Source organism: Leptidea sinapis, chromosome 21 (assembly GCF_905404315.1).
Source record: "Leptidea sinapis chromosome 21, ilLepSina1.1, whole genome shotgun sequence".
NCBI classification, from domain to species: Eukaryota; Metazoa; Arthropoda; class Insecta; order Lepidoptera; family Pieridae; genus Leptidea; species Leptidea sinapis.
In genome coordinates this window covers 11,113,569-11,179,334 of record NC_066285.1, presented here as the reverse complement: position 1 = coordinate 11,179,334, position 65,766 = coordinate 11,113,569, and the positions used below count along the sequence as shown (strand labels likewise).

The 65,766-nt window shown below is 35.8% G+C and overlaps 2 protein-coding genes across 11 annotated transcripts in view; both read right to left on the bottom strand.

The window, feature by feature from the left end:
- Positions 1-25,292: 25,292 nt before the first annotated feature.
- Positions 25,293-53,009, bottom strand: LOC126970616 (outer dense fiber protein 3-like). 9 transcript variants are annotated; one of them, XM_050816649.1, is made up of 9 exons: positions 52,938-53,009; positions 45,895-46,081; positions 41,671-41,802; positions 33,728-33,907; positions 31,715-31,974; positions 27,489-29,598; positions 27,194-27,400; positions 26,845-26,969; positions 25,293-26,260 (listed from the first exon to the last, which is right to left on the bottom strand). In XM_050816649.1, exons 2-9 carry the CDS (start codon positions 45,998-46,000, stop codon positions 25,472-25,474), a joined length of 3,909 nt encoding a protein of 1,302 aa, XP_050672606.1. In that variant the 5' UTR covers positions 46,001-46,081; positions 52,938-53,009; the 3' UTR covers positions 25,293-25,471. The 9 variants fall into 9 exon arrangements, with proteins under 9 accessions (XP_050672606.1, XP_050672605.1, XP_050672607.1 ...); XM_050816648.1 differs by lacking the exon at positions 52,938-53,009 and adding an exon at positions 52,769-52,929; XM_050816650.1 differs by lacking the exon at positions 52,938-53,009 and adding an exon at positions 52,769-52,929 and having other exon boundaries at positions 45,895-46,004.
- Positions 53,010-57,352: 4,343 nt separating this feature from the next.
- Positions 57,353-65,766, bottom strand: part of LOC126970636 (uncharacterized) — a 12,173-nt gene continuing 3,759 nt past the window's right edge. Inside the window, exons 7-10 of one of the 2 annotated variants that reach the window (XM_050816712.1) lie at positions 64,663-64,997; positions 64,514-64,574; positions 59,114-59,292; positions 57,353-57,574 (exon numbers count right to left, since the gene is read on the bottom strand). In XM_050816712.1, coding sequence (XP_050672669.1) covers positions 57,502-57,574; positions 59,114-59,292; positions 64,514-64,574; positions 64,663-64,997 — 648 coding nt within the window. In that variant the 3' untranslated portion in view covers positions 57,353-57,501. The remainder of the gene's footprint in view (positions 57,575-59,113; positions 59,293-64,513; positions 64,575-64,662; positions 64,998-65,766) is intronic. The other variant, XM_050816711.1, reaches the window with a different exon arrangement.

Genomic DNA, 65,766 nt, shown 5'->3' with positions numbered 1-65,766 from the left:
TGGTAATTGATACGCCCATTACAACGCAGTGCCGCTCAGGATTCTTGAAAAATTCGATTGATGCACCGACTGCTTATAATATAACTCTTGTGTTTTTATTTAATAACTTACATACTTATTTTGAGTATTTTTGTTGCATCACTTTACATATATTGTAGTTGAAATTATTTATAAAACGATGAAGCTGTAAACGTTGATTTGAAAGAGTGGCAATGAGATTCTTGCTACTTCTTCTCATTAAAACTCAACTGAAACTTCTATGCAGGATAACCTATATAATCGTATCTACTTGGAACTACTACCAATCGATGCGAAATTTATCGTAGATGGTTTATGGCTACTTTTTATTGTTTAATTTATTTCCTTTTAAAATTCGCTCAGCAACTTCTAGTGCTAGTAATTTTATAAATCCAAAACAAAATTGTAACCTATCAAAATAGTATAGTAGAACGCAGAGATAAGAGTAACGAGTGATCAACTATGGTTATCACAACTTCGATAGATAACGTTTATGGTTACCCAATTCGCTTGGATTAGCCTTAAATCGAAGCTAAGTGCACTGTACATAAAATCTACTTTATTTTTGTAGTCGATTTAAATGACGTATTTAATTACTATTCTGTTTAATATAATAGAATTACCAAATCAAACCAAAACTCGATCGAAGACTCGAACTGCTCGAAACCAATAAAATAATATGTCGCTCCACAACCGTTCGATTTGGAAGAAAGTTTGGTATCCCCTACCTACAGTGGGACGCTCCATTGCACAGGATGCCGGCTACATTATGGGTACCACAACGGCGCCTATTTCTGCCGTCAAGCAGTAATCTGTATATATTATTGTGTTTCGGTCTAAAGGGTGCCGTAGCTAGTGAAATTACTGGGCAAACGAGACTTAACATCTAATGTCTCAAGGTGACGAGCGCAATTATAGTGCCACTCAGAATTTTTGGATTTTTCAATGGAATCCTGAGCGGAACTGCATTGTAATGGGCTGGGCGTATCAATTACCATCAGCTGAACGTCCTGCTCGCCTTGTCCCTTATTGTCATAAAAAAAAAACTTTGAATCTGGAAGCATAGAATGGTTATATTTTTACCGATAAGGCTTGGAGTCCTTTAGAGCATAATATTTTATTATTCGCATATTTAAGTTCTTAGGACATGACTTCCAGCGCGAGAGTGAGTCCGTCGAGCGCCTTGTAGTGCAGGGCAAAGTGGAGGGCAACAGAGAGTGAGGAAGGTCGCCCATGCGATGGACATAAAAAATTAAGTCTGCTGTGTGCGGTCCATTGAACGAGTGTACCAGGCTGTCGGCCAGCAGGGAACAGTGGCAAATGCTCGTGAGGCGAATCACATCTGCCCCTAAAGATGTCACTTAGTGATGACCACGACTGCTCTGCCAACAGTGTCACGAAGAAGAAGAAGAAGATAATATTTTATCCTCAAACGCATCAAGTTAAGCCATCATTAGCTAATTTTTATCCGACTGCGAAAAGCAGGAGATTCTCAATTCGATTGGTATTTTTTTATGTATGTACCGATTACGCTGAGATTTATGATCCGATTTACATGGTTCTTCGTTTTGGCCGGGCCAAATGTAATAGCAGGTACCTACTCTCGCCACGCGTGACTTTGAGTGGAATAGCTTTGTCTAGAACCAAACAACCCAAGCGGGCAGACACCATCTTAAGCCCTATCAATAGGTAGTACAAATAATAGTATTTTATTAATATTAAAGGTATAAGATTTGCATAAGAGATGTATTAAATTAAATCTTAATTAAGTTATTTTATACTGTTCAGTTTATGAAGTCGGTTTTTTTAAACGTAATTTTTTTATTTCGCCTATGATTTCATGGAGAAATTCTCTTTCAATAAATCTTATGTGTACAAATGAGAGCGTAATTACGTAATCATTATCAACATTATCATCCAGTTATTGTGTCTTGAATAATAATTTACTCGTTCCGGGACATAAGCACTTAAAAGTTTAAGCGAAGTTGGCTTAAACCAGTTCGGTAGACAACATACAGTTTATTCACCTTAGCTAAGAATATCAACGACGCATTACATCAAGGTGAATTTTAAGTCTTATGTTTGATGCCAATTTATCATTTAAGACATTATTTACAAATATTGCCAACACAACAATTGTCCCATAATTAAGTGTGTATCATGTGAGATTAATTGTGTTTACTCTAAAAGGGATACAGGAAAGGATTATAACGATAATTAGTGGTCGTGAATTTTTAAATAATCAAAATAAGGGACGTGACGAGCAGGACGTTCAGCTGATGGTAATTGATACGTCCTACCCATTATAATGCTCAGGATTCTTGAAAAACCCAAAAATTTTGAACGGTACTACAATTGCGCTCGTCACCATGAGACTTAAAATGTTAAGTCTCATTTGCCCAGTAATTTCACTAGCTACGACGCCCTTCAGACCGCAACACAGTAATGTTTACACATTACTGCTTCACGGCAGAAATAGGCGCCGTTGTGGACCTATAATCTAGCCGGCTTCGTGTGCAAAGGAGCCTCCCAATGGTAAATTGGTCTTGGATATCCAACTCGATCCACGATCGAATTCGTCTAATTTACCTCTTCAACAGAAACATCTTGAAGTCTCAAAGCATTTCTTCTCGTGTGTGGTTAGCCTGTGCTAATATGTTATACCTCCCAATCCTGCTCTATCTGCATCTCCATAATGCGGATCTTTCCGAACTTTTCGTGTTGCATCCTAAGATAAGGCATTTTTGAAGTTATACTTCTTTAGGCACGTTATAAAAAAATGATAAGAGTGAATTTTTAAGATGCGCACGCATCACTGTAACACAAAAGTAACAGTGTGAATTTGGTTCGTAAAATCTTCTGACGTTTGTGAAATTCGTTATTTTTTATGGTTTCATCGTCCATTATTAGGATAGGCAAAGCGTTCAAGCCCGCACAGCCGTATTCGTTATTTAATAATTAAATGTCAAAGCCATCGCTGCAAGATTTTTATAATATTGTTCTTTCTACAAACGTAGAATAGCACGAGCAATAAATATTTTTAACGATTTTTGCTGTGCATACATAAGTACACACACACTCTGTTAACTGATAAGCCATGCAAGGACTATTCTAATTACAGTCTGCACATCCTAATTCAGGTCTGTCTAATTTGGTCAATTTCGATTCTATGCAGGTAACGTTAGTTCCCACTACTACTACTAACGTAGGATTTGTATACTACTAACTACTGTTATAAGGATACAAAGCCGTGACCAGAGTTTATAAATGTGCTTATGTCCTTGAATTTTTCGCATCCATACAAACCAAACAGTACTTAAATAATTTTTAATACATGTGTTTTAATGTACGTTTTAAACAGATGGTATCCAGATGAATGACATCTGTAGTCCCTGAAACCATCTTCATAGAACTTCCATTTAAGAAATAAAAATACGTTTTAGAATAGCTAAGCTAACGAAGACTAGCTTCGTTGCGTTTGAATCTTATTCTTATTGCTATAATTTCTTTTTAAACATTTATTTATTGAATATTTTTATTTTATTTTATTGACCTTTTAAAATATTTCTATCTGACAAATGAATAAACTCAACAAATCAACTTTTCATAGCCAAATTTCAGCGCAATAACTTTAACAACCAAACCTAAACGATTTACGTTTGTGGTGAACTGTTTCGATAATAAACATACATTCTCACCCTAATTTTATCAACTCAATACTTGCATCAATAAAATCGTCCGATGAAATGAAGAAAGAGTCGAATAACGTATGTAATTCGTCTCTTTCTTCATCATCATGCTACCATAAGGAATAGGTACTATATTAGCAATTTGAAGAAGCCCGTCAAAATCGGTCTATTGGTTACGAAAATTAATCAAATCAAACAACAGACATATATTTTTCTAAATTGGAAACTGGACACTCCAATTTTATTTATATGTATTTTATGACATGAATAATGGATTTATAAAGCAATAGCTCTGTCTCATTATGACCAATAAGATCTTGCCAGTATTAACTGTAAGTCACTGCTAAGATTGATTCCTTTCATGAATCTTACTATATCTTTCGCAGTGAGCAAAGGAAATGGTTGAAAAATTGGTATTACCAATTAGATGCTATGCTTACGCAGGAAATTACCAATTTCACTAATTACCAATTCACATAAAATACGTGGGGAAGATCTGTATCTAGCATTTTAAACTCCCTGATTCCCAGGGTTGAGAGGTGTTTATTAAGCTCCCAGTGCCCTGGTAGGAGTCATAAATAATAATTAAAAATAAACCTATTAATAGAATTAACCCTGTTTCCACACAAACATCAACTATCAACACAGCCGTATTCTTTATTTTATTAATTTGAAATCGAATCACATTTAAAATTGATATAATAATTATAATGAAACAAGGTTTATTTGGTTCAAAAACATTACAGAAATCTTATAACTAATAATAATATGGACGTTACAGAACCAAAATGGTCAGCATTATGTTGATAATTTTACTTCTCAACGCAGGAGATTTATATATAGATAGAATTGAGAATCTAAACCATTCTCAAATTAACTGGAACACACAAAAGAAACATCATTATCGGTCCACCCGTTTAAGAGGTACCTAGTTCAATTATTGTGAATCTAAATCATCATCGAATCCACTTGAACACACACAAAAAAATTCATTTAAATCGGTCTAGCCGTTTAGGAGGAGTTCACTGTCAACACGCTCAGAAGAATTATATATATAAAGATTATATATAAAAAAAAATTGTTAGTAAAACACTTACCTATTTAAGGAAGTAATCGGCAAAATTTTTCGAACAAATAAAATTTCAGTAGGTTTGAATAAATAAGGTAAGACATAACTTTTACCTTTAAGGCGACACTAAATGCCAGCGACCTTGAGCGATACGAGTTCACGGCTGCCGGCCCGCGATCTATGTTACAAAGCCAATATTTTCAAATTTCTTGGGTGGAAAACAGTTTATAACCTTACAATCCTCGTTATTCACTACTAATCTGAATAAATGAACCTACACAAAGAAGTACAAGCTATAAGAAGTACCAAAAAATGCGTCACGCCATGCCAAAAAACTTGTTTAACTTCAAAGAAAAGTGGTAGTTCAAAAAGGCTCGGCAGTGTTAACTATAACCAACAGCAAGCATTAGCAACCTACAAATAAGACTTAAGGATATGTGTATTGTGTAACAGGATTAAGTAGCGTTCATAGCTCGAAATGCTATACTTTCACCACAAAACTTGTCTAAAAAACCATGTTTGCGTGTTTTCTGCTTACTCTTCGCATTAAAACAATATAATATAGCTATTGTAATAAACCAATTCGAACATGACGGTCTCACCCTAACAACTTCTAATTTAATCTTCTCACTACTTCCATCAATAAAATCACTAGTATTACTGTGTACCTACACAAAGTGCGTTGGGCATTAATTACACAAATTGGTCTAAATGACAATTACTCGGTATTATGGCTCGGTGCTGGACGGTTCATCAACCTTGACCTGTCGCGTGTTAACTTATTTAAATGCTGCTTACACTGTTGTTACTGTTATTACACAAAATTATTTAAAACTCACAGCTGAACAATTTTCTGAAGGTTATTTGCCAGTTAGCACTTATTATGAATGTTTTTGGGCGTATTAGTCGCGATTTGAAATCGGATTAGAAATACAAAATCAACCTCTAATAAGTACGTCAACTGTCCTTGAACGGTCAATGTTGATGATGAGCACTGGGACGTGGATGCTCGAAAGGCGCAGGTTCGAATCCCGCATCGTCCATAAATTTCGATAGAATATATTAAATTTGTATATTTATTATTTGTCCCAGAATTGTGGAATATAACAAAAAATAATAATAAGGTAAATACACTTATGGGATTAGCAATTGTGCTTTTATGTTTGTGAGTAACGGACTTGGCATTAATTTGGTAGCAGGTGATCACTTCCGCCCATAACCTCATTAATAATGTGTTGTCAATCGAGTTTCAAATTTATTTATTTTTCCTTTCATTTTTATTATATTGTCTTCCTAGTATTATTTTTTGTCACTTTTACAAACTACTACTTCAAACATAGCTTATAGCTAGTAGTCATAATAGGCTAGTTTGCCAATAAGAGTCTTCTGAGAACAGGATGCCTGGTCTATTCGCTGGTGCACAAATGCGTGACTTGTGAAACAAAATGGGTTACAGTAAATGTAGATTCGCTTTCCTTTTCTATCTTGCTTCGCCCTCGAACGCTCTGTTGAACGCTTGTCTATATTCTAGTATATTCTAAGACTGTGGTTTAAAGACTATGTAGAGACTCGAAAACTATTTGAACTCCAACTGTAGACACAATTAATTTATTATAAACATATATATTTGGTGTTATTTATTATATTATTAGCTTAAACTCTTTTAATATTATAATATTTTAATTCTGAGAATAAGCACATATTTATAGAAAATAATCGCTGAAAAATCCGTGTGTGTAAATAGAATCGACGAAATTCGGCTTATTTCTTTTTATTCATCATCATGTCACGAAAATTAATATAATTAGAAAGAAATTATTAAAAATTTGGTTCTTTCTTTCTTTTCTTTCTAAAAATTAATCTAATAAGAACAAAAGACGTTGTAAAGTCCCGTCAAATACCGTCGAAGATAAACCGGAACAAACAGTCACAAAGAGAAAAATTATAATAAGATTGACGTTCCGATACAAGGTGTCGTGTGAAATTTGACTTTATATGTATGTATTAATTATAGATATTGCCCTTCTATATTACATTGAATGTTTTATTAGTATTTATGTCGTAGGTATATTGTCAAAACCGTTATATTACAATTTCTCTAGTGGGCTTCATAGAAAACGTAAGTAGTAACAATCAACTCATTTTTTATGTAGAAAACTCAAAATTTAAATATATTTAAAGAATGCCATTGATATTTCCCGATAATATCCGTCGTCATAATTATTCTATTTTATGATACAAAATACTATTAAGTCTTGAACATTAAGTTCATGTTCTCAGTCCAGATGTTTAAAAGATTTGTAGACAGGACTAAGTGCTACTTCGACGAAGTACTACTTGACTTTGAAGACAAGTCTATTTCTATTTAAAGATAAACTCACACATACTCTATACTTTCATTTACACTGTTAACTTTTTATTAGATATGATATATATACCAGTGGGAGGCTCCTTTATACCGGATGCCGGCTAGATTATGGGTACCACAACGGCGCCTATTTCAGCCGTCAAGCAGTAATGTGTAAGCATTACTGTGTTTCGGTCTGAAGGGCGCCGTAGTTAGTGAAAATACCTTGCAAATGAGACGTGACATCTTATGTCTCAAGGTGACGAGCGCAGTTGTAGTGCCGCTCAGAATTTTTGGGTTTTTCAATAATCCTAAGCGCACTGCATTTTAATGGGCGGGGCATATCAATTATTATTCTTATTATATTATTTTCTTAGCAAAAAATCAGTTCGTTAAATTGTAAGAAATAAATTCGATTGACAATCTAATGTTTTATTATAATACTAGTGGACCAGACAGACATCCTCTACACACGTCTTAAATTTGAAAAAACGGTCCAGCCGTTAGGAGCAGTTCACTAACATACACACGAGCAGGATAATTATATTATATCGCCGGAATTGAGAATCTAAACCAATCTCAAATTCACTGGAAGACACAAAAAAATCATCAAAATCGGTCGAGCCGTTGAGGAGGTAGTTCAATTGTGAATCTAAACCATTCTCGTATCCACCTGAAGACACAGAAAGCTTTCATTAAAATCGTTCAAGCCGTTTAGGAGGAGTTCTGTTACAACAGACGCACAAAAGAAATATATATTAAGATATATGGACGGAATTGTGAATCTAAACCATTCTCAAATTCACTGGAACACACAAAAAAAAACATCAAAATCGGTCCAGCCGTTTATGGGGTAGTTCAATTGTGAATCTAAACCATTCTCGTATCCATCTGAAGACACACGGAAAGCTTTCATTAAAATCGTTCAAGCCGTTTAGGAGGAGTTCAGTTACAACCGACGCACAAAAGAAATATATATATTAAGATTACTAGTGAAATTGTAATATTTATTTATTTATTTATAGGACAACCAGTAGTTGTTACATTCTAACACGCTTAAAATATATTGAATATTAACAAATAATGAGTTGAATGTACAACAAATTAAGGTGTCACAACATGCACAGTCTTTGCTTCCGTGACACCAAGAAAACAATTATATAAAATAAAACAAAAATTATAAAATCAAGGTATGAATTTGAAAAGAAGAAAAAAAAGAGGAAGAACATTTGGTGCCTAACAATCTCGTAATATTTTTTTTAAACGCAAATAAAGAATCTTTAAAAATATCCACTTCACCACAGATGGAGTTATAAGTTCTTGATAGACGTGGCATGGGAGAAAATTGCTTAAGGTTAGTTTTGGCAAATGGCTGATGGAACAGGCCAGCTCCGACCTGCGCACGCCTTGGTACTCGGCGGGGAACTCGTAAGCTGATGGAGTGCACGAGTGATGGACTGTTGAGCTGATTTCTAATTATTTTGTGTAAAAATATTAGATCCAACATTTGCCGTCGTAATATCACGGCTTTCAAATTCAAATTCAAATTCAAAAACACTTTATTCATGTAGGTCACAGAAATGACACTTATGAATGTCAAAAAAAAAATATAAAAATATTGTTTCTTATTGAATTTACCGCTACTTCGTAAAGGGTTGAGCTAATGAGAAGAAGTAGCAAGAAACTCATTGCCACTCTTTTAAGTCAAGATTTACATTTTAGTTGTTTTACAAATCATTTCAATTACAATATATGCAAAGTGACGCAACAAAAATACTCAAAAGTCAAAAACTGAAAGGCTTACATGAGTAAGTCAAAAAAAGAAAAAAAAAGTAAATTAATACTTATAAACACAAGAGTTATTGAGTATAGTAGATGCATAATCCACACATACCGTAAATAAATAGAGGCATTATGTGAGCATTTTATAAAATAAAATATATAATAACTTTACTTTAAAGGAAATAATATTAATAAAAAAACACATCAAGCAGACCTCCGGGTAACAAGATCATCCAGCCCCCACGAGTAGCACCCGTTCACGAGCATGACGCATGGACTTTGACAATATACCTATGACATATATTTATATTATCATAAAGAGACATCCAAATTGTACCACGAATCAGCTAAATAAACAAACAATATTAATGCCTATTCACAACAAGCATTACTTTGGTTTTATGTTTAGGTTATGGGCGTCTAACGGCTTGGCAGTAAATTTCACTGAACGATTTATTGCCCTTCAATAACACGTTCGTTGTGCGGTCGTTAGGCTTTGTCCAGATATAACGAACGACTCCGAAGAATGCCAAGAAACGAAAGAGAAAGAGTTAGTGTGGCGAGGCGAGTGAAAGAGATGGGATCTCTCGCTGGCTTTCGTTCGCTGTGTGTGGTCAAAGCTTTAAACTATAATACTAGATTTCACAACGAAATAATGTATATACCTGTTCTTTTATTAATTAATTTAAAGAAATGAATATTATGACTGTTCATTTTCAGTACATTTATGAAAATTTAATATATGTTCACAAAAATCGTCACCTTTTTGCTCTTAATAGTGATTTTCATTATTATAACACTAGAAATAAGGGAGTGCTTGTAACTAATTCTAGTAGGCTTCATAAGATACATTATAGCTTTAAGGGTAAATGTATACACTTCTATAATAAAGTCCCAGCCCCTGTTCAGGCATTATCTATAAATAAATTTAAATGTTTTATAAAAAAAATGGCTCTGTGGTGAATCCTATTATTCCACTGCTGAATATCTAAATGATCGGACAGCCTGGGACTAGATTGTGATTATTTTATAGCGATAGAAATGACTGTAAAATATTGTATATTTTTATTGAAAAGAGCGCAAAAAAAGAATGCTGGGAGAATTTCTTGCGCCGCTTCTTCTCTCTCAGAGTGCCATTTGTTTCCGAAGTATGTAGTAGTTATTAGAAATGACATCAAAAAGAATTCAAAAGGAATCAATTTTGAGAAAATAAATGCCTTTTATGTCTTTTTATGTCTTTTGACGTCGGGTATATATTATATTGCATATTTTTCTTGTAATTTATTCCACATTTCTCTTATTATTATTTTTCTCGAACTTGTGATTTCGTTATTTATTACCAGTGGCATCTCAACCTACACTAGGTTGAGATGCCTTCTATACTAGTAACTATTTTTGAATTAAAACGTATATTTACGCAGGCTTTAAGGCAGGGAGTAAGCTAGCGAATGAATTACTAGAGCGTTACGCGAACGGTGATTTCTTGACTTGGGAAGTCAGCTGGTGAATGCATGACGAGAGCGTTACAAATGAACGCTAGCGTTACGCGAACGGTGTTTTCTTGATTGTTTCCTAAATTCATTTAATTTTTTAATTTTATAAATTAATATTTTGTTTCGCTACAGTTGCGTGGTCTGAGGCACACTCGTTTTTTTATACTTCTTGTGTCGCGTTAAAAAAATATGAGAGTGAATTGATATAATACACAGAGTTGCGATAAAACTTCATTGTCGGGGACCCAGTACTCTGTGAACGGCTGGATCACTTGGCGTTGCGTAGAGATGTCGCTTCATTGTGTGTCTTATATCGAATTTTACACGGGGAGTGTTCCGAAGAGGTGTTTGACCTGATTCCTACTGCCGAATTCCACCTTCGCACGACACGCCACAAGCTAGGATATCATCCCCACCATCTGGATGTGTGGCGGTCCTCCACAATGCGGTTTTCAAGGGGCTTTCTTTTACGTACTACAAAGCTGTGGAATGAGCTTCCTCATGCGGTGTTTCCGCGACGATACGACATGGGTACCTTGATAAAAAGCGCATACTCTTTCCTTAAAGGCCGGCAACGCTCCTGTGATTTCTCTGGTGTTGCTAGAGATTGTGGGCGGCGGTGATCACTTAACACCAGGTGACCCGTACGCTCGTTTGTCCTCCTATTCCATAAAAAAAAATATTAAAGTTAGCTAAGAACGACTAAGCTAACAAGCTATACAAGCTAGACTCGAAGTAATCGACAAAACACTTCGTTTATTAGTCTTCACACAGATGAATAGAGTAGTCAAGAATTGATACTTATTAATTCGTTGTTTATCTATATATTTAAAAAAATTAAAGACTTGTTTCAACATTCTAAAGGTCTCGCTGAAGTGACCTGCATCTATAAAGATGTCAATACATTATGGTAAAGGCCACCATAAATTACGGTAAAGGAATATATTTACACGCTTTTTATAGTCCGGTCAATTTAGACCAAAAAATTAGATTGAAGTTACATAAAGTCCCAACAAGCTGAAAATCAATGAAATTGTTCAAAACGTAATTATAAACAATATTTAAAAGTTCCCCATCATTCCCGTGTATGGAAAAAAATTTATTCAAAAAAAAATAGTTTTTCGTGATTTTCCGCAAAACGGTAAGTTGTATCATAAAAATACCTCAGACAAAAATTGTAGATCATATAATTATCTATAAAAATGTATCAATACTTTTTTTCTTACGAGCCACCGTTTCTGAGATATAACGATTCAAAATGAATAAATAAACATTGTTTATAATTATGTTCTGAACAATTTCACTGATTTTCAGCTTGTTGGGACTTTGTGTAACTTGGAATGTCGAAATTGACCGGACTATTATTAGCTTTACCTGTATGTATATTTGTTTGTAACCGACTCATTTGGGCGTGATTTTGACCCACTTTAAACGGCCAAATTTCGTTCAAACGTCGTAGATTTATCCCGGACTGACAATAATACATTAATTTGATAAAATTATTCAATTTTTCTAAGATTTTTGTTAATTTATATAATTTTTGTCTGTCGTCTATATGGCAGGAATTAATGTTAATTTTAAAATCTTAACCATCTCATTCTTAACCAAACCATCTCAACCGATTTATTTCATGTTAGGAAATTTTCGAATATTTGGTGAAAATTTTTAATTCAACAATGCATATTATAACAAACTAAAAAAGAACACGCTTTTATAAATAAACCAAACTAAAAACTATAATAAGTGTGTTGTTAGGTTCTCTTTAACTACTATTTATTTATAATCATACCAACTCATTTATTACTGCTTGCTGAGAATCACGTGCTTGGGGACAACTATTATGTTGATTGTTGACGTAGCAAGGTACTGCTCCAGTACGGGGAGTGAGAATTGATTGACGCAATTCTCACCCCCCCCCCCCCCCCCTCATTGGGGTGTCGCCACTACGTTATTACCCGCCCAGAGTGTTCATTACACTATTTGCGTCATTCCAACTAATGTAAGAAATTACTATAACATATTATTTTGATAAAAAAAAATTATTTGTGACGTAGTTCAAAAAATTTATTTGCATGAAGCATTGTAAATAAATAGCCGTTATAAATTATTATATTATGTGCACGTTACATGTTTAGCCAATTCATGTATTAGCATGCACATTAGTAATTTAGTATTTTCTTTGATTAACGCGAGTGTTACACATTTAAATAAAACACTTTTAAAGGATTAAAACTCGTGTAATTGTAACGGCTTCACTTCATCTGCAGTCCCCCTGAAAACGAGGTCTGGAAAGGTCTTGAAACGTCGGGTTTACTAAAATAAAAATGTAACTTTTACGCAAACATCTAATGTAAAAACGTTTCAATTACACGCGTTTTAATCCTTTAAAAGTGTTTTATTTAAACATTATTAATTTGTTATGTCCATTTAAGGCTTGGGACCGAGCCAACGGCCTTGAGGAATCGAGCGGAGGTAGGTTACCTCTCCGATACAACATCGCCATAGTTTTAATTGAGAATTAGAAGCATTTTTAATTTATTACAAATATAATCCAATTTTCTTTACAAAAATAACAAAACTATGTCATGTTAAATAGTATTGGTAAACAGTAATATTTCGCACAATTTTTATTTGGATTGAATGATTTGCATGGCTCCAACCAGTGGCTGGCAAAATGCCACAGGCCCCTGAACCAAGAGGGCCCCAGCACAAGAGGCCGCTAGCTCAAAAATATTTATTTACATTGTACCTGAGTATTTTATTTTATTTGAAAACTATATTTTTATAATATATTCTTAAAATCTAAAGTGAGACAACTAAAGAATTTAATACAATTTCAAGTTAATCGTTAAGTATTTCAACCAACCTAAACAAAAAGATATTGATTTGAAAAGCTAGCGAATAGATGATGAATGCGTTTAGATATTATGTTCTATGGATGAATGTGAAGTCTCCAATACGTATTGGGCTAGCGTGGGGAGTACAGACCATTCCCTCTCGTCTAAGAGAGCCTATGGCACTTAGTGGGACATATACAACGTGTAATTGAGTACGCTAAAATCTCAAAGTTTATTAAAATTAAAATGAGAACAACGTGATGATTATTACTGATAGGGCCCCATCAAAAGAATTTGCCACGGGCCACGGACAGTATAGTTACGCTACTGGCTCCAACTGTAAAATTTAGTGCTTTGGTGATTTTTCGCAATATCTATAACTGATAGAAATGTAAAGAAAAAATGACTTATCTTCTCATATTCTGTAGATATATAATTATTTTGTTGTAAAATAAAAGCTTTATATAAACGATTAAGAAATGGTTCCAACTATGCGCTATTTTGGCGATTTCTTGGGATAGCGGCCTTAAATAAAATCAAACACAATACCTACTTAAGACGACGCATTGACGGTATTGCATCAGGGATTTCAACTTTTTTCAGCAATTACAAAACATTCGGAATTAATATTTTATGTTTTGAGTTGTTCATGAGCTTAACTTCAAATTGGTAATTGGTTTTACACGATTGGTCAACTATTACAGCACAAAAAAAATACTCAAAATCTGCTAAATAAAAACATAGATTTTCACTTTACAACTGAACGGAACCGATTTATGGCTCTTAATTTTATATACATATAAGTATAAACACCCTTTTCAAAATGGTAATTGGAATTTACATAATTACCAATAGTTTTTATTTTATACGAGAATTACTGTTTTGGCGCTTACGACTTTTAATTTCAAGCTAGCTCTCGCGTTTTTTTGTATGCAGGCGGCCCCCTCAGTCCGTTTCTGACCATTGTCAGCGTCGGACTTGTGCCAATCGAGCTCCCGAGCATCGATAACCGTATCTTATTCTAAATAAAATATTACAAATTATTAAAAATGGGAAAAAAAAAGTTAAAAGTTTCTAAAATGAAGATGAAAGATCTGTACATTGAAAAATGTAAGGATATGGTCAAGAAAAGGTAAGTAAACGTGAGATACATATTTCTTTTATTTGAATTATGAATAGTATATAGGCAGGTACCTACTAATTCCTATTCATAATCCACATACCTACTTATGTACTTGCTTACCTAGCTAGAAAGAATGTAGATACCTAGGATAGGAAGGAACAGGTAGGTACCTAGGGAAGTAAAGTACATGCCAAAGTAATGTGTGTGCAGGTACCTACCTACACTGCGTGTGTAGGTTAAAAATTATAAAGTTTCCTTATAAGAAGTGTATTTGGTATCATAAAAAACAGTATTTAGGTACCTAGTAGGTACCTTACCTACTCAGCGACAAAGACAATCACTCACAGAATATTTTTGAAGTATAATATGTAAGGTAGGTAATATATTTATATTTTTCAACATTATAAGGTAGGTATTTGCCTATCTACCATCAGAAAAACCCTGTTCTACCATTCATCATAATTATAATGTTTATTTTGTATATTATTCCTACATGGGTACCTAAAAGTAAGAACCTAATATGAAAATTCTAGGAAACAATTGTCCGAACAAAGAAAAACTATGGAGTCGTCTCTGGATTTAGGCGAAACTGAAACGAATACAATCGATTCTTTAGAAGGGTATGTATGTAATTATCTACTACATATTTATCACACTGTGACTGCATAATAATAGTTTTGAACGTGTGTGAAAATAATATTCCAATGAACTAGACATGACTAGAATTTTATTTTGTAGAAGACAAGAAATGTCATCGTCGTATGCAGATTTACAAAATGTGACGCTCACGTAAGTTTCATGATTACCTACATAGTGTGTCAATTAAAGTGTCAATTTATAAAAGTAAAGTGTTGTTTGTTTTTAGAGTTCCGTACCCAAAGGGTAAATCGGGACCCTATTACTAAAACTCCGCTGTCCGTCCATCTGTCTGTCTGACCGTCTGTCATCAGGCTGTATCTCATGAACCGTGATAGTTAGCCAGTTGACATTTTCACAGATGATGTATTTCAAAAAAATACTAAAAAATAGAATAAAATAAATATTTACGGGGGCTCCCATACAACAAACGTGCCGTTTTTGCCGTTTTTATAGATAGGTAATGGTAAGGGACCCTTCATGCGCGAGTCCAACTCGCATTTGGCCGGTTTTTTTCTCTTTTAATGTTGTCCCGCTGCTGGACAAATTTCTCCACCAAATCCTTCCACCCATCACAGGCCTTGTCAAGTTTACTAATGTTGTTTTTTTAGGGCGGCCGAAAAGGATCAGAACTGACTTCCATGTTATTTTGAAGAAAAAACGCCTAAAACAACAGTAAGTTTATTTTTACGACATTTTATAACATGACCTGAAAGGTCATAAATTAATCATAACATCATATCATAAGTGTTTAATTTATCTTTCAGATTGAGATGGAAATAGATGATAATGATGCGCCTCCAAATATATCGCAATGCGAATCAGAAGCAATGGTAAACAAAATTTTATTATTCGTTTTATATCGTAGCTTTATTCGAACAAAGTATTTTTACTAGAGTGATTATTTTGGTCATGGGCTAGAATGTAAATAATCAATCATACATTTTTAATTTTTAGACAGAAGAAAATCAATATAAGGAAAAGGACCAGGCTTCAAACGTATTACCTGAAAATCAATGTGAAGAAAGTAATGCACTTCCATATATAGTTCAAGGCACATCTGAAGTAACGGTCAGCATTCTGCTATTGTAAGATTTACATTGCATGTCCTTACAAAAGTAGGAAGATCATACAAGACAATCATAATAAACAAATAAATATTTCTGTATCTTTCAGATGCAGCCTGAAATACAAAACTTGGGGCACCGAATAATAGATTTTAATCATTTCACATCAGAACTTGTAAAAATTTCTCAACACAAGTCTCTGTTTAAATGCGGATTATCTACAATGAAATTAATTTCTGAACATCGAATAGGATTGCAATCTGAATACACATATGTATGTATGATGTGTAATTATAAAAATAAAATAAAATCGTCATTGGATGATGTGAACAAAGATGCTGTTGCGGGTATAATGGCCGCAGGTTGTGGTCATGCGCAATGAAAACAATTTTCAGCAGCAGTAGGTTTACCTATTATGTCAGAATATACCTATAATAAAACTCAAAATGATATATGTAGGGATTGGGAGGACACTGCTTGGGACGAAATGAAATTAGCTGGTGAAAGAGAAAGAGAAGAAGATAAGACATACAAAATGTTTCATTAATTCAAATTCAATTCAATAAAAAATCGTGCCAATTGCGAGTCGGACTCGTACACGAAGGGTTCCGTACCATATTTATAAGGCCGCTTAAATATTAATTTTAGTCTGTATTTTAGAATAAGAATTGGTCTCCGCTGTGCTCCAACAAGATACCGCACTACCTAAGAACTTTTTTATTACGGCAACTATTAGATGCTTGTGTGCGTGGCATCTTGACACTCAATGGCATCTTTCAAATTTTGTAACATACGCTTCGTGTTATTTTAATTGAAATGAATTGATGAAATTAATAAAATACAAAATACTAGCTGACTCGACAGACGTTGTTCTGTACATAATAAATAAAATACTGTTTTTTTGTGAATTGTCAATAATATATGTCATAACATCAAGAATTATTTTATAAAATATGCTCCCTGTTGTTATAATGAAATTGTTTTACGGCAGAACTGTCAAAATGTGTGTCAATAAATTTTCTCATAGAAAATATGTCCATACAAAACAAATATTGAAAATAAAGATAATTATGGGTCCCAAATCGAAATAAAAACTATCCTATCTCTCATGTTGGACTAAACTGCACTCTATGAAGTAATATCCATTAAAATCCGTTCATTAGTTTAGGAGTCCATCGCGGACAAACAATGTGTCACGTAATTTATATATATTAAGACTTACTGATGACACAGTGTCTTTCTTATTTCTTGTAATATTATTATTACAAAGTTTTACTACACAACCCGGCGTTTTAGTTTCAATTATTAGCAAAGTATAACAGAACATATGGCTCGAGTACGCCTACTTGAGCGTAGTATGAGTTGCCGCAATTTACGACTATGCCTGCGGTATCTAAATGGAGCGCAGCGGAGACCAATCCTTAATCTAAGGTCATCTGTGAATATTTGAATTGTCTAACTATCACGGTTCATGAAATTCAGCCTGGTGACAGACCGACGGACAGTGGAGTCTTAGTAATTGGGTTCCATTTTTACCTTTCGGTACGACACCCTAAAAATATATCGCCTAATGAAATAATATTAATATTATTGAAGAATAGGCATTTCAATATAATATCGAAATCAAAGAATTTAAGTTGAATTATTTTTTAATTCTTTTCCTTCTATTTATTATTTCCTTTTTCTAACACTGAAAGTTTTCGCAATAAAAGAAATTAATTTCTTGAAATAATTCTAATTTAGGGATATTATGTCCCACTTAGAACGAATCAAAAAATTTTACTATTTTTTTTTTGCTGGTAACTCTGACTTATTAGTCAGACTTTTAAAATAACAGTTTAAAGTTTTTTAAAGGTATTCCTTTAGACTAAACTAAATTCTATTTTACTTTAAAAAACAAACTTTGACAGCCTCCGTTTTGTGAAGTTGTGTGAAAAAGTCAATGCATGTAATACGATGTTGACACATTTGTTCATTTATACGTCTATATAGACTGTAACAGCTGTGAAAACATCGAAAAAAATTGAGGTTGACAGTTACCTCTGTTTTGAACAACAATAGCACAAAGTGACACACCAGTGGGAGGCTCCATAGGATGCCGGCTAGATTATGGTTACCACAACGGCGCCTATTTTTGCCGTGAACATTACTGTGTTTCTGAAGGGCGCCGTAGCTAGTGAAATTACTGGGCAAATGAGACTTAACATCTTATGCTCGAGGTGACGAGCGCAATTGTAGTGCCGCTCAGAATTTTTCGGTTTTTCAAGTGGTTGACACTATTCAAAGGTAGCTGTATCTCTTATCCTTGTTTAATTTAAGGCTGGGTCATCTTAATGCTATCTTTGCCAAAGCAAGGAGATCCCGATGATTATTCATACAACTAACTTGAGGTGAGTTAAAATCCTTGAACATATGCGTTATAAATGGTTACGTTGCCGACAGCGCCCTGGTTTAATAAATTATTTCTTATTCAAATCAAGTATTATTTACTCACTCGGGTCAAACAATAACAGTTATGAATGTCGAAGTTTTTGGTAGGAACATTTACCATCATATCACCATTTGTGAGCATATTGCCACAGTTTTAAATCAATATTTATAGTTTCAGCAATTCACAAAATATGTATAAAAACTCTGCAAATATATGTATACAGGGTGTTCCAAAGTTAAAGGGAAAGTACCTTAAATATCGTAAATAGGGTATTTTACTGAAAGAAGACTTAATGTTATTTTTAAAAGTTAGTAATTCTGCATTCAAAGATTTTCTAAAAATTACTTGCCTCGTCTGGGAATCGAACCAACTTAAATGTAAAAAAACACCCCTAATTTTATGATGCCAATCGAAAGAATGGCCAAAAACTAATAACTCTTCTTAAGTAACATAGTATTTTAAAAGAAAGAAACAACGTAAAATTAATGTTTTCTTACTTGGATTGGTACGAATGGACCGATTAGATGGCCGGCCAGATCCCCGGACCTTACACCATTAGATTTCTTGTTTTGGAGATATGTGAAAGATATGCTATACAAAAAGCGATATGAGAACGTGGGCGAGTTACAAACAGAATTGTGCCATATCATATCGAATATTCACTATAAAATGATAAGAAAATCAACAGGCAGCGGACTCATTAAAAGATTGGCGATTTGCGTAAGACAAGAGGGATCACATTTTGAGCATTTAATTAATTAATTTACAAAATAATACCTACTTAATTGACTGCTTTCTTTTAAAATACTATGTTACTTAAGAAGAGTTATTAGTTTTTGGCCATTCTTTCGATTAGCATCATAAGAGTAGGGGTGTTTTTTTTACATTTAAGTCGGTTCGATTCCCAGACGAGGCAAGTAATTTTTAGAAAATCTTTAAATGCAGAATTATGAACTTTTAAAAATAACATAAAGTCTTCTTTCAGTAAAATAGCCTATCTTCGATATTTAAGGTACTTTCCCTTCATGTTTCACTTTCATTACTACATCTTCCCATAACTTTGGGAAACCCTGTATATTACATTATAAACTTTTTTCACCAAAAAAGCAGAGTTTACATAATGACATGATCGATCAGTTAACAGCGCTTGTTCTCCAACGTGATGAACGCATCAGCCATCGTTCCTCTCGCACATATCTTAGGGAACGCAACGACCCACCCCACGACGCAGACGCAGTACCTATATTTTGTAAATGTTTCGTAATGCCGTATTAAGTATGCCCCATTTTTAGAAACAAAGCGGATGTAAATACTACGTAATCAGAGGCGTGACTGCCTTAGTAAAAATTTAAATTTTGTTTAGTATGAAACGTGCAGTCATTTGATATAAGTTTGAAATAGTAATTACAATATTATCCGGCTAAGTTTGAAAGCGAACAGTTATTCAAAACGTAGTGGATTTCGGCTGTCTCCGTTTGTTACAAGATTATAGCCAAGATATATATATCGGGTGAATCGCTTTTTTCTTAGAGAGTTTCGCTAGGCTGATTAGGGAATTATTCTAAGAATTCAAATAATTTGGTCTTTGTACCAAAAAATTCAAAGGGTGTACTAATACATGCGCAAAATAAAAATTTCACCATTTGTTGCTACGAAATTATCATCGTTTGAAGACTAAAAAGCAACAATAATTACTAGTTAAAAAACCCTAAAAACACGTGTAAATACACTGCGCGGAATATTATTACGTATCTTTAAATAAAATCCGGTTTTTATGAGTTTGTCAATAATATTTCATAAAATCAAAATTTATATCGTAAAATATGCTCCCTGTTGATACAAAAAAATATTAATTATTAATAATAATTATGGGTCCCAAATCGAAATCAAAACTATCCTATCTCTCAAGTTTAAACTGCACTCCATGAAGTAATCCTTATTAAAATCCCTTCATTAGAGTTCACTGGAAACAAACATCGGATTTATATAATCATGTATATTAAGATTATCATACGAGAATTTAAGTTTGTATTGTGTAATCACGGACTAGTAAAAAAAGAAGGACTCCGCGCCGTGATATTACCAAGTGAAGCACCTTTATGCTCGTGTGTCGCACACACACTAGCATACGGGGTATACCAGTTACACAATTTTTTATCCCTTAAATAATCATCTATCCACAAATACTTTTATGTTATTATTTTTACACTTTACCACAACGCACGACGGCATTTTTAAAATATATTATTGAGACGCAAACTGATCTGTCACAGACGATGACAATTCTCATAATGGCCGCCTATCGGCCTGTAGGAGTGTAAGTGTGTGCGTGGGGCTATGTTTTTAGACGTTAATCAGTTAATAAGGTGACACGGAGTCCTTATTTATTTACTAGTCCGTGTGTGTAATCTGATGTTGGAAATCGGGGGCAACAGTGAGATCAATTAAATTCTTCATACCACTCTTGTAGTAGACCGCTAAGGTTAACCCGGAGAAACTACCAGTGTTAAACCAGTCTCCTGCGACAAAAAGTCGACGAGAGAAAATATAACACCAAAACGAGCATTCTGTTCATTTATTATACCCATTATTTTGCTGTTGATTTGACATAAACTTGTCTTATCTTGACGTACATTCATGTCACCAAAATACGATGAACTTAACGATGTCGTGTGTCGACAAGGAAAGATTGCGTTTTATTATTTACAGGTTACAACCACAGACTTACAATATAATAGCGAATAGACAAACAAAGTGCGCAAGAGAGAATTATTATTTGGAGAGGGTGGCTATTTGTCTAGTCCTAATGAGTCCCAGTAACACCCCGTCCAGAATTGAAAGAAAGAAAGAAAAAATATGTATTGACGTCATTATACATTCTGATAATAGTTCTTAAAGTCTCCCAACCAGGCGGGAGATATAAGCCGAAAGTCAGTTTTTTTTTATGGAATAGGAGGACAAACGAGCGTACGGGTCACCTGTTGTTAAGTGATCACCGCCGCCCACAATCTCTTGCAACACCAGAGGAATCACTGGAGCATTGCCGGCCTTTAAGGAAGGTGTACGCGCTTTTTTTTAAGGTACCCAGGCGACATCTCTACGCAACGCCAAGTGATCTAGCTGTTCACCGAGCACTGGGTCCCCGACAATTCGAGCTACTCTACGTTGCACACGGTCAAATGGATCGAGCTGATACTGGGGTGCGCCAGACCAGAGATGACAGCAATACTCCATGTGTGGCCGGACCTGCGCCTTGTAGAGCGCTAGAATATGGGCCGGCTTGAAGTATTGCCGTGCTCTATTAATGACGCCCAGTTTCTTCAAAGCCAATTTGGCTTTGCCCTCCAGATGGCCACGAAATTGGCAATCGCTCGAGATATCGAGACCCAGTATTCCAATACTAGGCGAGGCTTTAAGGGAAGTCTAAGAATCATCTCAAAAAAAAATTGAAGAGATTACCCTGGATAAAGTCTCCTCCCGACGGTAGGGTAATGTCTCCCACCCCATGTCAAGCTGTTCCTTAGTAAATTTTTACAAAAAACTATGAGCAAAAGCTGTCTGCCGTAAATATTACTAGGATAATTATACTTACGGTGTATATAAATTACATGCTCGAGTATATTCACAGTAAGCATCAGAAATCAAATATTGAAAATTAAAGAAAATTACAAACCGAACACGAAATTGTGTCGTCACTTCTCACTCCTAAACCAAACTGCCGATAGCAACGGCGTCGCGTGAGCGAGATGGGAGTTGTGTATGGAGTCTAAGAAGTGTGACAATGTCGTAATATCTAGTTCCACAAAGATTCTATGATCAGTGGCTATTGTCTCCCACCTGCTAAACTCTCCCAGACTCCCCCTATCTTCTTGAGGCAAGTATTACAAACAGCATCTGGGAACAGGGTAAAGTCGCCAAGGATGGTGTTATCCTTATGCATTAGTGGGCTAGGAGATGAAGAGGCGTTTTATCAGCCTCAAGGCAAAATAGATGGTTCAAGAGAGAATGAGGTCATCTCTAACGTAGATACAGAAAAATAGGAAAGGGCAGCGTATCTATTCTTATTATGTCCGATTTGGATTGATAAGTCCTAAACAGTCAGCCAGCTTGGCATTAGCTCTTTAGTATTATATTACCAGTGGGAGGCTCCTTTGCACAGGATGCCGGCTATATTATGGGTACCACAACGGCGCCTATTTCCGCCCTGAAACAGTAATTTGTAAGCATTACTGTTTCGGTCTGAAGGGCGCCGCTCAAAATTTTTGGTTTTTCGTTAATCTTGAGCGGCCCTACATTGTAATGGGCAGGGCGTATCAATTACCATCAGCTGAACATCCTGCTCGTCTCCTCCCTTATTTTCATAAAAAAAAGTGTACGACTAAGATTAAGGATTGGTCTCCGCTGCGCTCCAAACAGAAACCGCACTATCTAAGAACAATAGCTTTTATATTGCAGCGAATATATATTATAGTGTGTATTGGCTATTTGTAAAGATACAAAATGCTTTCCGATGATATGTGATCCCAGTATCTTTCTTATTTATTGTAGTATTATTTTAACAAAGTTTTACTACGCAACCCGGTATTTTAGTTTCAATTATTAGCAAAGTTTAACAAACCATGTGGCACGTCAACGTCACACATTTTTCGAGACTGGCTCGAGTACGACCACTTGGGCGTAGTATTACAAAATTATAAAGATGCCATTGAGTGTCAAGATGTCACGCACGCAACCATAAAGCAAGCAAGCTATTAATATACGCATGTACATGGTATACCGTTTATTAAGACTGTATAAAAAGTTATCATAAAATAACAGTTGATCCTAAAATAACAACTAATGATAAACCGTATTGTTTGCGTTCATGGAACACTATCGTATCTCGTGACAGAGTTCTGGTTGATAATAATATGATGCGTGGGCGCACACTGTGGTTCACTGCCCACTTATCCAGAGTCCACACTTTAAAACTTCCGTTTCAAACAGAACAATACAGTGAGTTTCGTTAATTTATTATCTAAAAGCATCCGCAACATAAATTGTTGTTGTGAATTCCATAATCAAGAAACATTGTGAACTGTTTTACATAAGACAACATATATTGGCGTTCCTGGAGGGACTATGGTTATTCAAACTTCACTTATAAAGGTTTTGATTGTACGTTTTGGGCCCAGTCCATAAGACTCAAGGGCATCGTTGATATATTCAGCGGAGAATAATTGCTTAGATTTTAGAAAAACGTGTCCATATTGAGACGGTGCTTTTACAATGCCTTATATTATTCGAGTTCAGCCTTTATTTAGTACTCAGAAACAAAGAGGAAGTAAATACTACGCAATAAGGGGTGGGACTGCCTAAGTAAAAAATTCAAATTTAGTTTAGTATGAAATATGCAGTGATTTGACATAAATTTGAAATAGTAGTAATTACAGTATGGCGATTGGTAAAACGTTGTGGATTTCGGCTATCTCAGTTTTTACAAGATTATCGTCATCTGTCAATCTATCAATGACTGCACGTTTCATACAATCGAGTGAATCGCTTTGTTCTTAGAGAGTTTCGCTAGGCTTTAATGTAATCTTACTGCTTTTGGAAACGCACTTTCGATATCAGTTTAATGTTTTTTTTTATATCTATAATAGTTACGCAACAATCGCCTGATTATATTTAACGATAACATCCTGTATATAGGTATTTATGTAGGTACTGTATTGATTTTTCTTCAAAACTCGTTTCAATTTTTTTTGGTATGCTTGGATTGTATTGTAGATTTGGCCAACTATATAAATCCTGAGAGAAAGCAAAACAATCTAGGCTATTACATACTGCTGAACAACACCATACCTCACACTAAGCGACAGGAGCTCATAAAACTGGTACGGGGAAAATTAGCCAGAGATTAAGGAAGCTTAGGTAGGCCTAAGCTTCCTCAAGAAATTCTTCGAGCTGAAACCGATTGAAATCTCAGTTGATAATTCCTGTCTTTTGTGGGTCACCAATCGCTCATTTCATCGTAGGTGATTACTCCCACCCATGACATAAATAATGCAACACTGATCAATTTTCACTTCGACACCTGCGGAGATCCACAAACTTCAAGTTCTCCTTCAAGTTGCCTTAGAGTGAAAGTAATTGAAACTTTTACGGCCTTACAAATAAACTTGGTATAAAGTTATAAGTAAGCATAAACAAAGAATATGCAAAATGTTTACAATATCGTTGACAACACTGTCAATACAATGATTATTAATTCTGAAGTTTTCCGAATGACAAGCAGCCTTTCAAATAAACGCAGGAAACGTTATACGTCCGAATAAACCTATCGTAAGCGAAATGTCTATTTGTAAACATATTACATTTTCTTGGTTTATGATTAGTTATATTATTACTTTATGCCAATTTTATTTGTAAGGCCGTTAACGTTTAAATTATTATCTACGATATAACAATTTACTTATTTTAATGCACATAATATATTATACATTAAAATGAATTTAAAATATCAATCATAAGCATCAATATTTGTTAGAGGGCATACCCACCATAGTAGAAAAAAAGCGGGGATCTAATTAGCGCCTCATTTCTCGATGTCAACCTAAATTAAAAACTTGTAAAGCTTTAGTAATTGTTCTTTTGGACGAAATGTTATTGGATCAAGTTTACAGAGATTACATTTACTGTTGGCCTGTAGAACGCCATGAAGAAACAAACGAACAAACACAGACTGATAAACATACCCTACTTTGCGTCACGGAGTGGCTAAAAACAATTTGCTTAGGTCTCAAGAAAAGTCTTAAAAGTAATATCAACTCTTTATTCATTTGATTAGTTATTATTCGTGTTATTTAAATAGAGGAAAATATTAATACATTTTCTTATCGAAAAAAAGCTGTTTACTTAATTATATGATAGTCATGCAGTGCAAAACTCATAACAAATAAATAATATTATGGCATAAAGTTAAACTTGAGTATCACATTTATTTAGCGCCAACATCTCTAGATGTAACTGCTGTATTAGTACGGGTTACAGTTGTTGTAGCGTTAGCAGTTCTTGCAGCAGATCCTACTTTTTTAATAGTTGTTGTTGTTGTTGTTTTAGCAATACCACCGTTTGCTAATTGCTTGACATCCGAATCTACTCTGACTTCTTCACTTGCCTTCTGAGTTTTCTCACTTGCGTTAGCAGTTTGAACTTTTCTATCGATGTTTTGAACGAAACCCTCTCTTTGTATCATCTCACTACTACGTTCTTCTGCGTTAGATGCACTTTGTTCTCCACTACCTGTGACTCTCCTAACTCCGTTTTGTACGGGGATAACTTCATTATTTTCATATCTTTCTAAGAAGGAATTTCCATCAGATTTCTCGATCGTATATGAGCCACGGCGAGGTTGCTGTTCAGGAACCCAAACGATCTCTTGAGTCAGTGTTTCTTGAACTTGGTCCGGAGCTACTGTAGAAGTTCTTACATCATCTTGAGTTTTAATATTTGTGATTTGTGTACGAGTGTTCTCAACACTAATGTTAGTATCATTAGTGTTTTTTATTTGCTTTTGATGAGTTACATCACCATTAGTAATTCTAGTAATTATTTCTTTTCGCAATTCATCGTTATTGGTAGAATTATTGTCGTTTATATTCGTCGGCTTAGTATCGTTTCGCAAACTATCATATTGAACAGATTTAGTGTTAATTTGTTTCAATTGGCCCAGTAACGGTGAATGTTTTATGCCAAAAGTAATTTGCGGTGTCTTACTCAGCTGCACCTAAAATATAAATTTAAATAATTAAAATTAGCGTCAGAAAAATCGGCACTTAATAAAAGAAGTATAATTCGAGATGAAATTTGATCAATAGCGACCATAATCATTCATATTCATTTAATTTTGTACAAGATGGATGCAATTTATGCCAAAAAATTTTTTTAATTATTTCGAACTGATGGATCAACATCGCTTAGCACTTAAATAATATATCACAGTTGAAGTACAATAAATACTATTGGTGTTTTATATATGTAGATGACAAACATGGATGCTTGTAACTGAATTGATCACCGCCATCTATGTCTTTTTTTTAAAGATAACAATGTTAGATCGACAAGACAACACTGTGGAACTCAGTTCACTTCAATAAACGGTAGCCCATGGAAGAAAGTTTCTTAAGAATAGCATTACGGGCAACACTTTACATAGTTGGAGATAATCGTAGTTAACTCTATGAATACTTTGCATCTGAAATCTTTATTCTCCGAAAATGTGTCACAGAAACATTTATACGTAAAAACACTTTGTTTGCTGTGTAGATGCAAGTTAATGTAAGAATATGTTTGTTATGGAATAACACCTACCTTTTCTGGTGAATAGGTGCCAGGGGCCGGTACCTTAGTTCGATCATCAGTTGGAACTTTATGCCGACCAGATATTGTGTAAACAGGCGTATCCAACACAGACGGGATACGGTACGTATTGGGTGCTAAAAAAAGAAATTTAACAGGTTATTTTAGATTCACTAATTGTTAATAATGTATTTCCTTTATATAGTATTGTTTAGTAATACAATCTCTTTAATATTTTATATCATTATGAATTATATTAAATTATTATCTAACAATATCATTTAATTTCAATTCTGAAGTGAATGCTGACTTAGGACTTGTTTTTATATATCTGTATTCTTATTGAAATTGGATAGCGTACCTGGACTTTCCACAAATTTATCAGTTTGAATTTTAACTCCAAACGTGTATTGAGGTGAGTAGGTAAGGACAAAGTTGTAACTCTTCTCTGGGTTATAGGTACCCGGCGCTGGGACTTTTAAGCGCTCGTCAATTGGTTCCTTGTGCCTTCCCGATATGGTATAAAGTGGCGTTTTGTTAACCGACGGTATCGTGTACGAGTTGGGTGCTGGAAAGATAAAACAAAAAAACATATTAAATAGCAGGAAAGATGAAGTAGGTATTCATATTAGAAAACACAAATATTGTTCGCTCACCTGGAGTAACTGGAAGTTTTACTGCGTCCGATTTTATCCTAAAGGTATACTGAGGAGCTGCAGGAAGTAAGACCTTGTCGGCTTTATCAGGATCGTACATATTCGGTGCAGGGATGTCATCAGTTTTAGGTAGCTTTGTTTTAATCCTAAAAGAGTACCTCGGTGCACTGTCCAACAAAACTCTATCCGCTTTTTCAGGATTATATGCGTTTGGTGCTGGAGTATCATACACTTTTCCATCAGGGATTTTGGGCCGGAAGGTATAAGCTGGAGAAGAACCATGAAGCATACTCTCTGCTTTTTCCGGAGAGTAAGCATTCGGTGGGGGATTATTATAAGGATTATGCGATGGTCTTTTGTATCCGAATGTATAGTGCGGCGTTTCATAGAGAGGGTATGTATTAGGATAGTAGCAATTTGGTGCGGGTGTATCATTTATTTTATCAGGTTTACCTTTACCCAACATTGTATACCTATGAGTACCTTCTTGAATATGGGGATCATACGCATTCGGTGCAGGAACGTCTGGAATTTTTCCATCAGGTAGCTTTCCAGACATAGTATAACTAGGAGAATTGTGAGTTAAATGTGGATCGTAAGCAGTAGGCCCTGGTGTATCTGATGGTTTCGGTGATATCCCTCTTCCATATAGAGAATACTTCGGTGTGCCATCCAGCAGTTTGGGGTTATACGCATTTGGAGCTGGTACATCAGGCAGTTTACCATCGTGACCTTTACCCGAGAAAGTAAATTTAGGGGTGCTACTTGGTATATTTGGGTCATAATAATTAGGTCCTGGTGTATCAGATGGCTTGGTATCACGTCCTTTTCCTGCTAAGGAAAATTTAGGCGAGTTCTCCGGTAAATGAGGATCATATTTGTTAGGCGCTGGTACATCATCATGCTTAGTCGAAAGTCCCCTTCCATTCATGGTAAATTTAGGGCTGTTTTCTATTAACTGTGGGTCGTATGCATTTGGAGCTGGAGTATCAGTGACTTTTGGATCAGCACCTCTACCGTATAGACTATATTTTGGACTTCCGTCAAGAATATGCAGATCATATACATTCGGAGCTGGTGTATTGCTAGGTTTTTCAATTATATTTTTTGAACGAAAAGTGTATGCTGGGGTACTTTCATGCATAAGCTTATCGGCTTTTTCAGGAGAATAAGTGTTGGGAGCAGGTACATTTTCAATTTTAGCATTGGATCCCTTTCCAGCTATTGTATATTTAGGTGAGCTGTCCAGCATGCGAAACGATTTCTCAGGTGCATAGTTATTAGGCGCAGGAGTGTTTTCTGTTTTATTTATATGTTCTTTAGTTCTAAAAGAGTAGGATGGTGAAGATTCATGCAATATTTTATCAGCTCTATCTAGACTATAGACGTTTGGAGCTGGTGTATCATTAATTTTCTCTGTATGTACTTTACCACTCATTGTAAATTTAGGAGGATTTGACAGTGCCTGAATGGATTTTTCAGGAGCATATGCATTCGGTGCTGGAGATTCACTCCTTATAACCTGTTCTGGTTTAGCTCTAAATGTATATGAAGGCGTACTTCCATGTAAAACTTTATCTGCTTTTTCTGGTGTGTAGCTATTAGGGGCTGGTGTTTGTTCTATTTTTATAGAATGTCCTTTACCGGATAAAGAATATTTAGGAGTACTGTGAAACATTTGCACTGATTTTTCAGGGGAATATACATTTGGACCAGGTGTTTGTTCAATTTTGTCTACAGAATCTTTTGCTCGCATTGTATAAGCTGGAGAATTGCCGCGCAATATTTTATCTGCTCGTTGTGGATTATACGAGTTAGGAGCTGGTGTAACCTCATGTTTTTCAGCAGTACCTTTCCCAGCTAATGTATACTTAGGTCCATTATCAAGTATTTTGTGGGACTTTTCGGGTGAATAGATATTTGGAGCAGGTGCATCATGAACTTTATGAGTTTGAGTTCTTGTACTGAATGAAAAAGCCGGTGATTTTTCTCTTAAAATCCTATCTGCTTTTTCAGGGTTATAAGCATTTGGTGCAGGAGCATGACCTACCCTTTCAATTTTCATTTTACTTGAAAAAGTATGTCTTGTTGCGTTTCCTCGAATTTCAGCCTGAAAATAAAAAAATAATTCGTTTTTCACAATAATCTTATAAAGTGAATGTACTAAATATACTTGCATACTAAAAATACATACAAAGTGATGTTCATATGATAATAAATTTTCAACAATATTCACTAAAATTTTTTCTCTATTACTAATTTGTATAATTACAAAATGTATGAATACCTTTTTATGTTTGAAATCCAACGTTTTTCGAGACATTCTCATATCCTAATTGTATATTTAATATAATATTATGTAATTATTAAATTAGGAAATCATCAGTTTAAAATATTTTATAAGATAAAATGTTTTATAAAAGTATTATGAAGAATTAGAAAAAACCAAAGCTTATTTTTTAATTTTAGGTTAATAAAAAGATATGTCATATTTATGTTTATTAAATTAAAATTTATAAATTTTTAAACATTGTAAAAAAAGATTTTTAATGTTTCAAGTAATAAAATGTGAGTCTTGACATATAAAACGTTTATAAAGCTCAGAAGGTACAGACTGATAGATTAGTTTGCGGTGATTTCTTCAGGTGCTGGATAATGTACTGACTGACCGGCGAATGGTGAGTGACGAATGCCGAACGTATGCGCTGGGGCCCAGGGCAGATTCACGCAAACCTGTTATATGCACCCACCCTTATTAGTAAAAGCATTATTAATTTAATTCTATGGTAGTTTTCCAATTACAGAGCATAATGCGACTCAGTGGCGCACCAAAATGTCGAATTGTGCCCATGATTAATTAGAACGTGAATTAGTTTTCAAATGCACCAGCAGAGTGCGCTAAGTTCAGTATTGAAAAAAAAATCATAGACTAAGGAACCTGATTAATGTATAAATAAAGTAGTATATGAATTTGGTTATAGTTTCCAATTCTAAATTGAAATTGTATTCACATATTAAATGTGGCATGTACAAAAATTTAAATTTTAAATTTTATTATTTCCAAAAAATACGACGAAACGAAAGGTTTAAAAAAATTTTTCAACAATAAACAATATTACTAACGATAATATATAAATAAAGTTTCGATCAATTCCAACTTTAAGATAAAAAGCACTTATTAATTTTCTGCCACTGATTTGGGATCGATTGGACGCACCACGTGAAAGCAGTACCCTTATGCCTTGTAATAATAAGCTTTACTACTGTAATTGGAAAACTACCTATAATTCGAGTAAGTAAGTATAAGAGTAAAATTATTTCAAGCATGAAGACATTAGTCAAATATATAGTGTTAAATTACTAGGTAATGTAGCATATGGTTAATGCAGATTACGTTATTTTACGACTTCGACAACAGCATTTATAAAAAAAAAATATTGAATTTTAACCATGAGAAAAGTTCTTCATGTGAGTATTGTGTACGATGAATTAGAAGGATCTCCATCATCATTAACTAAAACTTTAATTTTATCGATAAATAAAATAGTTTCAAGAAATTAGTCCCCGTCTTAGTCTGAAATGATATAAGTAATCAGGTGTCCAAATTATGACGGATAAGATCTGAGTCTACCCCAACTTCGTTTGAATTAAATTTTAGTGATAAAAAACTGGCGTGAGAGCCTAATTACATTTAAAAAAAACAGACAATGAAAACTATAACAGTAACAAACACAAAAATCATTTCTTGAAAATTGTTTAATTTGTTCATACGTGAATCAAAGATACAAAGCCCCGTATTATCTTTTTTTCGCTCAAATGTACCAGGGCATGAAACAATTGCTTTTTCATTTTGAATTACCCACTAAGAAGAATTACCATAGCAAAATTCATTTAAATCCCAAAATCTTTGACCTCTATATCAAGGACTTTGCAAGTGTACAATATTTAAACCTAAATGTTTTAACCTAAATGGTTTAATACTATAGAGAACAGTTCTCAGCTCGAAAACAGCACGTATATAGACTTCTTCGATAAAAAATGAATGTATTACATGAAGAAAGCATTATTGTGTTCAGAGTTCAGAGGTTAATTAAGAATTTCAGTGTGACTCGATTTACCACAAACATAATATTAGTTGTTATTACTCTTGATCTATCATATCATGCTTCTCATATTCACCCAGCATGTTATTAGCATTCAAAATAAAAATATATTTCAAGGCTTACCTTCTCCGGACAATATACGCCAGGCCCCGGAACGGTAGCTGTTGGGGGTTTGATTTCTCGCCTTGGGGCCATAGTGTAAGCGGGTGGTTTCCTGACAATAACCGCGCTCGCTTTGTCAGTCGTGTACGTGCCAGGCCCTGGCATGGGATACTTGGGCTCTGATGTCTTCCCTCTGCCGGTGATGCTGAAGGCCGGTGGCGCGCGCTTACTGCCCTCTCGTGCTTCTCCGAGAACTGGTGGCATGGAGTAAACGTTTGGCGCTGAAAATGTAAATCAAAATACAAGTTATTTAATTGTTAACACACACACACTCTCACACGCCTCTTTTCCGTCGGTGTAGGCAGAGACAACAGAACGCCACTTGCTTCTATCCTTACAAGCCTTACGCGCTTATTCTACACTCATTACTCTTTTAATACATGCTCGCCGGTTGCGTCGAAGAATTTGGTCGACGAATATTCTACGAGATCTTGAGCGACCGACTTGCCCATACACACTTATATATTTGATTAGTCATTCTTTCTTTCCTCATTCGGTCCACGTGTCCAAACCATGTCAGCATTCATTTTTCAGTCCTTGTCACAACATCTTCTTTTAGGCCACAACGCGCTCGTATTACCGCATTCGGAATTCTATCAATAAGTCTTACCCCACACATACTACACAGTGATCGCATCTCAACTGCGTTAATTCTGCATTTATGCTTCTTCTGCCATTACTTATTTATTTAAATTTCCGCCAACAAGGTATACACTAATACAAACAGTATAATACAACAACAATAACTTAGATAATTATAAGTAAGGTAAGTGATGTCTATGTCTACAGTCATAGGCGAAAAAGACATGCTATTTAACTAAATTAAGCCACAAAAGAAAAAAAAGAACTATGTCTATCTATGAACATCCTCTCAAAATGAATTAACATAAAAATACATCGAGAACACCCTTGAAAGAACCGTTTTTATATACTTTTCAAAATTGTGTAAACTGCGAGCTAATATGTCAACTTTACCATGATGTCTGTTAAAAATTTTCATATTTTATTTTACAATGAAAAATTAAGAGGCCTTTTTTTAATGCACGTGAATACTGTAACAACAATAAGCCAGCAAACCAATTTATAATATTTTTTATGATTCAAATGTTTATCCGGGCTTATCTTCGAAATGGCGGCAATTTTATCAAGACTTTCACTCGCAGATTATATGTGAAGTATTTAATTTTATATTTAAGGATTTTGAAAATTACGACGTGGCCATGAATCTCGTTTTTTCTAATTTATTTTACAGAATATTATAGTGGTGATGACTCGATAGCTTATTGTCAGGTGTCGAAATATAAATAGAATGATCTGTACCTTTTTTATATACTGTGCTGCAAAAGACTTTTAAACAAGTATATGTCATATTCCCTTCATCAATACTTCTGGTCTACCCTGGTTAAAAAACCTTTTAGTGGTCTAACGGCCGTTCCCAATATACTATCTACAGAAAGAGATAAATTACTAACTTCTACTGTCAGTAATTAGCTGTCAATAATCTGAAGCTGTCCCAATATACCCGATAAGTCATTATTATCGCCTAGACTGTAGACCACAACCGGAGATAGGCTGATTATTGGGAACGGCCGTAAGGCACCGAAGATTCTCTTATCCCTTGAACAGTCACGCAGAGTAACAAAGGATGAGCTGCACGTGGATAGATATAGAAACGTCATGCAAAAGTACTTAAAAATATAACTCGGCATTGTGTTGTAATTGTGCGCTAGGGGCGCCCCCCCCCCCCCCCCCTGCCAGTACGTCATAACATGAAATAACAATTTACCAAATAAATGAGCAAAATTGTAAAAATATACAATAATAATTGATGCTTGCAAACTAAACAACCGCCAACAAAATCTGTGAAAATCAAGCAACAAAATACAGAACGATCCCATTCCTACATTACGTGCAATAAATTCTACTTGATGATACAGAACATCGAAGCTACAGTAAACATGACATTCATTGCACCTGGCGAGTTGATTGATGCTTGAGGCACTCTGACTCGGAGACCGATAGAGAACGCCGGCCCATGATCCAGAACAGCTTTTGCTGCTTTACTTGGCTCGTAATCGCATGGGGCCGGCGTGGGTGCTACTTTTAGCGGAGGCCATCTTGTATGCAAAGATACCGCGGGAGCGGTCGCTCTTCCTTCGGTAATAATATTATATATAAGATTTTTTCATAATTCCCTAGTTTAAGAAATACTAAGCTACGCGGAGAGCATTAAAATTGAAAATTTGTAAATAGAATTCATTCAATTATTCTTTAATATTCCTTTTTTGTTTGTAATTTTTCCTTTTTGTGTTTCATCTAATTAGTGTAAGTGGTACTGCCGTGCTAATTGGACATTAAATAAATAAATTAAATAATTTTAAAAAGAATCAACTTGATATAGTTAACTATGGAAAACCAACATCCTAAAATTTTAGGAAGAAAAGACGTTTCTACGTACATATATCAATCTAGGCTCTAAGTTTATATTTTATAATAACCTAAATATTTTATAATTTATAATAACCTGCCTGAATGCATTGTATTGATTTAATTTAATAATAATAATAATAAAAATATTTATTGATTAAATTTTATATAAGTGTGTCAATATTATCTTATTACTAGCTGACCCAGCAAGCGCTGTATTGCCATATAAAGTAATAAATAAAAAAATCCATTGCCATCTCGCAACCCTATTGCGGATCTGTGGATGTAACAGAATAATATAAAAATCGCGATAGAAAAATAGTTGTTTATCGTAGACGGGTGAAAATTTCAAGTTGTATGTATTTTTTAAAGTTGTATCATAAAAAATTGAAAAATAAATAATTTATCTAAATTAAAAAAAATATATATTGGGGTGGACTACCCTTAACATTTAGGGGGATGAAAAATAGATGTTGTCCGATTCTCAGACCTACCCAATATGAAACGTGCTGTGGTTTGACATAAGTTTGAAATAGTAGTAATTACAGTATGGCGATTGGCGACGAAGCATTATCCGGCTTATTTTGAAAGCGAATAGTTGCTTATAGCGTAGTGAATGTCCGCTTTTTACAAGATTGTGGCCGTCATCTGTCAATCTATCAATGACTGCACGTTTCATACAGTCGAGTGAATCGCTTTTTTCTTAGCGAGTTTCACAAGGAAGCAAGGGAGTAAAATACTGTGTTACGTCATGGGCGTCTTATTGGATCGTGATCGAAGCGAAGGCTGTAGAGTTAAGTGCTTCCGAGCGTAGTGTGGGAGTTTAATTATAATATGACGTAGTCCTTAGCAAGACGAGGAGTTCCTAAAGAGTTCCGAGAGTGTGTTTGGGGTGCCAAGATGTAGAACCCGGGAAGTCGCTACACCTGGACCACAGTAGACCTATGTACCAGCATGGAAACTAAACCTTGTTGATAAAATACTTACCTACAGGTGCCTACACCTCATTGAAGCAATAGGGTTGTCAGGCTAGTTTTTTAACCGACTTTAAAAAAGGAGGAGGTTCTCAATACGAGTCGTATTTTTTTGTTATTCGTACTTTTGGAACGAAGTTCCTTATGGGCGTTGCGGAGCGTAAAAAAGTAAAAAGGGTAAGATTTTTATGTATAGTATATGTATGATGGCTATACAGTGTCTAATGTAATATTATAGTCTACATGATGACTTATGTAATATTTTAAACAACATTTTATTGAATATTTTTCTTGGAAATGTATTGTTTTTATAATTTTCGTTGAAATATTTTATTTTAAATATGACAGGACACTTTGAAATATGTGTTTTTAAACTTTGTCCGTTGAAGTTTGACTTCTACCATAGTCTTAAAGAACTCCTCCCTGCATCATCCCACGAACATGTCTAGACGGGGCAATTATCATTTTCGTGAGTGTCAATTAAGAACAATTAACATCTATTTCGAGATACAAGATGGTGGGAAAAACTTTCTTAATAAAATTAACATCAGGTATCATTTTCGAGGTGTTCGGGAGTGTCAATAACGAAAATGACATCTATTTTGAGATCCAAGATAGTGGATGTGGCTTTAACAATAAAATAAAAATGGGTATCATTTTCGGAAATTTTCGGGAGTTTTGGTGGACACACAATTATATTTCAAACGTCCAGCATTATCGACTTCAACACCCTCGACACATACAATAAGATAGTAAGAATATTTATACTAATTTCAACGTTCCAAATTCAAATCATTTTACTGCCTAGGGCGTTTTTACATTTTCTTGGCTATTCATTTCAAAATAGAATAATGAGTTACTTTACTTTCAGATTTGGTGACAAATATTTGAACATGGTCGAGCAGGAGACGTGAAAATAAATTTTACGGAATAATTAATGATAAAATCGAGTGATAATTACTCGTGTCATAAAGGAACACCTTTGAAGGCAAGGTATTCCCAACACTTTAGGCAATAAGCGTTTGAACGAGCTTATCTACAATAATAAATAAATAACATAATATAAATAATTAAAATAAGAAAGACTATTTTTCAAAATAAATCTATCGAGATATCCCCAAGAAATTTACTTTGGCATAAAAGGCATTTATCATCTCAAAATTGATTCCTTTAGAATTTTCTTTTTGATGTAATTTCTAATATACTAGATACTATTACTGCTTCGGAAACAAATGGCGTTCTGAGAGAAAAACTCAAGAAACTCTCCCAGCATTCTTTTATTGCGCTCTTTTTAATAAAATATGCAATATTGTACTGTCAGGCTGTCCGATCATTTAGATATTCAGCTGTGGAGTAATAGGATTTACGACAGAGCCGTGTTTAAATAAAACATTTAAATTTATTTACAGATAATGCCTAAACAGTGGAACTGAACTGGAACTTTATTATGAAAGCCATTTACCCTTAAAACTATTATGTATCTTATAAAGCCTACTAGAATTAGTTACAAGTAATCCCTTATTTCTAGTGTTATAATAATGAAATCACTGTTAAGAGCACCAAGGTGACTATTTTTGTGAACGTATATTAAATTTTCATAAATGGTCTGACAGTGAACATTCCAACAATTGTGACTAAGAAGAATTCATTGTTATCTAAGCAATTGGGAATAGCCTATCAGCACACTGCCATCGCAGATATTCCCAACACCGGTAACAACATACCAGATCGTATTCAAGCAGTTTTGCTAACACATCCATTAAATATAAAGGAACAAAGAATATAGAAACACCTCTAGTTATCTGTAAATTAACGCACATAGCACGAGATAGACCAACAAATGTGTTTTTTTTTATGAAATAAGGGACGAGACGAGCAGGACGTTCAGCTGATGGTAATTGATACGCCCTGCCCATTACAATGCAGCGCCGCTTAGGATGATTAAAAACCCCAAAAATTGTGAGCGGCAGTACAACTGCGCTTGTCACCTTGAGACAAGATGTTAAGTCTCATTTGCCCAGTAATTTCACTAGCTACGGCGCCCTTCGGACCGAAACACAGTAATGCATTACTGCTTCACGGCAGAAATAGGCGCCGTTGTGGTACCCATGATCTAGCCGGCTGCCTGTGCAAAGGAGCCTCCCACTGGTCATCGAAGTGTGTAATCGAAGTCGCACAACACTAAGTTCAAAAACTAAACGGTGGCTGGACACGGAAGTATAATGATATTGTGAAACTTAAGAGCATACATCCAAAATAGACTGAAATGGAACGGGCGTGGTTTAATTTGTAAACGTTTTGTCTAAATACCAGGTATTAGAGCAAACGCGCGAATCTGTGGAAAGCAACTGAAGTGACCACTATTTTACATTTTACATAGATAATTTATACGTCTAGATAGTCTCTTGCTGTTACAACCGATAAAAACAGGCCAGGAATATTAGTTTAGTGTGCGTGACAACCTACGTCTTACACTCGCGATTTATACGACACTTTGTGTTAGTGTGCGTGAATTGCTAAAAATAGAGGTTAGTTCTAAACTCAATTTTTTTCGACGTTTTCACAGCTGTCATATTCTATCTAGACGTATAAATGATCTAAGACATTTTATTATTTTTTGATAATAATCAATCAAAAAAGTTAAAATATTATTACCGTATAAAGTTTTAGCGCCAAAACGGTAAATAATGTTGAGCAAAGTTGGCCTTTGAAATATTTTAATCAATAAAGTCAAAAGTATTATATCAAAAGAACAGACCTGACAAATAATCGGAAATAGAGGCAAACAGTACTTTGGAAGGTAGCCCCTTAATGAGTATCTATTTTAGTCAAGTTTAAGTAAGAAGAACAAAAGTACAACACTTAATAACCATGTTATTATAATCTCCAATTCCGGTTCAATACATTAATTACGCGGCTGTGATATAAATAGATCAGTCGTTAACAAATGACAACCAATCAAACAGCGACCACAGAGCACTAATTATGCGACGAAAGAAACATTAATACCTGCAAAGTCCCGCTCCGATTGAGAGTCTATCAATCCAAAACACTAAACAACTATAAAACTACCACGTCCCGACGCAGTCAGGTACATACTGAGGCTAAAAGAGGAGCGAATAAAACAGATCACTCATGGTCCTCTGTGCACCTACGCGACCACAAATTGAGTCACCACGCCGATTGCCTTCAGTTATCCATACATATTTGGCGAGATCGGATATATGCAACAACGGCTGTGCGAACTTTCAATGTCACCCCCGTATTGTAATGAGCAACAAAAATCAACTAGTCATAATAATCTCATTCATAAAAGGCAGTAAACAGACGCTACCTACATTACCTACCAGTAAATAGCCTTTAACGAGGCCATTGATTGAATGATACGACACAACTTTCACACAACTGGCCACGGATTCAATTCCTGTACAATATTGGTTTTATCCATTTTCATACAGATGTTAAGAAGAATAAGTGGACATTTTTCGACGCAAACGCTATCGACTCTTTTTTGCTTTGGTTTTTAGCTCTTAATTACTTTCAATTAAGATCAATTTCATAATTATCTGAGTCTTGCTGTTTTGCATTTTTTGCTATTTTTGTCTTTGTTGTAATTACTTCAAAAAGTGTTTAAAACATCTTAATCATGACTACATGTACTACCTTTAGTAGGTAATTCGACAACAGAAAGCGAAACAAGCACAACAGTTCAACAAAGAATATTTCCGTCCCATTCTGTTTCCGAGTTTCTCCACAGTTGGTTAATTTTTGGAAGACGAAGTTGCCCAGAATGAAACCTTGATTTTTGACCTTTTTGCTGACGATCTTAAGTCGGAACTGAAGTTGTCCTTATCGAACTAATAATTATTACCTGGCCCACGTTAGCAACGGTACATTTAAATTGTTAAATCTGAAAAAGGCCTCAGCTAATAATTCATCTAAATAGGATTTTCTAACTACAACAGATCTACTGCAGTCAAAGCTCCTACCACTTGTAAATTGCTTCTAACAAGGCCACTGAGTGATTCGCCATAATTTATCCACAACTGGATTCTCCCAATAGTGTAATTTTCGTTTGCCACTATCCTGACATACTTCCCCAGCTTCTTCTCCTAGGATCAAACCTTTTATATATTCTCTTTTATTCTTGGTACTGTCGACCTGGCCCTCTTTACAACATCCCCGACCTGGATGTGGAACACGCGCCCAGCTATGTCAAGTAAACGTGTCCAGATGTCGGCTAACTTAAAACTTTCCACTTCTTCCATTAACGGCAATGTGCCACAAAAGGTATACTTTGAATAGCCAATATAAATTCGATTTAATTCGTTCGCTTCGCCGTAAAGTACAAGAAGAATACGCGAGGTTTATGCAAATCAAACTACAATCATAAAGTTTTAATACGCCAACTGACTTCTTAGCATCAAAATTAATTGTTTCTACATTATGGGAACGACAGGTTTACGACTGAATCAATATTCTTGGTTATGTTCACAGGCGGTAATTTCAATGTTAAAGTATTATTATTTAATATCAAATCGCAATATTGTTCTTTGACGATTCATTAAAACTTTTTGGTGATAAACTATACAAAATAGACCAAGTGCGAGTCGAAATTGATAACGAGGGGCTCCGAATCATCGTACGAGATAGAAATTCTATGTAATATATCAATTATTATCGCAAACATGGCGCTCAATTAGATTTTCGCCATCTGCATTTTTATTTGCTGTTATTGTGGCTATAATACACTTTGTCGAAATTGTAGCAATCTGGCTTTTGCGGTTTACGTAATACTGCACGCTAACTGACAAACAGAAAAATTATGCCTTTTAATGAGATATTTAGTTTTAATATATATTTTATTTGTTGTAGAAATCCTGGCTCACATATTCTGTGTGATAATTTTAAATAACACAACAATACGGGCACGCTTTACTGAGTTAATTAATTACAGTTAATTAATATAGTGTAAAAGCAACTCTGTTAAAGAACCAAAAACAACTGTTATTCCAATCAACGTCTCCAGCGCTTTTCTCCCAGCTGTATTGGTCAGTAACCGTCCGATGACGTATCGTTCATAAATCTCGGCGTTATCTACCTCAAAAAAAAATTGATATAATCCTATAACACATTTTATTAATTGTTAAACTTTAGCCTTTGGAATAAGTCGTAGTTTTTATTATGAATGCTGATTGAAATGACGTAACTGTGTAGCCTGAATCAAGCTGATAGCTGGATGACCTCGAGAGTACGCAAGAAATGATGATGTAGTCGTAATACACTGACTCAATAAGTATTTTTGGTAAAGGTCCAACAATTATAATTTATGAAGGAAAAACATAATAATTAATCGTGTTATTCGTTACTTGTGTTCCTAATAACCTACCAATAAGTAAGCTTTACTGGTGAGTAGGTCATCCGTTGATAAAATAAGTGTGTGTTCTGATATACATAAGTAAGAGGTTATTTTTATTTGGTATAGAAAAAAATATGGGTTGCACTCCGGGACTGCCGGCAGACGTGAAAACTTGAACATTAACGTTGAGCATTTCTGAATATTTTGGAATGGTTTGGGAATAATTTCGCACGAATTACTTTATTTATCAGTACAAAAGTACTAGTGTACATTTTAGTACATTTATGTGGTTAAACAACAATATTAAGTTATTGCGCTATAGAACACAAAATAACAATTTATATTACATAAATATTTAACACTCAAGAACTTTTACAATTATTTTACATTGTACAGTTTATCTCTTAGAAAAATCAAATTTGATCCATAATTTCAATGACTGTCTTACGAATTTTCGATCAGGCCACGTGTCTCACTTAACAAGTTTTCACTTCAAAAAATAACAAAACTTTTTTTAACCATTAAAACAACTAATAGCTTGATTAGAGCCACTTTGAAAGCAAATTTTTATTAGATATAAAAAATATAAAAAAAGAAAACTTTTGACATTCGTTAGTGGCATTTCCTTGACCTTCATGAATAAAGTGATTTTGATTTGATTTGAACTCTGTTGTCATAGTTATATTCGTTATCTGTTATCACTGATCTCTACTATATACCACTGGACTGGCGGCTGTCAAAGTGCCTTTATGCCCGTTTTTATTTTCGCCATTTTGGCGCTGTTGGCCATGTAACAAGAGTCTGTGGTACTAAAACTAGTGATGACCTCAGCAAACATCGATAGATGGTGGGAATTTACAAAAAAAAATTGTGTACTTTATTACGTTGATTCTTGAAGTATAAATAACATGGAAAACGAACGAAAGTAATTCAAAATGCAAAAATACTTCAGAGTATTGTACGTTCCTTCGCAGGCATTTGTATTGTGCGTCAAAATTAGTTCTCTGGACGCCCGCTAGTGGCGCTTCAAATAGGCACAAAAAATTTGCTGTCAAATATAAGGAACAGCCTGTCCAGTGGTATTTATACAGTTCAGTGGTTGTTATGTATTGATAGTGTGACTTGCTAACTTCAAATCTTGATAAACTACAAATTACCTTTCGCAGTCATTCCCTCAGTGTTGTACGTAGCGGGTCCGGGGCCGGCTTTGTTTCTATCTAACCCTTCCAACTTGTGGCCAAACGTGTACGCCGGGGCTCGCGACTTACGAGACTCCGGTGGCGGCTTGCCTGCACAATAAAAATATTTTATCACATCTTACTGTAAGTCGTTAAGAAGTCCCATTGATCATCGTATTCGACTACGACAATTACTTGACCATAACTATGTTATGGTAGATGACTTAAATATCCGGATAGCATAAAAAAGATTCGGCCGAGTATCGTTAATTTGCTCCTAAGAATTGAAGAGTTTCGTTACTTTGCCATGGATTCCGTAATCAGAAACTAACCAAACTCACACAAAACTATCTTTGAAGTATATCCTTTCCTAAAAAAAACCTTGGAATCGGTTGGCGAGTTATTGAGTTATTCGTAAATTTATCATCCACTTTGCTATACATATGTATAGCAAATTTAAGATTTTTAATGGTTTTCTCATGGATGCCATTGTCAGATCTGGACCAGATTGGACCACACAGGAAGCACCAGCTTTCAAATAAAAAAAGAATTATCAAAATCGGTTCACCCAGTCGAAAGTTTTGAGGTAACAAACATAAAAAAAAACATACCGACGACTTGAGAACCTCCTCCTTTTTTGAAGTCGGTTAAAAATCAAACTTTCAGGTCAAACTGTCAAAATTTTACGTTCCCTGTTTCCGAAATGTTCACAAGTTTTTGCGTGCTCGCGCTTCAAAAAAAAACTAGATGTGTGTCGACGCCAGATTTCCTATCGGCGACTGGATTAAATTAAATTTATTATTATATCGAGTCATACACCTAAACCTATCAAACATCTACTCTAATATTACTCCATTTACCTACTCTGTCAATCATACTTCATCCTTCATCTATCTGTCAAATATAACATTCGTTCATTCACTTTTCTACTTCAGCTACTTGCACACGACACCTCAACTACACAAGAACTATTTTATCTAATCCTTATTAAGACAGACGAATATTTTATTTTGTTCATCGCGAACAATGTGCATTTTATATATCTACCTACACATAAATGCAATGTGTAATTAAGTAAGTATACCAATATAAAATTTTTACATCACCATGCAAAATAAAAAACAATTTTACGAACTACTCCCAGCTCACCTTGATCGGGTTCAATGTTTCGCCCACATCCAACTAAATATGGCACTCACTTTGAAAAGCTGTGTAGGCAACGTATTTTATGTATCGACGGTAAGAGCTGAACGCGACATAACTTAACTGACGAAAATATAACAACAGTTCGACGAACAACAACAAAGTGATGTCACCGCGAATACTAACACGAGCAAGGCCAGTGTTTGCGGCCAAGTGATAATCTCACAAAACCTCTGATGATGTCAGAGTATACATTATATACGAATTATAGATAATATGCGCTTAATATCACACGAAAGTCTGCATTCAAGTCTGTCTTCCCTCTAATAATTTAATCGCAAAAGTTTAATGATATGTATCACACACTGGTCGGCTAGATTATGGGTACCACAACGGCGCCTATTTCTGCCGTGAAGCAGTAATGTGTAAACATTACTGTGTTTCGCCTTGAAGGGCGCCGAAGCTAGTGAAATTACTGGGCAAATGAGGCTTAACATCTTATGTCTCAAGGTGACGAGTAAAATTGTAGTGGCACTTAGAATTTTTTGGGTTTTTCAATAATCCTGAGCGGCACTGCAATGTAATGGGCAGGGCGAATCAATTACCATCAGCTGAACGTCCTGCTCGTCTTGTCCCTTATTGTCATGAAAAAAAAAACCAGCCTTAAAAATACGTTTATCAATAATTTCGAATAAGGAATAAGACAACCTCACAGACGAGGCCATACAAGGCTTTGAAGCGAACTTAAATTTCACTCGATCTTTTTAATAAGGCGTTATGATAATTCTACACGCAATAAAAAAAACAGGAAACATTATCTTAAATCTCGAACAGAAAGGACATCTTTAGTTAAAATCCATAGTTCCTGCTCAGTTCATTTCAAAATTATATTTAAACATGAAGGAATGTTAAATGATGGCAATTCGCAGTACTAAATGTTATTAAATTTTCTCGAAATAAATATCTATGCAAATATTAAATATCCAACTACCGACATATTTAAGCGTGACATACCTGCCACGGTATGTTTATAATTTACATAATAGTTTTTCATATTATGCAAACACGAAGTGACAAGGACATTCATCAAAATTCCGTGTGAAACTTTGCTAGTTATATTGTACGTACATGCAATGATGTATAAACCTTCCCATACGCTCCAGTGCACAAGCGTACACGGCCATCGTTTCTATGGTCCCTAACTACCGTGTCCCCGCGGACAGCCGTCAAAAAACTGCCAATATCTACGTATCCCTAGACAAAAACACCAAAGAGAATTTTTTACCCGGTGTATTATTAATTGCTCTTTGTTCTTAGAGCCATAAACAAAGCACAACGCTTATGAATACAAAATATATTAGTATTTATTTGGCTTTAGCTAGCGGCGGCCATTTTTGTTTATCATACAACGGGAATATCATTTTGGGATTTTTTTAAAGCCACTTGCAATATTTTTATTTTAAAGCGTTTAGCAAATAATCACAATTGCTCGTACAACTCTGAAAGAGCGGCGATTTCACAGCACGAATCTATCATAAATCACATTTTCTGTTTACAATAATCAAGCTTGTTTATCTAGCAACCCCTAACATAAACCGCATAATGATACCTCGACTATTGTAAACACAAGTGGATATAGCGTCTCAAGTGGCCGGCGCCGAGTTTGGCGTCAAAACAGCTTAGCAGGTGGCTTCTGCGGGCGGGCGGAAAGTGTTGGCATATCACATCATATCAAATCAAAATTTTCACTTTATTAATAAATTACCACCACAAGAGGCAAGAAACTCACCGCTGACTGCGATTCTAATATTATATTATATAATACATTACTGCTTCACGGCAGAAATAGGCGCCGTTCTGGTACCTAAAATCTCTCCTTTTCAAAGGAGCCTCCCACTGGTCTAGATTCCAATCGGTACAATATTTTGTTATATTAACTTGCAATGTTTACATAATTACTTACAAATTATATTAGCCCAAATGTTTTTCAATTTCATGTACGAAACTTAAGCTCGTTGTATTTCATTTAGGTATTCTGTAGATACGCACAAACTTAAAGCTTTTATAAAATGAATACTGACAGGTTATCACTAACAAATAAACCAGATAAAACTGGCTGCAAAACAAGGGGCTAAATGCATCAATCAATTAATAAAAATAGCGACACAGCGCACGATATAGAGTCCTGTTTGGCTTGACTCCTTTCGCCAAGTACTGCGCAGTTACAAGGTCCACTATCCTCCTCACGTACTTGTGAGTTGTGTGTCACTTCTCCAAGGCGCAGTTTTGAACTTATGCGTCATTTAATACTTAAAAATAGCTTACTTACACTCTCGGAAGGGCTAATAATTATAATGATATTGGAAGCGATTTCTTATCTCTGAAACGGTCATAAATACGTGTAGCTACCCGCGTGTTTTTATAAGGATCATAAGCGTAAGAGCATAGGGCGTACTTGTTGATAGGTGATCACCCCCTCCACATAATTAGGATAATGCGCCGCCTAGATTTAGTTCTAACTACGTCCCTTACCTTTATTTAAAAACGGGTTTCCTTGGAATATTTCTAACTATTCCTACCTGAAATATACTAGAGCAACCGACGTATTTATCCAATATTGCAAGCTTAGATTAAGGATTGGTCTCCGATGCGCTCTGACTAGATACCACACTATCTAAGAACAATAACTTTTATATTACGGCAACTATTAGATTCTTGTGTGCGTGGCATCTTGACAATCCAATTTCAAATTTTGTAACAAACGCTTTGTGTTATTTTGCATTGAAATTAACTAAATACAAAATACTTACTTATGTTAAGTGATCCCAGTGTCTTTCTAATTTACTGTAAGTATTATTTTTACAGGGTTTTGCTACGTATCACGGATTTTTAGTTTCAAATTCAACGTCACACATTGTTCGAGACTAGCTCGAGTACACCCAATTGGGTCTAGTATTTTGCCGCACTTTGCAACTACGCCTGCGGTATTCAGTTGCAGTGCAGAGGGAAACCAATCCTTAATCTAAGATTTCTAGTGATGGATTAGGATCTAGTATTTACCGATTAATGAAGGCAAAGAGACGACCGCTGGGCCAGGGCTGGCAGCTTCAGCAGCAATAGGGCCACGTCGCTTAGTTGGAGTCCAGGGGTTCTGCCGTATTCCCATCAAGCTGTCACAGACGAAAGACCTCTTAGACAATATGGAGTCTGTGCGAGTTCTTATGATGCTGGTTCCAGGGCGATAGATCTAAAAATAGAAAAGTAAGTAACAAATCTCTGAATATCCGATTATTGAGAGTTTTATATTTATTTAATTCATATAGGAAGACCAACAGCGTACAATCATTTTAAATAAAAGTCTAATAGTAACAAAATAAATATATAATATATGCTTAAATAATTTCCTAATTTTTAGCAGATTTTGTGTACTGCATTGCATTGTGTGTTGCCAGTGATGACATATGGAACGCAGGCGTGGTCGCTAACTATGGGCCTGATGAGGAATATCATGGTCGCTCAGAGGGCAATGGAGAGATCTAATCAGAAATGGGGAGATCCGTAGCAGAACCAAAGTCACTGACATAGCCCAAATGGTTGCGAAACTGAAGTGGCAGTGGGGAGGGCACATAGCTCGACGGACAGATGGCCATTGGGGCAGTAAAGATCTCGAATAGCGACCACGTACTGGAAGACGCAGTGTTTGTAGGCCGCCACAAAATGGACCGACGATTTGGTCAAGATCGCCGGAATACGTTGGATGAGGGCAGCGCAGGACCCATCGTCGTGGTGATCTTTGAGGGAGGCCTTTGTCCAGCAATGGACGTCTTCCGGCTGAAAGAATTATGATGATGAAAACATATGAAGTTATATAAACAAGGAATATATACCGATTTTGATGAGGTGATGTTCGATTTTACAGCCTTCATTTTTTCAGAGTAATCAGGCTTTAGTTAATCTTGATTATATATTATTAAATTCTTTTTTAAACGCCCTGTCACACTAACTACATTGTGACATTCCTGCGCGACAGATCATATTTTTTCATTGTTTATACTGTAATAAATAGCAACGAAAACTTTTTAATGTAGAAGTACATTGTGATTCTGGGCGTAACCTAATAATTGTAAAATCTTATATAAAATGTATAAAAACAATTAGTGCATGTTTTTTTTATGAAATAGTATAAAAACGAACGCATGAATCACTTAATGTGATCATCGCTATCCCTTTTTCATACACTCTCTTGCAACCCCGCAGAAATCACAGAAGCCGTAGTGAATGCTACGTTATAAAATAATATTTTCCCTTTACATCCACCATGCGGAATTTTTAAATAGTTCCACATAACATAAGTGGAGAATTAAATCTGTAGCCATTATTTATAGATGATGCAGGACTCGAACCCGCCCCCTCGGGTTACGACCCAGAGCTCTTACCAACTAACCCAACCGTCCGCATGCCGCATAATCCGTAAATCTTGGTATGTCTGTTCATCTTTCAAATTTAATTTGTATAATTAATCCCAGAAGAGAGGGATATCATGTTAAAAATAACAAATTCTTTAGATTTGAGAAAGCTACATCTCAAGTCAATTTCCTAATATGCAATTATTGGGGTTGAGCAGGTTATTAACTGTAAAATAGATCCTGTAGATGGAGCCACAACCTAGGAGTTGAACAAACATACTAATTTGTACAATTAATCCCAGTAAAGATGGACGTCAGTTTTAAATAAAAAATTGTTTAGAATATAAGATATTGAGTGACGGTATCTTAAGCACTACCGTAACCACTTTCCGTCTAAGGATTTAAATTTATTAGAAAAATCCTACGCAAAAACTCTAATGTATATATGTGAATAGAAAGTTGTATTTCCATAATGCTTATAATCTGGACCAATACGGCTCCTTAGTATCGGCCGCATGTTTATCGTAACATTTTATATGTTTATAATATATATTATGTTTATAATGATGCAGATTGCACTACTAAGGCCAATGTGAGGTGAGGGTTGAATAAGATAGAGTTTGAACGTACAGGTTTTTGTTTGTGTCAACATCATGTTCAATATTAACTTTAAAAATATTAAAGATTTTATAATTTACTTCACATATTAGAAGGTGATATATTGATATATATTTATACAATTTACGTGTCACAATGTTAGATATAAACATCTCCGAAACGGGTTCATAGATTTTTATAAAATTTTTGAAGTAAAGTATTCTTCTTTCTCTTCGGCGTGTTATGAAAAAATGATGAGAGTGAAATTTTAAGATGCGCGCGCATCACTGGTACACAAAAGTAACAGGATGAAGTTGGCTTTTTAAATTTTCTGACGTTTGCGACATTCGTTTTTTTTTTTGTATCTTCGTTCATTATTAGGACAGGCAAAAAACGGGGTTGAGCTCATACAGCCGTATTCATTATTTAATAATTAATTGTCAAAGCTATCCTTGCAAGTTTTTTATAATATTATTCTTTCTACAAACGTAGAATAGCAGGAGGAATAAATAATTTTAAGGATTTTGCTTTGTTACGCCAAAGAAGTATAACTTCTTGGGTGCATACATAATTTATGTTTATTTGGTAGGTTTAAGAATCGGTCGAAATCTATATTTTTACCCTTAAATTTTTATGCAATAATTATTAATAAGAATTAATTTATTTTAAAAAATTAGACAATGGTATGAGACGAGCATAACAGGTGCATAGTCATGTCACAACAACTAATACATCATTTTATAACAATATACATAATTGATGGCAACGAACAAATTCACGCGTTATCCCTACTAATTTTATAAATGTGAATATAAGTTTGTTTGTTACGCTTTCACACCTGAGGCACTGAAACGATTTTGATGAAATTTAGTACAGAGATAGACTAGAACTTGGAAAAGAACACAGGAAACCTTGTATCGTGATTAAGAGGTTTGGAGGGGTTGAAATAGGGGGTGTAAGATTATATGGAAGTTTGTCATTATCAAAGATGACACCATGAAACTTTGTATTTAGGCACTTGATAAGAAATTTATAAATAAATGTGTATCAGCGCTTTTGAAAATTCGACCTGTGTGGGGATGGAAAAAGGGAATCCAAAGTTCGGACGGAATCCAAACAAAGTCACGCTCTCACGCCTAGCTTTATAAAAATTAGTATTAAAATAAGCAATTTATAGATAACTGCAGCAGTTTGTATAACTGTATTAATTGCAAAGTTTTCTAAAAAAATGCTGCCCATAGTAACTATTGCACGCGGACGAAGCCGCGGGTTAAGGCTAGTAAATTATAATCCACCAATACATACAATCACACACACGTTCACATACATACGCACATTAAGTTTAGATTACAAATAAATAAATTTTTATTATGTTATTATTGTTAGTAGTTTTCTTTCCCTTAGTTAATTAATTATATTTATGTTAAGGTCAACTTGTTTATTATTACAGCATATTATTATGTTTTTGCTATGGAAGAGCGGGGCCTCCTACTACAGGCAACTCTTTGCTTAAAAGGAGACCCCAACAGTGATTGTAAATTTTGTATTTTGTTGTAATAAATAAATATTTGTGTTTGTATAATCAATTTAAAAGCTTTTCTGAATATGTCAGTAGATGAAAGATTAATATTACCTATTGTCTATGAGGTAGTGTCAGCTTCCCACATATTATTTCCTTTTATCGTTGGAATTACTCGTACGCGCCTACTCATTTCATCTCGCCTCGTCTAACACACATCTTATTAAAATTGTGAGTATGCATTCAAGATAATTTCTATCTACTTTGACATACTCCCACCTTAAAGGCCGGCAACGCATTTCTTGACACACCTGTTGTTGCGGATGTCCATGGGCGGTTGCCTCCCCTCTCCCCATCCCGTGAGCCTCTTGCCCGTTTGCCCCCTCTCATTTAAAAAAAAAAAAAAAACATACATATTAAGTAATCTAGTGTATGCAAAATACAGTATTATTTCGGTATATTAAAATACTACTACTACTATAACTACTCGCGACTTATTTTCCGCATGGGGTTGACCAACAATTGTCACCAAGATCAATCAAGCTGTTCTTGAATTATTATAACATACAGACAGAAAGACAGATAAGGATATAAAATATTATAGAACTGAATGCCATTAAAAAGAATATTTATGACAAAGTTTGACAAGAACGGAGAAAGCCTAGGTACATATCTATATAGTATTTATAAGTGAATTACTGAAATGAAAATCTCCGATGTTATAAAAGTAGGTATTCGAATAAATATTTCATTTCATACGTCGCTGAAAGAATGGCCAATTCAGTGCCAGGTCGTACGAGTCACTGTCGTGGTGAAAAATGAATAAAATCGTATTTGGGTCATTTGTTTCTTTGTTCGAGAATATTCCTAAATGAACCTTGACTCAACATTATTTTAGATTTCAACATTACATAGCTACCTAGGTGTTCAAGCCACATAAGCAAAAGCCAATAAGGATCAGAGATCCGTAAAATTTAGTAAAATTAACGTATTTTGTCAATGTATGGCATTGACAAAATACGTTATACTAAAAGTTAAGTTTTAAGTAATTTTATTGTAAGTCTTTAGTCTATGGTCAATTATTGTAAGTTATTTCAATGATGAAACCCTGTTAATTTGTGTTTTCAATATTATATCACTAATGCCTAATTACGTGTGTAAGTATATAGTATGTAAGTTTCCTCTACGTCTCTATAGAAATAATAAAAATCTATATTCTGTCACGGACGAGTAAAAAAAGGAATCCGCGCCGTGATATTAGCAAGTGAAGCACCGTTATGCTTGTGTGTGTGCGGTTATGGATGATACTAGTTACACAATTTTTTCTCCCTTAAATAATCATATATGGCCACAAATACTTATAAAGTATCATCGTTTTTACATTTCTTCACAACACACGACGGCATTTTTAAAATATTGACATGACACGATGACAATTCTCATAATGGCCGCCTATCAGCCTGTAGTAGTGTAAGTGTGTACGTGGAGCTATGTATTTACACGTTAATCGTCATGTTTTGGTGCTACACTGTTATGTAATGTGTTAAAGGCCGGCAACGCTCCTGTGATTCCTCTGGTGTTGCAAGAGATTGTGGGCGGCGGTGATCACTTAACAACAGGTGACCCGTACGCTCGTTTGTCCTCCTATTCCATAAAAAAAAATGTAAGGTGACACGGACTCCTTATTTTGTTACAAGTCCGTGTATTCTGTAAGATTTTTATAGTACAAACATGTTTAAATAAATCTTATTTTGCACTTAAAAACATATTCCACAGGTTTACAGTGCAATTTTAGTTGATCTATATTTTAATCGAACTACATATTATATTATTACATGTGGAAGATAAGAACAAAGAAGCTTATGTGTTACTTGATGTAACAAAGTAATGATCGACACTCTTACATTGTTTCAACACCTGAGGAATCACACGACTGATAAGCCTGCCTTTAAGGTGATTGGACGCTCTTTTTTTAAAGTACTCTCATCTTCTAGGCAACACCGCGTAAAGAAGCGTATTCAACATTTTGGTTATGCTTGGAATTCTAACAAAATCCATGAAAAACTGTTCTTGAGCAACGCCACACATTCAGATGGTGAGGATGATAATATCTTCTTTCGTATGGCATGATGGTGGAATTCAGAAACAGTTTTTCAAGAAGAATAATTGAAGTATATATCGTATAGAGTACATTCTATATTTTGAGGAAATTTTTCATAATAACCAACTCTTAGCGCTCTTTTTAATCAAGAAATAAATAACAATTTGTTATTTGCACCCATTGGATGCTGGCCGCTCCCACGCGGAAGTCTACAATTCTCGTCACCTCACGGACACCTCAATGTGTTCTGTAGAATCGTATTATCTGTAACTTCCGCAACTTTGCAAAATGTACTAAAATAATAGAACTGTAGTATTTGTGTAAAAACTGAATCACAAACTCGAATATTTGGTATGTTTGAAATGTTGTCTTCGCAGATTTTATGCAGATATCCTGCGTCCATAGGCACTTGTTAAAGATCCTAAAATCGGGAACAATACGAATGTAACTATGTAGTGAATAACCGTGAAAGTTTAAAACAGTTATAATTAGGTTAGTGATATGTACGAAAAACATAGTAAAGAAGATACATAAGTAAAATATTACTATTAATACAAAGAATATATATAAAAAATATTTATAATTATAGGCAGTATATTTCTTTTAAATCAATATACCTGTTAATATAATTAAATGGGACCATCTAACATGATATAACTAGGTTAAACATTAATTTATGTATAAAATGGCATTGCAATATTATTGCTTAGCTCTCTAAAATGCAAATGCCTGAATATATCTAACCCAGAGAAAACTACTTTAAATTAACCTTTCGAAGTTGATGATCGACCGAAATACGTCATTTGAGATAATATCTCAAATGACGTAATCATTAAAATAATTAGTTCTAATGTTGTCATTATGGGAAATTATTAATGGGAAAAATTGTGTCTGTCATTGGTACCTATTATCAGTGCGTACCTACAATCAATTGTGCCCGATGAAGATATTATGTAGATGTTAGTGCCTATAGAAAATAATAATTTTGTGCATATTATTATTCCTCGACTATACTAGTCGAATGTACAAAAATAATAAGCGTACAAAAACAGTATGACATAATTTGAAATAGTACAAAACAGTGTAGTGAAAATCCCTATAAAGTATCCTTTGAGTAATTCCAAAGAATAATATTTCAGATTTTTAAAGCAATATTCTGTTTTCTGACCGCGTCCCTGCGTATTCAATTTAATAAATATTGTTTACATTAAATTATATTATATAAATAAATGAAGTTACATAGTGCAATCATAGTATATGGTGGAATATGCAGTCCAAAGATTAACTATAAACTAAAACCTAGGTACTCACCGCAACAAGACAGCTACAATTTCAAACAGGCAATTAACTTGTTCCCGCTAAATTGTTAGTAGCAGTTATGATTCTTTATGCGTTGTTATGTTCATACAGCCAAGGCTGTCGTCGAAATTATACGTAAAGAGCGCTCAATCGTCGCAGTGCACTGCGGTCGAATACTTACCAGATTTGTATATCTCACTAGTCACTAGCACTACTCGGTGGATATGGCAAATGTAGTCGGAACCGTGTCGCGTGGGCGCTCTCCCGCCAAAACCGGTCTCCTTGGTTACGCGACGCGTAAATAAAATGTCGTCATCGATATTAATTTGTTGACTGCTGTAAGAGCAGTTTCACACAGCCGAATCTAATTTTTTTGGCGTCAGGCGTACTTTACTTGACGATTTCAATATCAATTAGATTTAGATGTATCATCGATCTCGAAATCTCGCTAGACTTATGGTATACTCATTGATGGCGAAGATATATTTTATTATATTTACCACCGAAAGTATTATGTATAGATATTCTTTTCTTATGGAAATGGAAGACAAAAGAGTGTACGGCTCATGATGTAAAGTCTGAACCGCTAGCCACATCTTCTTCCAGCGACCAGTCTTCTGCCTCCAGACGCTCTGTGATTCCTATCACAGAAGCGTAGCCGAATTTTAGAAAAGTCTACGCGCTTCAATGTATGTACCCACGTCCTATCGTCCTGGAAATATCGCACAGGGAAACTCATTCCATAGTTTGGTTGTAAGTGGAAGAAAGATCCTCAAAAGGCTTCGGCGGTAGGAATCAGGCCACACAGCTCCTTCGTACACTCCTCGTGATAGATGCGGCAGAAGACACACAATGATGCGACGTCTCTACTCAACGCCAAGTGAGCCAGCCATTCACAGAGTACTGAATCTCCAACAATTCGTCCAGCTGTAATCAGGAGGTGCATCAGACCAGAGAAGAGAAGAGAGCTATGCTCCATTTGTGGCTGGAACTACGTATTATAGAGCGCTATTCTACAGAGAAAATTATCTTTTTTGTTGAGTACAATTAAATAAAAAGCAGGAAGACATCGTTGCCAATATTTATTTGCAATACTTTGCTATTAAAAAACAACAAGGATTTATTCGTTAGGTGAACTAGTTGACACATCAAAGGTAAAAAAAATTTGTTGTTTTTATTTAATTTAGCAGCATTTTCCTATTTATTTTTTTAAACCTTCCCTGGACTTCCACAAATAATTCAAGGCCAAAATTAGCCAAATCGGTCCAGCCGTTCTCGAGTTTTAGCGAGACTAACGAACAGCAATTCATTTTTATATATATAGATATAATGCTCGCATAATACCTTTCTTTATTTACAGTGTGTGTGAATTGACTTACAATTAATCTTGTTTTTTTTAACCGACTTCAAAAAAGGAGGAGGTTCTCAATTCGTCGGTTTTTTTTTTATGTTTATTACCTTAAAACTTTCGACTGTGTGAACCGATTTTGATAATTCTTTTTTTATTTGAAAGCTGGTGCTTCCCGAATGGTCCCGTTGTAATTTGGTCCAGATCTGACAGTGGAATCCATGAGAAAACCATAAAAGTCTTAAATTTTGCTATACATACGTATAGCAAAGTGGATAACAAATTTACGAATAACTCAATATCGCGCCAACCGATTTCGATGATTCTTTTTTTATTGGAAAGCATATACTTTAAAGATATTTTGGTGAGAGTTTTGTTAAGTTCTGATAACGCAACCCATGACAAAGTAAAGGAACACTGTCTGTAATCAAATTGCAAAGTACTTACGTTCATTGCTGCATTGAAAAATTTTGTATATTTAGACAAATTTTTAGTTAGTGTAGGTGCTTCAAATTCACAAAAAATCACAAAACAAAAAACAACCGCCTTCATAACAATAGATATAATGTCGGTGTCATCCAAGATAGGTTTGTTACTACATACATAGTTATAGGTGAGATGTGCTTGAGTCGTGAGGCGAGAGGCGAGAGCGGGTTGCGGCCGAAGGACACCGATCCCAAAAATAACAATAATCGTAACTAAAATAAGATTAATAAAATACGCAATTATTTTTATACATTTTAGTGCACATTATATCTGTTTTGAAGGCGGTTGTTTTTTTGTTAATTTTTTTTTTAATCATATTTTATTTTTAACTTAATGCTAGTGTAAGCAAAGTTGGTGAAATTAAAATGATTTGAAAAACGATGAGGCTAAAATGTTGATTGAAGGGTGGCAATGAGTTTCTGGCCACTTCTTCACATAAAAGCATAACCTTTTCCGATGTGACGGTAAATGGTAAAAAAGAATAAATTTTGACATTCTTACCTATGACCGTACCGACCGTACGTCTTGACCTAATGATTTTTTGACCTAAATAAATAATATTTTATTTTGATTAGAAACACGTACAACACGTAGAATTATTAAGCATATCACAGACAATCGCGGGTTGCGGTTTTAAATACAAGGTAATTTTGTTACGATTGCATATCTATGTTTTAAATTTAAATAATACTGAAGAGGCCGGAGAGTTATGACCGAGGAGACAATTTCTACTGCGTTGAATACACTGAAAATGAAATATTTTTTCGTGAATGACCTAGAATTTATATAAATTTTATCATCTTTTGTGATCGGCTATAATGGCAAAATATATTAATTAAAAATATTTCATGAAGCCCACTTAAATAATAATTGTTATTCTGCACTCATTCTCAGGGTTGCTTCATTATCATACTTGTTATGGTATGACCTGGGTAAAACTGAAGTCACTCAGCTCTACGTCAGGCAATTGTATGGATATGTTTCTAGTTAGTATATAGTCCAGATATTCTTCAATATATTGGCATTAGTGTACCGTCATTTAATTGTCGAATAGGTACTTATTCCCCAATATTTATTAAATTTTATAGAAATAACTACGGATTAAACTCTCCCATTCAACTCATATGTGTAAGCTATAATAAAATATTTAAATTAGATCATAACATCGATATATTTTCAAATATTAACTTTTTTTAAAAACAGGTGTCCTTGTCATTAGAAAGCTTAAATAAAGATTAGTAACTATGTAATTAGTATTAGTAGTAAATTCATTATTGTTATTTTTCTAATTTGTTTTTAGCATTAGTTTTTTAGTTTAGTAACGATGTGGATAACTTTAATTTAGATATGTAAATAGTAACACTTATTAATGTTTATCTTATTCGTATATGTAAAATTATGTATCTTGTTGGTAAGCCTTAATAAATAAATAAATAGTATAAGTCCCTAGGTGTTCTTTCAAATATTTGTCGAGCTAGTGTCCTATCAATACACAGACTTACAATATGCTATTATCTCTATCTCGGACGGATCTCTAAAGAAAAGCGAATCCCAAAGTTCTACTCTATCTCTGTACTCAATTTTATCAAAATCGGTTCAGTGGCTAAGGCGTGAAAGTATAATAGACAGACAGAGTTACTTTTGCATTAATAGTATTTGTAAGGATTTTATTAATTATTGAAAACATATTTATGTGGGAATTCTTCTGTCAGCGGGGGTGAAATTTATCAATAACTGCAACGAAAAGTATCTCATGAAAATAATGAGATACCTTTCTTTTGGAACGGAACGGAACGTCCGGAACGTTAGATTATTATTATTTTTATATAAATAATTGAATAAATTGTCAAGTAACAATTATTGACATTAAACAAATTTCTGACAAATTACATTGTTTGTTTATTTCATTTATTTAGAGCATTGATACCAGTGGGAGGCTCCTTTGCACAGGATGCCGGCTAGATTATGGGTACCACAACGGTGCCTATTTCTGCCGTGAAAGTGTGCCGTGCCGTGCCGCTCAGAATTTTTGGGGGTTTCAAAAATCCTGAGCGGCACTGCATTGTAATGGGCAGGGCGTATCAATTACCATCAGCTGAACGTCCTGCTCGTCTTGTCCCTTATTTTCATAAAAAAAAAACAAGGCCAAACCAAATATGTTTATAACTGCAAAATTACATCGACATAAAAGCAAAATATGTACATTATGTATAACCTTTTTGATATTAGAAGATAAATTTCTTTGACTTTTACGTTGCGCGCACAACGACATCTAAAAATAAAAGTTTTTAGAAATTTCCTGACGTTTGCGACATTATTTTTTTTTTTGTGGCTTCTTCGTCCACTATGAGAACAGGCAAAGGGTTCAAGCCAATACAGCCGTATTCGTTAGTATTAAATAATTTATTTCACGATTTTTACAATACTGTTCTTTCTACAAACGTAGAATAGCAGGACGAATAAATAATTTTAATGATTTGTTTGTTACGCCAAAGAAGTATAACTTATTGCGAGCATACATAATTAGTATACACACACTTTTTTATATTATAGACAGTGGAATTCAGTGGAAATTGTCAATTTTTTAGTAAATCAGTATAATTGTTATTTTTATAACAAGGAACTTCGTTCCTATCCGGTGTCCCACGACACACGGTTTTTTTTTATTATTATTGTAAATGTAATAGTATTGGGAACTGACAAACCAGTTTTGATTTTGGCAATTTTAAAATACCGATATATTGAATAAAACGATCTTATTAAATTAGTACATTTAATAAATTATATTTTCTAAGTTCAACAACGATAAAATTCTAAGCAATATCAACCATTTCTTCCATGCGGATCGAATAGGGCACATCATGTACCGACGTCCAGTTCACAGTGTTAGATCGCGACACTACATCATCAACTAATTCTTCACGAAACTCCTGCCAGCGTCTCGACGATACAAACTCTTTGAACAGCTGCTTCTTCGTTGGTATCTAAAGTATTAAATTAGTATTAATGTACCTAGCTTTCTCTGTAATTACGAAATACAATCTAAATCAAACATACTGATTTACCGCTAATAACCTATTGTTAAATAGCAAGAAAACGAAATATATTAAATTTACCGTAACAAATGTCAAAAATGTTGATGTAAATGTTTTGTTAAACGGAGAGGTGATAAAACCGGTGGAATCTGCTAAATTTCTCGGCATTACTCTGGATTCCAAATTACAATGGGGCCCCCATATTGAAGGATTGACGAACAGACTTAGTTCTGCAGTATACGCAGTTAAAAAATTAGACAATTAACTGACATAGATACGGCGCGACTTGTATACTTTAGTGACTTCCATAGTATTATGTCCTATGGTATATTGCTGTGGGGCAGATTAACTGACATAGATACGGCGCGACTTGTATACTTTAGTGACTTCCATAGTATTATGTCCTATGGTATATTGCTGTGGGGCAGCGCTGCCGATATTAATACGATATTTGTGCTGCAAAAGAAGGCTATTCGCGCTATATATAACCTAGGCCCTAAGGAATCATTGAGAGTAAAATTCAATGAAATTAACATCTTGACTGTTGCTTCTCAATATATTCTTGATAATGTAATGTATGTTCATAGGCACATAGGTGAATTTGCGAGAAACTGTCATAAGCATAATGTTAACACCAGGAACAGACATAAGCTTATAATGCCTACTACTCGGCTAAGTCGAATAAGCAAGTCTTATGTGGGACGATGTATTTGCTTTTACAACAGGATCCCAGAAAATGTTCAAAACAAAAGTATTACGTTATTCAAAAGAATTTCTAAAAAACGTTTGTGTGGTGAAGGCTACTATAACATACATGACTTTCTTAATGATACCACAGATTGGGAATGGAGCGACCGCCCTCAGGCTATGAAATAATAAGTTTAATTGTACAATGTTACTTTGTAACTTTGTAAATGTTACTTTAATTGTAAAACATATTTTTGATGAAAAAAAAGCCCGCTGAGTTTGTTGCGCCCATTCTCTTCAGGCCTGAGGAATTCATTTTGGTATGGGTGGTAGTTTTTTGACTTTCAATAAGTGATGTCACATCCTATTTTAAATAAAAATATTTGAATTTGAATTTGAATAAAGAACTTTGAAACGAACATAAGATATTACCAGTGGAAGGCCCCTTTGCACAGTATGCCGGCTAGATTATGTGTACCACAACGGCGCCTATTTCTGCCGTGAAGCAGTAATGTGTAAACATTACTGTGTTTCGGTCAGAAGGGCGCCGTAGCTCGTGTAATTACTGGGCTAATGAGACTTAACATCTTATATCTCAAGGTGACGAGCGCAAATGTAGTGCAGTTCAGTATTTTTGGGGTTTTTCAACCAAACAAGGGTGATACAAAAGGGCAAACTTGAAAGCGTTCGTCCGACTATTCCTCAAAAAATATAAATGTCGTCAAAACTTTTCATACTATTATTTAGAAGTTATATGGCAGTCAAATGGTGTCTGCTTTTAAAAAAAAATTTAACCCTTACAGTAATTCTACCTTTTTCTCAAGATAATGTTGGATTCGTGTCCATATGTTCGCCGTGTTTCGTTGCAGTAACCATATCATGGGAAGCAGCATACAGTCCACGTGGGTGAGCGCAACGATTCGTCGGTCGCGCATATTTTCCCCAAAACCGAAGCTTGAACCCGGATTGAATTGACACACCTGAATAAATGTATTTGTTAACAAACGACACACGATTTAAATCAAATCAAATTAGGATTTCTAAACGCCGGCTACCGGAGCCTTGCGCTTGAGAACAGTTACATACCCCGTACCATAATACTTACGAGACATTAAAACTAGACTATTTGTAATACGTAGGTAATCTACCGTGTGTATTTCTACTAAGATGCAGCACTAAACTATGGAAAATCTTTATTTGGTTGATATAGTTAGAGGTCATTATGACATGGTTAACTTTATTATGAGCGATGTTGGTAATTTTTCATTTGTCCTAAAAATTGGATACTCTTTGTCGTATCACCGCTCTTCAACAACACCTCCCTTAAAGCCTCGCCTAGTATCGAAAAACTGGGTCTCAAAATCTCGAGCGATTGCCAATTCCGCGGTCATCTGGAAGGCAAAGCCAAAGTGGCTTCGAACAAGCTGGGCGTCATAAATAGAGCACCGTAATACTTCAAACCGGCCCATATTCTAGCGCTCTACAAAGCACAGGTCCGGCCACATATGGAGTATTGCTGTCATTTCTGGTCAGGTGCACCTTAGTATCAGCTCGAGTTGTCGGGGACCCCGTGCTCAGTAAACGGCTGGATCACTTTATTGCTTAACATCGCTTCATTGTGTGACTTTTACCGCATTTATGATGGGGAGTGTTCCGAACAGCTGTTTCACTTGATACCTGCTGCCGAATTGCACCTTCGCACGACACGCTACTAATTAGAATATTTTCCCCGCCATCTGGATGTGTTGGAGGTGCTTCACAGTGTCCTTTTGAAGAAACTTTCTTCCACATACTATAAAGCTGTGGAATGAGCTTCCTTGTGCGGTGTTTTCGGGACGACACGACATAGGTACCTTCAAAAAAAGCGCGTACACCTTCCTTAAAGCCCGGTAACGCTCCTGTGACCCTTCTGGTGTTGCAAGAGATCTTTGGCGGCGATGATCACTTTTTTTTACGGAATAGGATCACAAACGAGCGTACGGGTCACCTGGTGTTAAGTGATCACCGCCGCCCACATTCTCTTGCAACACCAGAGGAATCACAAGAGCGTTGCCGGCCTTTAAGGAAGGTGTACGCGCTTTTTTTGAAGGTACCCATGTCGTATCGTCCCGAAAACACCGCACAAGGAAGCTCATTCCACAGCTTTGTAGTACGAGGGAGAAAGCTTCTTGAAAACCGCGCTGTGGAGGACCGCCACACATCCAGATGGTGGGGATGATATCCTAACTTGTGGGGTGTCGTGCGAAGGTGAAATTCGGCGGCAGGAATCAGGTTAAACAGCTCTTCGGAATACTCCCCGTGATAAATGCGGTAGAAGACACACACAATGAAGCGACGTCTCTACGCAACGCCAAGTGATCCAGCCGTTCACAGAGCACTGAGTCCCCGACAATTCGAGCTGCTCTACGTTGCACGCGGTCAAATGGATCGAGCAGATACTGGGGTGCACCAGACCAGAGATGACAGCAATACTCCATGTGTGGCCGGACCTGCGCTTTGTAGAGCGCTAGAATGTGGGCCGGCTTGAAGTATTGCCGTGCTCTATTGATGACGCCCAGCTTCTTCGAAGCCAATTTGGCTTTGCCCTCCAGGTGGCCACGGCAATCGCTCGAGATTTCGAGATCCAGTATTCCGATACTAGGCGCGGCTTTGGGGTTTTTTTAGTGGTAAACGCGCAAACTTGAGTCTTCTGGGGGTTAAATTGGACAAGGTTCAATTTACCCCATTCCGCGACCTTCTCGAGAGAGGACTCGATAGAAGACACAAGTTTCTCCCGGCACTGGTCGACGATTTCCCGAGAGAGACCTGCTGCGTGTATACGGCATCACCAGTGCTGTCATCTGCATAGCATGCATATGTTGGAGGTGTCCAGCATATCATTGATATGCAGAAGAAACAGCGTAGGAGATAGCACACAGCCTTGGGGCACTCCAGCATTCACGGGCTTCGGGTTCGAGCAATATCCGTCGACAACGACCTGTATGCTACGCCCAGTGAGGAAGCTGGAGGTCCACTTGCACAAGCTCTCGGGAAGCCCAAATGATGGAAGTTTTGAGAGGAGCACCTTGTGCCATACACGATCAAAGGCCTTCGCTATATCCACGCTAACTGCCAGGCCTTCCCCCTTGCTTTCAATAGCCGCCGCCCATCTATGTGTCAGGTATACCAGAAGATCACCTGCCGACCGCCAATGGCGAAAGCCGTACTGTCGGTCGTTGATCAACTGTTGACCCTCTAGGTATACTAAAAGCTGGCGGCTAATTATGCTCTCTATGATTTTGGAGAGCAGGGAGGTGATAGCAATAGGCCTGTAGTTCGCCGGATCCGAACTGTCTCCCTTTTTTTGGATCGGATGGACAAGGGCAGACTTCCATGAGTCAGGGACTACGCCTTTGGAATAAGAGTGCCGGAATAAACGCGTTAGCACCGGCGTCAACTCAGGGGCACACGTTCTAAGCACGATTGGAGAAATGCCATCCGGCCTGCTCGACTTCCTGACGTCCAACGAAAACAGAGCTCGCCTAACAGTTTTCTGTCTGAACTGTACTTCAGGCATAGAGTTTTGACACCGCGGGATGGTCGGCGGTGGTTTTCCGTTGTCGTCAAGAGTCGAGTTGGAGGCGAAAAGAGCGCACAGGAGCTCGGCTTTCTCTTTTTCCGTATGGGCCAGGGTGTCATTCCTCATGTGCAACGGCAGCATGGACGGCTGGTTGAAGTTACCAAGAGCAGCTTTCGACAACGACCAGAACTTGCGTGTTCCGGTCGGGTAAATGGAAAGCTGCTCGCCGATTTTGACGACGTGCTTAGACTTCGCACGGGCGATTTGCCTTTTAAAAAATCTGGAGGCACGGTTATATTTCCTCTTAAGAACTTTGCAGTTCGGATCCTTTGTGCCCAGCGCTTCAACCCAAGTTCGATACGCCTGTTTTTTGCAGTCAGATGCTGCTTTAACTGACGCATCGAACCAGGGCTGTGATCTGCCACCGATCAGTACTACAGAGCTTGGTATAAAAATATCCATGCCCTGCAGTATCACATCGGCTACTCCAATGGCGCAGGCACTAGGATCATCCGAAGGGAAATAAACCTTGCCCCAAGGGTAGGATGCAAAAAAGGAACGCATCCTATCCCAATCTGCTGACTTGTAGTGCCAAACGCGGCGGGTCGCTGGTGGTCTGCGACGTGGGCTTCGGATAGGCACTACACTCCTGACCAGGCAATGGTCGGATGTTCCGAGAGGGGCGTCGACAAAGACCTGGTAACCATCGGGATGTGTAGTCAGCAGAAGATCTAATAAGGACGGCATGTGGCTATCCACATCCGGGAGCCGCGTTGGCGACTCAACCAATTGGGACAGACCATACGCCAATGCAAAATTATGCACAGATCGCCCTGCGTAGTATGTGGTACGTGATCCAAGCCATTCGGCATTGTGCCCGTTGAAATCACCCAAGACTACGATTACAGCGGAGGGGATATGTGCAAGCACGTCGTCAATTGCCGCTTGACCGCAGCCCATAAGATGATCGGTTTCTGCGTTACCACTATGGGACCTGTAGACACACGCATAGATACGGACGCGGTCGTCTAAATCTACGCGGAGCCAGAGAGTAGACAGGTCCCTACCCTCAAAATTGCCGAGACGGCGACAGCAGATATCCTCCCTAACGTACACACATACCCGGGCATGAGGCAAAGAGTTGTGCTCAATTTTGTACCCGGGGTACGTTAAATATGACGTATCGCTAGGTCGAGATATCTGCGTCTCCGTAAGGAAACACAAGGCCGGCTGCGCCGTCTCAAGGTGGTGGTGGACGGAGTTTAAATTGGAGTGAATTCCCCTGATATTGCAAAAGTCTACGTTGAGCGTGGAGCGGGGTGCCGTGGTCGTTTGTCCTCGGTCGAGCGCGGTTCTGTGCCCACCCCAGAATACGAAGGGCAGCCCGAGCGAGAGTGCTCGGGGAGGGATTCTCCGACTCTGGTAGAGCCGGTACCCTCCTGGGGTAATATCTTTTTACGGACCGCTCTCATATTTTGTTTGAGGGGGGGAGGGATGGCCTCCGGTCCTCGACACTAACCTATGCGAAATATAGCGGCACTAGGCCGCTACTTAACGCCGGTATTCTGTCGGAGTGTGATAATTAACCCGGACGAGTCTGGCCCGATTGTGCTGACGTCATAAGACGGCAGCGTGACTCTCCCACTTCTAAAAAGCCCTTAGTCGCCTCTTACGACACCCATGGGCCTGGGACTCCCCTATTCTTTTTACGCCCCGGGGAAAGTACAGGGCAATATGACCCGTACGCTCGTTTGTCCTCCTTTTCCACAAAAAAAACTTATTATATTCCACGCACATTGCCCTACCTACAACAAACATAAACTCGCAATTCTATCTACTAGGCTCCGTAAAAGTGCTAAATCTTTTAAAGTGGATTGTGTTATATTTTATAATAAACTCCCAAATGAAATTAAAATATTACCTATTAAAAAATTTAAATGTATCGTAAAAAATAAATTAACATCTAGGGCCTATTATAATGTGAAAGATTATTTGAATGATTAAGATAGTTGGAATTAATGTTCTAAATTTTGTTAATGAATATTGTTATACTCATTTGAATGCTATTGTAACTTCATCCTGACTTGCACTAAATAACTTATAAAGTTTTACAGTGAATAAAGATTTTTTGACTTTGACTTTGACTTTACACTAATGATGCCACCCAGCCTAAGAAGCTAACGCCAAGCGGCGACTGTTTACGACTTCTCAATCAAAAACGGTACCAATTATAATAGATTTGCTTTCCTTTTCTATCTTGCTGTGTCTCCGTTAGAGATGTTATTCTCTCTCGTACACTTTGTTTGTCTTTGCTAGTATATTGTACTAGAGTTGTACTGTGGTCGAACCACAGTCAACGTGCGGATGCGTTTAGCGCTTTTCATGGTGAAAATTACACTTACAGTACAAAAAAAAGGTCAGTTTCATGTTTTGAATAAATAATACTTTTAACAACTATATTTTGGTAGAATTTTGAATGTTTTTTTTAGGATTTTTTTTTGTATTTATTTATAGCTAAAACCACGAATTCAATAAGATGTGTTATTATATTATTTACTATTTTATTTATACTATCTGCGTTACGGAATTAAATTGGCAATATGATAATTAATTTTATAATATTACTATAAAAAAACTTTTACCTGCATAAAATAAGTTTTAATATTTCTTGGTGGCTTTGTGGTTTCGGCTAATAAGCTTAACCTGAACAAAAAGAAGAGATTATTTAAAAATTAAATGAGATATGATGAATCAGATGAATCTATAATATCGTGTTTGAACAGAGAGTCACCTGACAGAGGTTCTTAACTCGGGGGCTCCGGTGGGTTCCAGTAACTCTATTCCACCTTCAAACACATCACCGCGACCACTCTCTTTACTCGGTCTCCCATCTTCTTTTGTAACAATCGTAACATTGGTACACTTTGAGTCAACTGACATGTTACGTTGCACGGAACTCTTTAGAATACTGCCCCCTCTTGACGAATCCCTCTTAGAACTTTCTGCTTTAACGGCTGAACTATCCATAGAATCGCGGACTTGAGAACTTTTACTGTCTTTAATTAAATCCTTATAGGCACCAAAATATTTAGTATCAAAGTCCTGTTCACTTTCTTCCTTGGGTACCTGAAGTAATAAAGTAAAACTTTAAGGACGAAGGCACACGTAGACTTTTTGGGAAAAGTATTAAGCAGAATAAAAGGCAGAAATTTGTATGTCAAGAGTTCTAGTTTCATAATTCTTGAAAAACATTTGACATTTAACACATCGTTAATAATAACTCAAAGATCTCAGTGAGTTCTTTTTCTCTTTATTTATGAAAGGTGAAGACTAACTAACACACATAGGGGTCACCTGATGGTATTTAATCACTGCGGTCTATACTTTGTTGTACCATAAGAATAAACACAAGAGCGTTGCATTATAGAGCGTCGAAACGACGTAAATATGAATCCGAAAATACATTGGCAGGTCGCGGGTGAGGATTGAACCTATTACGACACCTACGCTTTTGATAATTATTTAAATTGGTTGGAATTTCAGTAAATTAGGCTTATTTTCAATCTACTGATAAAACTTGACATAGAACTATATAAGCTTGACAAATGACCGATTACATTCATGTATACATTAAACAACAATGGACAGGGCTATGCTCAGAGTTTCCCTGCGAGATCGAATCAGATATGAGGAGATCCGTAGGAGAACCAAAGTTACCGAATTAGCTCAAATCATTGCCAAACTGAAGTGGCAGTGGGCAGGGTACATAGCTCGACGGACAGGTGGCTGTTAGAACAGAAAAGTCCTTAAATGGTGACCACGTACCGGAAGACGCAGAGTTGGTGGATGGATCGACAATATGGTCAAGATCGCCGAAATGCGTTGGATGAGAGCA

Coding starts and splice junctions, on each gene's coding strand:
- LOC126970616 (XM_050816647.1), bottom strand. CDS start 46,760: ATGAAGGCTGTAAAATCGAACATCACCTCATCAAAATCG. Junction 46,082..46,721: donor ACATCACCTCATCAAAATCG/GTATATATTCCT, acceptor TTCTATTTTTAG/ATCTATCGCCCTGGAACCAG. Junction 33,908..41,670: donor TGAGGGAATGACTGCGAAAG/GTAATTTGTAGT, acceptor TTATTACCGAAG/GAAGAGCGACCGCTCCCGCG.